The sequence below is a fragment of the Cinclus cinclus genome, chromosome 28 (assembly GCF_963662255.1).
Source record: "Cinclus cinclus chromosome 28, bCinCin1.1, whole genome shotgun sequence".
In the NCBI taxonomy this organism is placed as follows: Eukaryota; Metazoa; Chordata; class Aves; order Passeriformes; family Cinclidae; genus Cinclus; species Cinclus cinclus.
The window spans coordinates 3,114,921-3,175,868 of record NC_085073.1 but is presented as its reverse complement, the minus strand read 5'-3'; the positions used below and the strand labels follow the sequence as shown (position 1 = coordinate 3,175,868).

Here is a 60,948-nt window from a genome sequence, read left to right as displayed (position 1 = left end):
CCACTCCCAGGTATGGCCCATTCCCAAATCTATGTCCCATGCTCTGTCCCCGGTGCAGTGTCCCGTGTCTGGTCCTGGCCCAGGGGCCGTTGCCCACTGCAGTGCCTGGTGCTGTGTCCTGTTCCTGGTGCAATCCCAGTGTCTGGTGCAGCTCCTGGTGAAATCCCAGTACAATTCCGGGGCTGTGCTCAGTTCCTGGTGCCATTCCGGTACAATCCAGTTGAATCCTGCTGCTGTGCCCAGTGCCTGGTGCAATCTTGGTGCAATCCTGGTTCAATCCCAGTGCTATGACCTGTTCCCAGTTCAATCCTGGTACAATCCCAGTCCAATCACCGCTGCTGTGCTCCACTCCCAGTTCAATTCTGGTCTAATCCCGGTTCAATCCCCGTTCAATCCCGGTTCAATCCCAGTGCTGTGTCCCGTTCCCAGTTCAATCCTGATTCAATCCCAGTTCAATCCCAGTTCAATTCCGGTGCTATGCCCTGTTCCCGGTTCAATCCCGGTTCAATCCCGATTCAATCCCAGTTCAATTCCGGTGCTATGCCCTGTTCCCGGTTCAATCCCGGTTCAATCCCAGTTCAATCCCAGTTCAATTCCGGTGCTATGCCCTGTTCCCGGTTCAATCCCGGCTCAATCCCAGTTTAATCCCAGTTCATGCCCAGTGCCCAATGCTGTGCCCGCTTCGCTCGCCACCAGGGGGAGCCGCCGCGCTCTCCCTCCAGACCCCCTCGGCTCCTTCCGGAGCGGCTCGCGAGAGGGGCGGGGCCCCGGTGGCGATGAGGCCAGGGAGGGGCGGGGCCAGAGTCTTCGGGCAGTTCCGTCCCCTGTCGTCTGCTCTCGGTTATTTCCGGGATAGATTCGGGCAGTTCCGTTCTCTCTCGATTGCTGTCGGCTGTTTCCGGGGCGGGTTCGGGCCGTTCCGGCTGCGCTCGGGCCTGTCCAAGGCTCCGCCGGGCCGGAGGCAGCAGCGGGCTGGCGGCGAGCGGTGGCGGATGGGGCCGGCGGAGAGGTGCGGCGGGGCCGGGAGCGGCGGGATCGGGAGCGGGGGGATCGGGATCGAGGAGAGCGGACCTGGATCGGAACCAGACCCAGGGTGGGCGTCGGGACACCCCTCAGCGTGAGGCGCCCCGGGGCTTGGCTGCAGCACCGGGGTGGGCCCTGGGCCGAGGCTCTGTCCATCATGGGGCAGCCTCGAGGATGTCCCCGAACCCTTCGGGAGCTGCAGGCGCAGGGTGTCCCGCTTCCAGGGCAGTGCCACTGCCGTGTGGCTTCGCCGTGGTGCCAAGGCTATGGCTCCCTATGCCCCCCGAGCTGTCCCTGTCCCCCCGGTGCCGGGGCTGTGTTCGCCGATCCATCCTGGTTCTCTGCAGCCCAGCAGTGGCATCAGATTCCCCCCGTGTGCCTCTGTCCCCACCGTGGTGACAGTGCAGGGACCCCCTCAGCACGGTACAGTCCCCATTACCGAGAGTCCTGGAGAGCCCCTGGGGGCGGTAAGCCATAAAAGAGCTGCCTCTCAGGGTCCCAGCCCTGTTCCCCTGCCCGGGGCAGTTCGGCCCCAGCACTTTTCCTGGAGCTGGCGCCCCAGGGATGTGCCAAGTTCAGCCCAAGGGTGGCTTTGCTGTGCCTTAACACAGCATCCTCCAAGCCCTGGCTCTGCCAGGAGCCCCCCCCACTGCTTTCCAGGGAGGTCGGTCATTGCATTTCTTATCTTCCTGTGGATGTTTCTCAGCCTCTTGAGGAGGAAGATTCCATGGTCATCTACTCCTAATCTGGGGGTTTGTGATCGATGGGAGATAAAGCCAGGGGACAAAACTGTCGGAAAATGGGGGCTGTGAAGAGCTGGAGTGGCCCCAGCGTTGCCTTTCAATGGAGCCGTGGCTGCCTCTCCTCCCATTAATGCGCGGCTTTGATTTCCCAAGCAGCTCTTGGAGCCGCTGGGGAACTGGCCCTGTGACTTTCTCTGTGAGAGCAGAGAATGGAGACAGCTGAGTAAATATAGCCTAAATCACTGTTTTCCTGGCCATTCCCCCACCCTTCCCTGACGTGCCAGGGGCTGGTGTGTCCCCGAGGCTGGATTGTGCTCTGCTCTAGCCTTCCACGATGTGGGAAAGTCCAAGCCCTGGTTTGGTTTCTTTGGTGACTCTCTTTGACGTGGGCAGCTCGTGCTTCCATCTGCCTGCGCGGTTCATGGCACAGACTTGTTCCTCCTAAAGCTGTTCTCTGCCCTGAAACCCCGCGTTCCCAACTCGCTGGAGCAAGGTTTTAAGCACACAGGAAAATCCTCTCTGCCTGCAGTTGGGTCTCGCTTGGACAAAAGCGCTGGGTTGGAAGGGAAAGCGCAGCTCAGCTGGAATGTGGTGAGGAGCAGAGTGGTTTGTGGAGCCAGTTTGGAGCCGTGTCAGAGCTTTGAGTGCCGGGGTGTGTTTACAATGAAAAAGAGTATTTATAATATCGAGGGCTCTTTTAATTCCTCTGGGAATCTCTGGAGCCACAGCTTGGAGCTAAAGTAGCCGGGTAATGGAAGATGAAAAGCAGACAGAGGAAGGGATGGTGGATTTCTCAAGTTGGAAGGTCTTGGCTCTATCACCAATATCCAAATCATGCTGATCTATTAACTTGGGTGCTTCTTGCCTCGTTGGCTACTTCATGTGATTGCTGAGCTGTGCAGAGCTGCTAATAAATCATACAAATTCCAAATACCCTGGGGAATGTGATTTTAAGCAGATAAGTTAGCAAGAGCAGTTGGATTTTTTTTTTCATGTACTCAGGTTTTTTTTTAGAACTGTAATTTTTTTGCCAAAATACATCTCCTGGGTTTCTATATCCCTAAAGCCAGCTCCATGAATGCTCCTAAAATGGAATTAGTGTGTTCTTGCTGCATGGGAGATGGTGTAAGAGCAGCCCGGAGTGAGGTGATGGGCCTGGGGTTGGGTGCTGGATCCTTCTCTGCCCTCTGCCAGCAAATAAAAGTCTCTGGCCAAGTAAAAAGCTCTTGTAGGCAAGAGGAGAAAGTCTGTGAGGTGGTTAAGAAAGAACAAGCTTTATCTGGAGCAAGGAAGGTCAGTGTCAGGAGAAGCTCTGGACAGTATGAGAAGTCTTGAAGTAGGTGTTGAGACTGCCTGAGGTGATCTTATACTATCCAGCCTTTGAGCAGGAGATCTCTGGGACCTCCAGTGGTCTCCCAAAAGTGTGGAAGGTGTTGATCATCCTGATTTATTCAGCTCCTCGTGTCTCTGCTAATCATGACATTGACCTTTTCAGTGAAATATTTCAGATATTCCTTCACTTCCTCGGGCTTTGGTGAATAAAACAAAATATTTAATGAAAGTCAGGCATGAGCAGTAAATGCTCTTTGTCCCTGGCAAAGGGTGGCTTGTGGCTGTGTGCTGCTCCTGGGGATCTGTTGCTGGCTGGTTGGGAAGCATTTCTGGGGAAGAGAAGAGGTGAAAACGGCCTCGGCTGTCCCATGCCTGGCTGGGGCACGGCTCAGGCATAACTCCCCTCCTCCCCTGCAGCTTTTCCCTGTTTGGAAGGAAATACCAGCTGGCTTGGCAGCGCCGTGGCCAGCCCGGGCTCCAGCTCTCACTGCTCCGCTGGCTGCTTCCCCAGGGGCAGCTGCTGGAGCGTGTCCAGCTCTGCTTCCCGCCCGCCCCAGCTCCCTGCAGGCTCTCCCAGCTCCTTCCCCCACAGCTCCTCGTGGCACTGCTGCCTCTTCCACAGCCTCGCTCATGGCTCCAGCCTCGGGAGACATTTTTCCAGTCATTTTTCCTGCTGGGGAGGCAGTGGGCCGGGAAGCTGCCTGGGGTCTTCTGTGCTGTTTGTCCTGACTATAAATCAGGGGTTGCCAAGCTCTTGCCCTGAGTGCTGGTGGGCACAGGATGACCTGTGATGTGCTTGCCATTGCCAGCTTCAGGAGCTGAGGCCATCAGAGCTGCCCTGGCTGCGTGGGTCAGAAGGATCCGATGCAGCAGCCTGCACCATGGCAGGCAATTCCCTGTCCATTTTTATTCCCATCCATCATTTCATTGTTCTATTTTCTCTTTTTGTTAAAGGAAAAGTTTGTTCTTTTTGTCTGTAACTTGCATTTCAAACTCGATATGGTGTTTGTTTTGCTCGCTGAGGATCTGATGTAACTTGGAGAGGTTGGAGCTGTGTATACTGTTGTGAGCATATTCTTCTTTTAAATATTTTTATGCATTCTTTCCCCACTCTGGAAGGAAAGTAACTCAGTCTCGCTTCAAGTCAAGCTGCACTTTGAACTGCATTTGGAACTGGGTTAAAAAGCACAGGAACCACATTTAAAATGTTAAGATGCTTTTATTTATGTGCTGGGCACAGACAAAAAGACTTGTAATGTGTTTTTTGTTTCAAACCAATGTGTTAAACAAAGAAAGTATTGACAGCAGTTAATGAATCGAGGGATTGTTTCTGGGTGCTGAGATAGATTTACCAAAGGTATTTGGCTGTCTGATGCATGGGATTTTCAGAGCAGCCTAAGCAAGTGCTCGCCAGCACAGACACACAAGGTTCCTCTCCGAGAGCCGAGCAAACCTGGAGCTGGGCCCAGCAGAAATCTTTTGGCAAGGTGCTGCCCCTCTCCTGCTCGGAGGTGTGCTTCCAGCTGACAGGCTCGTGCGTGTCCCGGCCTCTCGGTGCTGCCTTCCCTCCAAAGAGCTGTTCCAGGACTTTGGGAAGTGTGTGCTCCCATTCCCCGAAGACTCTGTCAGCTGCTCTCCAAGGGTGCAGAACTTTCCTGCAGCTCAGCCAGGGAAGCCTCTGCTGGGTCTGTGGCAGAACAAAGGACAACTGTTGCCCCTAAAGAGGATGGTGCTGGCATTAGCCATGATGATTTGGGTCTCCTGGGGGGCTCCTCACTCATGTTCATGAGCACTCAGTGCCCACCTGGGCTGAGTGTGGCGAAAGCGGGTGAGGCTTCTCCAGGAGCAGCCCTGGCTCTGAGTTCTCTGGATTTTTTCATGTGCCCAGTGACCTGCTGCTGGGACGTGGGGAGCGTGGTGGCATAGAAGCTGTGCCTGAATTCCCACCCCAGGGAAGAGGGCTGTGGAAGGAGTCGGTTGGAGGAAGCTGTGGGACCTGCTCTCTGGAGACACTCAGTGCTCCGGAGTCACTCTCCTCTTCCCACCCCTCCGTGCAGATCTGCTTTTAAAAGCTACTGAACAAGTTTGCCAGGCCTGAACATTTTGTCCTTCCAGCCTCTTCAGCTGCACTGGCTTGTCGGAGGCGCCTGGAGTTGGGGCTGGGATCCACAGGTGGAAGCTGGGGGGTGCCTGCAGGGGAGCATCGACCCCACTGGGGCTGGGCTCTGCTGCCTCTGGGTGCACTCTGGGGTCTGTGCTTTCCAGGAGGAGCCGCTATGAGGTCTGCCCTCCCCAGGAGCAGGGGGAGCTGCCAGCGCAGTGCCCAGCGGGCAGTGGCCACTCAGGCCCTTGGCATCCAGACACAGTGCCCCCGGCACGGCGACTCCGTTCTGGGGGACCCTGACAGGCAGCACTCAGAGGGGCAGCCAGTGAGCCTGTTCATAAATCTCTCTTTATGCTCTGGATTATGAAGTAATATTTTCCTGGCTGGGGCTGGTTGGATTGGGGAAATGCGGGTTCTGCTGCCAGTTCCCTGCAGCCACCATCCCAGCACGGTGAGAGCTTTCACAGCGGCCATCTAGGATGTGCTGCTTCTCCCACGAACATCAGAAACCTCTGTACGGTCTCTCCATGAATTCTGCAGTCTGGTGTTGCTCCTGGAGTTCTGGAGAAGCTCTCCAGCAAGCTGGATCAGGCTCAATCCTGTTCCCCACCCGCCTCTGGCCGCAAGTGCCTCACCTCCCCGCAGGCACTGCCTGTTCATTCATGGCAAAGACAGCCCGGCTGGGACGCCTGCCCGAGCTCAGGCAGGCAGTGCGGGCTCTGGCTGCTGCACAGGTTTCCTGTGCCATGGCCTCTTTGTGCCTTTTGTCCTTGTCAAGGGAAGGAGCTCTGGTGCTGGGCTGGAGAGCCTGGCTGAGAGGTGGGGCTGGCTCCTCTCAGGGGACTCACCCTGATCTCAGACTTTGTGGCAGCACGTGCAGATGTGGTGACACATGCAGGAGTGATCCCACGTGCAGGAGGAAAGAGGGATTTGTAGCTGATATGAGCTGTAATGTGTTGCTGGCCCGGAAGGGTTATTTTGAAATCCTGCAGATCACTGCCCGTTGGTGCCTGTCACAGAGTCCAACCAGCAGTTGGAGCAGCCCTGGCTTTGTGCCATGCTTGGTTGTTCACTGACCCCTCTGGGAAAGGATTCCCTTTGCCTCCTCTCCTCCCTCTGCCCAGGTTCCCACAGCCCTGAGAAGCACCTTCCTGCTCATTAATAGTTTTCAGATGAAACTCAAGTTTGAGCTGAATTTGGTGGTTTCTGGGCCAGAGCAGCTCAAGCCTTTACCAGGACCTGCAGCATTTGAGCAGGCCCAGGGTGTCCCTGGGAAGGCTGAGTGCTGGGGGAAGGAAGGCTGGGTTCTGGGGGAAGGAAGGCTGGGTTCTGGCTGCCCCGGTGCCTTGTAGGTCCAGTCCTTGGCCACATGCCATCTCTGCGGGAACCAGAACTCTGGGATTTGCCTGAGGGAGGTGGAAAACTGGCCTGTGTAGCCAGGAGGGGATGGGAAAAGAGGACGTGCCTGGCTGGTGGGAATGTCCCAGCTCGTACATCTCTTCAACAACATGTTATAACCCAGGTTTATTCTTTTTGGTGGATTTCTGGGCAGGGCAGGCAGCATATTTAATTTCTCTCTGAATAGCTGAAAGGCAGTTAGGAGCTCTAAGTAGACTTGAAGGCTTCTAAGGATTATTTTAACTCCTTTTGCCTCCATCTCTGCGAAAAGAACCTGTGCCTGCATTTGATGCTGCTGCTGCTGCTTTTGAAAAGTTCAAAAATTGACTTTTTGCTCAGAGCAAAGCTTTGAAGTGCTGCTCTGTGGGAATGGCAGTGCATCTCGAAAGCCTTTTGCTGAAAGCGTGGTTAACCTACATTTGTGGGCAGCTCCCTTCAGAAGATGCCTTTGTGGGGGATTGCATGGCAAGATGTAAAGGTGAACTGTGAAATTTAATCCATTTAACAAGGGAAGGTTAAATCTGTTTGTTCTGCTCCTATTCAGGGCCTGCAGCTGGTGGGTGCAGGGTCACTCTTTTCTGTATGCAAAAGTTATCCTGCATAAAGGCTGTTTTGTCCCACTTGTTGTCTCCTTGTTTGCATAAGTGCTGCGAGGAGGGTAAGCTGAAGAAGCAGGGGTGAACCTCTTTAAGATGCAGAGCTGGTGCCTGGCTGTAGCAGAGAGGAGGTAGCGTTCCTGCCCGCAGCCACTCGGTTTTGGGAGTGTAAATTTGGATTAGCATGCCCTGCTTGAATCCAGGGCTCAGCATCAGCTGCTAGGTAGGAGAGAAACTAGTCCTGCCTCTCTCAGCTCAACCCCTGGTTTGAATGTTGGCATGTTGGGAGGGTGTGGGGTGCCTGGCTGTGCAGTGACAGTTCTTCTCTTTGCAGGCACTAGGAAAGGAAACATAGCGTGCCACGTTATTCCAGACTGGAAGCCTACTGTGCTTTTCCTCCCCACACTCCAAGAGACTGGCTTTTTTGGTGAAACAGACTCTGATCTCGGGTTTCTTTGCTGCATGCCCGCTCACCAGTGCTGGATTATGTTCGTCTCCTTCTCCCTTTGCTCCATAATTTGGTTGAATCGTGGTTTCAAGCTGAGGAAAAGGGGCTGCACCTAAGCGCTCCGGTGCACCCAGACCAGGCTCCTGGGGTGCCGGTTCACACAGAGACAGTTCAGAGTGCTGATGGGGGAGAGCTGCCTCTGAGGGCCCTCCTCTCCCACCTGGGACGTGCTGCCTCACTCTTCAGAGCCCTTGTCCCCCGGCAGAGAAGATGGGCAGCACCGACGGCTTCCAGTATCGAGCGCTCTACCCCTACCGCAAGGAGCGCGAGGAGGACATTGACCTGCTGCCCGGGGACATCCTGGTCGTGAGCAAGGGGGCCCTGCAAGCTTTGGGCTTCAAAGATGGAGATGAGCAGACCCCCAATCAGATTGGGTGGATCCTAGGCGTCAACGAGCGCACCAAGCAGAAGGGGGACTTTCCTGGCACCTACGTAGAGTACGTGGGGCCGGTGAAAATTGCTGTCCCTTCACACCGGCCCCGAGTGCAGAGACCCCTGCCTGCCACACCAGGGGCCAGCGGCTGCCGGCTGCCCGAGGCTCTGGAGCAAGGTAAGCCCTGCTGTATGCCCTGTTGCTCTGGGGCACCTCCAGTCTCACTGTGTGACAGATGAGAGTGTGTGAGTGGCTTCACAGGAGAGCAGTGAAACCCTTAGCTCGGCAGCACTGGGTTGCCCTACCAGCAGCAGTGCAGTTGAGTCGCAACCAAAAGCCAGCCTCTCTCAGTCCTGGTCCAGAGAAGAGCACTTTTTTCCTCCAGCTTGTCAGTCTGCTCAGCAGAGCTTCCTGGGGCAAGCCTTGTCCCACTCTTACATCTCCAAGATCTTTCTCTCTCTCTTTTCTGCAACCAGCCAGGATCCCCATGGTCCCTCTCCCTGCTCCACTGAGTTTTGCCAGGCTCCCTCCCTTCAGGATAAGTCCTGACCTCTCCCAACCACCACCTCCCCGCCTCTGCAGCGCCTGGGGCAGTGCTCCCTGCCAAGAGCTGCTCAGCCCCGCTGAGAAACACAATTACTTGTCTCTGGGCAAGAGGAGAAAAGTCAGGGTCTAAAAGAGTGCTTCTGAGAACTGGAGCTAATTGCTTGTCTGCCTGGCAGCCAGCCCACCCCTCGGGTCGCAGAGCCCTTGCTGGGGCCGGGCAGCCACCCTGGGGCTGGGCATGGGCTGTCCTGCACCTGCAGCTGCCTCCCAGCCAGCCTGGCCTTGGCACGGACCTGGGCCAGGACAGCCAACGTGCCTCAGCCCTGCCTGTGGAGCTGTGGCAGCTGCCTGCTCTTAGCCTGTTTTTTTGGCTCCCAGGCACATAAACCCTGTGGCCAGGACTCAGCAGCCCCCGAGGTTTCCCCCTTCTACTCTTCCTTTGTGAGACCCCCACCTGCGGTGCTGAGTCTGGATCTGGGCAAGACAAGAAAGATGTGGATCTGTTGGAGTGAGTCCAGGGGAGGCCATAGAAATGCTCCTAGGGCTGGAGCCCCTCTGTTTGGAACCCAGCCTGGGAGAGCTGGGGGTGTTCACCTGGAGAAGAGAAGGCTCTGGGAGACCTTATTGTGGCCTTTCAGTACTTAAAGGGAGCTTATATAAAAGCGGGAGAGAGGCTTCTTTTACAGGCAGATAGTGATAGGACAAGGGGGAAGTTTTAAATTAAAAGAGGGAGAGATTTAAATTAGATGTTAGGGAGAAATTCCTGACTGTGAGGGTGGTGAGGCCCTGGCACAGGTTTCCCAGAGCAGCTGTGGCTGCCCCATCCCTCCCCATTCCTGGAAGTGTTCCTAGTCAAGCTTGATGGGGCTTGGAGCAACCTGATCTAGTGGAGGGTGTCCCTGCACAAGGCAGGGGGTTTTGACTGGGTGATCTTTGAAGGCCCCTTCCAATGAAAACCATTCTGTGATTCTCTGAGGGGTGACAGCCACACTTCACCTTCTCATGCCTTGCAGAAGACCTCGTGCTGGTGTGTGTGGGAGGAGTGGGGTCAGCAGCAGGAGCTGGAGGGTGCCAGGGAACACTCCCAGCTGGCAGTGCTGCGTCCTCCCCATCCCTCTCTGCCTGGGAGCCACGGCCACCCCGGCAGATGCTTCTGGCTGTGTGAAAACACCTCTGGGGTCTGACGAAACCGGGGTTGTGGGGCTGGTGCAGCTCCCTGCAGCTGCCTCCCTCGCTCCTGCTGCCGGAGCTGGAGCCGGAGGGGCGGCCCCAGGAAACATCTCCGCAGGGTGGGAATGCAGCCGGGCCCTGTGTGCGTTTGGGTTGGCAGCCAGAGCCTGACCTGAGTCATCCCGCTCGCAACCTGCCTTTCCAAGAAAGCTGCTCCTCTCAGGAGCACGGGATGTGCTCTGTGCTGGATGTGCTGGCCTTGCCTGCATGCGGCCCGGCGCTCCCTTGGCGGCTGCATTTCTGCCCTCATCGGCTCTCCTCTCTGCTCAAGGGTGGCTTACATGGTCAAAGCCACTGGTGGCGTCTCTGGGGAGTGGAACAAGACACGTGCCAAAGCTCCTGAGACATAGAAAAGGCAGATTTGGGAAGGCAACCAAAAGCCAGCCTCTCTACATCCTGCCCAGGGATGGAGGGTGGGGTACCAGGGCATGTGAGACCAGTGCCAGCCCTGTCCCCTGTGCCCCATAGCCAACCTCCACTCTGGGCACAGGCAGGGCCTGCATGGAGGCAGTTCAAACACCCAGAGCCATTTTACACTAAGCCTGCAGGTTTGATCCCTGTATGGGCCATTGGTTTAAAAGCTGGACTTGAAGGTCCTTGTGGGTCCCTTCCAGCTCAGGATATTCTGTGATTCTTTATTTCTGTATTCTGCTGGGGAGACACATTTTTGCAATGGAAAAACCGTATTTGAGCCAAGCCTGTCTTATTTCTTCATGGTGTGCACTTTAGGAGCTGCAGAACCATCTCCTGGCAGTCCTACAAAACTCCTTCCCTGCTTCCCAGGTCCTGCCCTGGCTGGCAGGGACCCTTTAGCCCCTCAGTGTCACTGGTGGAGCAGGGCCAGCGCCACAGCTGTCCCGGGAGCAGTGAGACCCAGCGCGTTCTGCCAGTGGATTTACGAGCTGCTGGTGTTTGCCTTCCGCAGAGAACACGAGCGGAAAATGCGGCTCGGGAATATTTCCGCAGCTGCCCGGGCCGTGCTGTGAGCAGCCTTGTTCGCGGCGGCCCGGCCCGGAGGCCCGGCAGGCTCAGGAGTTGCTGCTGGCTCCGGCTCTGTGCCTGACAAAAAAAAGACAAGCTGCTGCCTGCTGAAGCAGCACATTCCCGGCCGGGCCACGTGGGCAGCGCCAGTATTTACTCTCCTTTCAGTCCTTCCCAAGGGTCAGGCTGGGAGCTGCCAGCCTGGAAGCTTGCCTGCAGCTTCCCCACACTGACCCACACCACGCTGGGCCCCTTCCCGTGCCCAGGAGCTTGCTCCAGTGGGGGATTGTCCCCTCCTTCCCAGCAGCACAGGCCTTTGCAGAGCTGCTGGGTGCCTGACTCGTGTGCTTCCCTTCCCATGGCTGTCCTGTCTCCCCTCGAGGCCATGGGTGCAGGACGCTGAGCTGGGTGCACAGTTCCAGCTTGCTGCGCCTTGTGGTGAGACCACACCAGGCGAGTTCGGGTCAGATCCATGACAACGGAGCTGTTTCGCAATGGGGAGCAGCCTCTTGGCTTTGCCTGTGCAGAGTGGAGTGTGCTGGGTGTCCTCCCCCACTGCGGGCTCCCCAGGGTCTGCCAGGTGCTGTGGACCAGGCTGGAGGAACCTCCTGCTCTGGCTGGTGCTCCTTTGGAAGCGGGATGGAGCCTGGCACTGCTCATCCTTCGGCAAACCTCCTGCTGGCAGCTCCTCCAGGCCTGCGTGCTCCTGCCCCGGCATGCACAGGGGAAGGGGGTGCCTGGAGCCAGAACCTCAAGATTTTCTGGAAGTGGCAGTGAAATACCACCTGACACGGGCCTGCAGATCCCCCAGGACCAGGGAGACCCTGGTCCCGTGCCATGGGCTGTCTGTGCCCTGTAGCAGCTTGCACAGAGGCTGTGGGCTCACAGGGAGGGGGGAGGCACAGGGCCGGTTTCCATGTTAAACGAGCAATCAAGGGCAGGAATTTGCTGACATGGCGTTCTGTCTGAATGGCTGGATTAATCACAGCTCACCCTGCTCTGCTGCCAGCCCTGCGCAGCCCCTGTGCTGGGCAGGGACCCAGCCCTGAGCTCCAGGAGCCCTGGTGACCCCTGTGCTGCCTGCCGGGGGGTACGGGTCCCCAGGGGGATGGGCTCTGTCTCCAAGCCTCTGCACGGAGCAGTAGATATCTCCCTGTGCACACCCAGTCCGGGCTGGAGCTCAGCAAGTGCTGTGCTGGCTCATGGGCAGGTTCCTTGCAGGCTCCATGTCGTGTTTGCCTGGGCCACAGCCTCAGAGTGATGGCCACAGCTTTCCTTGCTCCTGTTGGGAGTTGCCTGGGTTATGCCCTGTCCCAGCTCTGCTGCTGAGGGCTGAGCTGGTGCTGAACCCTTCTCTCCCTCCCTCTCCCCCAGGGTCTCTTCTCCCAGACTTGCAGGAGCAGTTCAGCCCTCCCGAGATTGCTCCGCCACTCCTGATGAAGCTGGTGGAAGCTATTGAGAAGAAAGGTAAGGGGGCAATGCTGAGCATTGGGAGTGCTGATGCATCCCAAATCCCACAATGAGACCTGAGCTCTGTGGGACCCACAGGACAGAGCTGCTCTCATTTTCCTCCCTGGGTTGAGCTGCTGAGGCCCATGAGGGTGTTTGATTTGAGCACCTACACACACTGGGTGGGTGCTGGGGTTTGGGAAGCGCTTCCAGCTCGGTTCTGTACCATGGTGGAGAAATGGGGTCACTGAACTGGGTGTCCTGGGGGCCAAGGGGCTGCAGCAGCCTCTGCTAGGGGTTGGCTTGGACACCATCCAGGCCAGGTTGGCTGTGCCACAGCCATTGTCCAGCTGGCACCGAAACAGTGCCTGTGCTGGAGCTGACAGCAGTGTCCCCCCTTCCGCAGGGCTGGACAGCGAGATGTTGTACAGGACATCTGGCTCCGAACTGAGGCAGGCGCTGAGAACCGGTAAGAACCAGCTCGGCGCGGTGGAGGCGAATCGGCTCAGATGGAGGAGATTAGTGGATGTGACAGCGCCAGCAGTAATGCAATCCAGGCCAGGCTCGCCTGTCCCCGGCAGTTCCTGACTCCCAGCACGCTGCCTCTGGGGCTGGGCTGTCCCCATCCCGACGTGTCTGTGTCCTGCATAGAAGGGATGGGACAGGGGGAATTCCTGGCACCATCTGTGGGGGGCAACAGAGGGATGTGGTGCTGGCTCAGAGACTCAAAGGCAAACAAGTGAACCCCTGTGCTTGTCCCCTACTGTCTTTGGGATGCTCTGCTAATGGGCTGGTGGACGCTTTTCTGGCTCTGTCATGCCACTAATAAGGAGGGGAGGATCTTCCAGCTCAGCTTGGTGGCTGGAGCTGTGGCTCCATGGTGCCAGCAGCCGATGTCTCTGCCGGGAGCCCTGGGAGCCGTCTGCCTCTTGCCTGGGCTGAGGCCCCATCTGGTACCATGCTGGCGAGTCCCCACCTGCAGATGTTCCTGCAAACCCCAACCACGCGGTACTGTCAGCCTAGGCTGGGCTCTTGGGGCAGGATTTATATGCTTCCCAAAATCCTGCATTCAAGGGAGGTGTTTTCCCTGTTGGGCTCAGTGTGTGACTGCTTGGTCTGTGCTCAACTCTTGCTGGCAGTGGGAAGCAAAACTCTCACCCGAGCTATGCCTGCCCAGAATTCCTGTGTTGGGGCTCAGGGCAAAGGTTGTAGGTACCCAGAATGACCTCTGCCCTCTCCCAAGGGGAAGTGCTGGGGTTCCCAGAGCCAGCTTGCTTCTGCGATGCACATCCTCTGTCACATGGGCTGCCTGAAGGCTGCCTGAGCTCCCTTGTGGTGCTAGTGAGGTCTCATGATAGCTGGCTGTTGTGCGATGGTTTCTGAGATGGGTGTTGGCAGTACCAGAGCTGCCAGCTGGGTTACCAGTGCTGTCCACCCTCCCATGGGAAATCTGTGCCCTAACAGATTGGACCCTGGGTGACCTGGAGCCCCTGGACGTGCACTCCCTGGGCGAGGCACTGCGAGGTTACCTGCAGGACCTGCCCTCCCCCGTGGTGCCAGTGTCAGTGCATGGAGATATCCTTCGCATCCTGCAGGGTAAGTGCTTCCCCTGGCTGCCTGGGTAATGGGTGGCTGGGTGGGGTGGATGCATCCGGGATATTAAAATAAGCCCTGTCCCTCTGGGGCCTGGCACATGGCCCCCGCTGCTGACAGTGCTCCTGCGCTGTGACGCAGCCGGAGCATGGAGAGTGGTGCCGGCCGTCCCAGCTCTTCCCTCGTGTCTTGTTCTCTCCCCAGAGATCCCCCAGCCAGAGAATTGCCGGAAGCAGCTGCGGCTGGCCCTGGAGTCGCCTGCGGTGCCTCTCCAGAACGCGCTCACCCTGCAGTTCCTGCTCCGGCATCTGGGGAAGGTATCGCAGCAGGCCGAGAGCAACAGCCTCCACCCTCGGGCTCTGGGAGAGATCTTCGGCCCCCTTCTCCTCCGGCTGCCTGGCGCCAGGTACGTGAGGCTTTTGGTCCCAGCAGTGTTCCCAGCTCTGGCCACTGTGCCTGCCAGGACAAGGAGTCCAGCCTGGAACAACAGGGCTGCCCACAGCCCCTGCTGGGCTGCACGTGGGATTAAACTGCTGGCAGCACACAGAGGTGGGACTCAGAGCTGGGACAGAGCCCTTGCTGCCCTGTCAGCCTGGGGTCTGGCAGCTGGGATGAGCCAGCTGACTGCAGGGGATGTGGGAGCAGTGCCATGTTCTACCCCACGACTGCTGTTCTTAACTTGACTCTTCTCTCCCTGCAGCCCAGAGCTGAGCCCTGACTTCTCCGTGCTGTTTCTGGAGATACTTCTGCAGACAAAGGAGGTGGAGCCGGAACAGTTGCCTCCAGGTAGTGAGATACCCCTTCCTCGGGGCCTGAGGCATTGGCATTTGTGGGTATGGACTCTCCGCTCCCATGACTGGCTTGCCCCATGTTTTGATAGCCCAGCTGTGCCTGGAGGCCAGCTCAAGGTGTTCAGCTGCTGGAGATGTGCCTGGAGCAGCTCCAGGAAAGGTGGCGGCCAAGGGGCCTTCCAGTCACTGCAGGGAGGGGCACTCAGCACTCCAGGGGATTGCCAGTGGGGAGCTGGGATTTGGGCTCACCCTGTTTCATCCTCCTCCTCTCACAGCCCTTCCTCCCAAACCACCAAAGCCAAAGCCCAGCGCAGCCAGCCTGGCCAACGGGAACAACGCGCCCCTGCAGGACGCCGAGTGGTACTGGGGGGACATTTCTCGGTAAGGGAGTGACTGGCAGCTCGCATCTGGGGTGCCCTGTCCATCAGGTGAGCCTTGGGGCCACCTCCCAGACCATGACAATCCTGTTCCTTGCAGGGAGGAGGTGAATGAGAAGCTCCGGGACACACCAGATGGGACCTTCTTGGTGCGTGATGCCTCCAGCAAGATCCAGGGGGAATATACACTCACACTCAGGTAGGGCTTTAGGATCCTCTGGGATCTGGGATCCCCTGGGAGCCTCAAGGATGCAGCTCTTGGGATGTGTCCCTGTGCTTCCAGCTGCAGGGATGCCGAGGACTCTGGCTGGTGTAGGGTGCTGGGGTGGTGGTAAATGCCCTCTCCTCTCCCCTCCACTGCAGGAAGGGAGGCAATAACAAGCTGATCAAGATCTTCCATCGGGAAGGCAAGTATGGCTTCTCGGAGCCCCTGACTTTCGGCTCAGTGGTGGAGCTCATCACCCACTACCGGCACGAGTCACTCGCCCAGTACAACGCCAAGCTGGACACCAGGCTGCTCTACCCCATCTCCAAGTACCAGCAGGTAAGGCCTGTGCTGCAGGGACATGGCTGGTAAGCACAGCCTGAACCAGGGACGTTTGTTTATCCATCCCTGCCCCTTTGGTCAATGACAGTGTCCCATCCCTCTCCGTGTGTGCTGGAATGTTTTGTTGTGGGGTTTTGTGGGACCAGCTGGAGCAGGTCCTGACTGGGGCTGTGCCTGTGGCAGGACCAGGTGGTGAAGGAGGACAGCGTGGAAGCTGTGGGGGAACAGCTGAAGGTTTACCACCAGCAGTACCAGGACAAGAGCTGGGAGTATGACCTGCTGTATGAGGAGTACACACGCACTTCCCAGGTATGTGGGCACTGCCTTCCCCATGGGCTGCATGAGACCCCCCAAGGGCTGCTCTGTCACCCCCTGAGTGCTGGCAGCCACCCTGCTGTGCACAGGGGAGACCAGAGACGTGGCACCTGTTGCCCCATTTGTCAGCTCACGGACTTGCAGGGACTCCCCGAGGATGGGCTTTGAAGAGGGGGATATTTTGCTTGCAGCAAGGACAGAGCTGCTTTGGGGAAGTTGAAAGAGGGGATGTAAATGTGCAGAAATATTCCTCAGCTTTTTCCTCCCTTCTCTCTAGGAGCTGCAGATGAAGAGGACTGCAATTGAGGCCTTCAATGAGACGATCAAGATCTTTGAGGAGCAGTGTCAGACACAGGAGAAGTGCAGCAAGGAGTACATCGAGCGCTTCCGGAGGGAGGGCAATGAGAAGGAGGTGCAACGGTGAGGATGGGGGTGGTGGTGGTCTGCTCTGCCTGGAGAAGGGCCCCAGGGACTGGAAGGATCCTCCTGGCTCAGCACAGAGCCGAGGCACGTGGACTCCTTGTCTCTCCAGCAGCATGCTGTAGGCTGGAGCTGGCAGGCTGCCTCCTCTGCCTCCCCCACTCTGGCTCACAGCCTAAACCCCCCTCTCTCTCCCAGGATCCTCATGAACTCGGAGAAGCTCAAGTCCCGCATCACAGAGATCCACGACAGCAAGATGAAGCTGGAGCAGGACCTGAAGAAACAAGCCTCGGAGAACCGGGAGATCGACAAGCGCATGAACAGCCTCAAGCCAGACCTGATGCAGCTGCGCAAGCTGCGGGACCAGTACTTGGTGTACGTAGTGCCCCGGCAGCTCGGCCCGGGAGCCATCCAGCTGCCTCCCTCAGGGCTCCAGGGCTCGTTGGACCGGCTCGCAGCTCGCTGCGGGCCGGAGCCGCTCCCACAGCGCAGCCTCCGGCCTCGGCGGTCCCCGGCAGCGGTGGCTGCTGCCCTCTGGTGATGGCCACGCCCGGGGCTCGCTGCTGCCGTGCTCAGCTCTGCCCTCCTTCCCCAGGTGGCTGACGCAGAAGGGTGCCCGGCAGAAGAAGATCAACGAGTGGCTGGGCATCAAGAACGAGACAGAGGAGTGAGTGTCCTGCTCGTGTGCTGTGGGACTAGAGGGATGTAGGAGCACGTGTTGTGCAGCTGGTTCTGCCTGTGCTGTGGCCCTGGGCAAATTCCAGCTCCCTGCCTGGGGGCTGAGGATGTCTTCCCTGCTAGATGGGCGATGGCAGCTAGCAATGTGGGGCCATACACACCCAAATTCAGGGAATCTGACCCTGCCTGTGCTCGATTGCAGCCAGTACTCCATGATGGATGATGAGGAGGAGCTACCCCACCATGAGGAGCGGACGTGGTATGTGGGGAAGATCAACCGTGTGCAGGCAGAGGAGATGCTGTGTGGGAAACGGGACGGCACCTTCCTGATCCGTGAGAGCAGCCAGAAGGGGTGCTATGCCTGCTCTGTGGTGTGAGTATCCCTGTGCATGTGGGATGGGATGGGATGGGATGGGATGGGATGGGATGGGATGGGATGGGATGGGATGGGATGGGATGGGATGGGATGGGATGGGGTGGGGTGGGGTGGGGTGGGGTGGGATGGGATGGGATGGGATGGGATGGGATGGGATGGGATGGGATGGGATGGGATGGGATGGGATGGGATGGGATGGGATGGGGTGGGATGGGATGGGATGGGATGGGATGGGGTGGGATGGGGTGGGGCTGGTCCAGGTTGCATTTCCACCTCACTCCACCCTCCAGATGCTGGCGGTGACAGTTCCCATCTGCCTTGGCTTCTCCTGCCAGGGCCAGGTGTATCTTGACACTGCTTTGGTGGCCCTACTTGTGCTCCCCTGTCCCACTACTGACCCAGGCTCCTGTGTCTCCCTGGCAGGGTGGATGGTGACACCAAGCACTGCGTGATCTACAAGACGGCAACAGGCTATGGGTTTGCTGAGCCCTACAACCTCTACGCCTCCCTCAAGGACCTGGTCTTGCACTACAAGCACACGTCCCTGGTGCAGCACAATGACTCCCTGAATGTCACGCTGGCTCACCCGGTCCTTTCCCAGCCACCAGCCAGATGAGCAGCCCATGCACAACACAACAGCTGCCTTCAGCTTCTCCCCAGGGCACTGCTTTCTGGCTCTGGACTCCTGCACCCTGTATAGTTGAGTCTCTGTGCTCCTGCTCCTTCAGAGCCTCTGAGATGTCTGTGACCGTTCCTGATGTCCCTCTTGGTCAGTAGCTGAAACCCGTGTTGGCTGATGGGACAGAAAGGCTGGGCTGTAGATTCACAGTGGACTCCGGCCTCTAGGAGGTGGGATCCAGTTGTGATTGAACTGCTGGAGGTGAGCACAGCCCCCTCCCCTTCCCTGATAAGCAGGTCAGATCCCCTTCTTGCTGGCAGGTTGCCCCGCTATGCATCACTGTAGAGCTTTGGTTCCTGATTCCTCGGTGCTGTGACCGAGGGGTTCCCTGCCTGGACACTGGAGGAGGCAGAGGAGGAGGCTCCATTGAGTATGTGCATCCTTCACTCTCGCTTCCCTTGGTGGCCTCGCAGGCTGTGATGGTGTCTGGTACGAGGGGTGCTGCTCTTGCATGCAGAGACACATTTAGGAAGGAAAAACCTCATCCTCCATGGGGCTTCCTGGCCGAGATCTTCGTTCCGTGCTGTGCCCCACCTCGCCACCATTCTCTCTTGTCATAACCACCTCTGGAGTGTTGCTACCTGGGCAGGGAGGATCTGCTTAGCTGTGAATCTCCTGCCTTAGTTGTGCCAACAAAGCTGTGAAATCCGTGTTGGTACCCGTGTTTTTCCTGGCAGGACCTGTGGGATGCACAGCTCGTTGTTTCTGGCCGGTTTTGGTGGCTCTCTGCACACATAACCCATTGAAGCTGACTGTAGCTCTGTAAATATGGTTCTTTTTGTGACCGGCTGCTCCCCTGGTGCTGGTGTTTGCTGAGCCCCCAGTGCCACCCCCAGCGTGGGCAGCAGCTGCCAGGCTGCCACAGCCTCGGGCCCTGCTGCTTGAGCAGGAGAGGGCTGGAGTCAAACACACACTACGAGCCCTACCTGGAATGAAGGACCTCTGCTGCAAGAGGACACATCTGTGGGGCCCAGGGCATGCTGAAATGTATCTGCATGATGGTGAACTATGTATGCAAAGCACTTAAAATCGTGGGTACTGTATGGGGCCGGGGCAGGGTGCTGTGTCCCAGCTCAGACAGAGCCCCAGGGCAGCCCAGGTGGGCCTGGAGGAGCTTTAAAAGCTGAGCTGAGAGTTGAGGCCGTGGTGGCATTTGCTTTCCTGGGTTATCTCAGCTGCTTGGCTGGAGGAGAGCATTCTTAGTCCACTTGATTTGCCAGAGTGGCTCGTTCCCTCTTGGAGGTTCCTCCTTGGGATAGGTGGATGCTGTGGACTTTGGCATTTCTTTTTCCCATTGCAGCTTGGGTTCTGCCAGATCCATGGGGTGCTCTGTGTTCCTGCTGTGCCTGCATCCTGTCCTTGACGTGCCCCCTGCATTGGGGGCACACTGTCCATCCCTCCCCAGCCAGCTCTGCTGCTTGCCTTGCTCTGGGCTGGTCCCCAGATCCTCCTGGAACTGGGGCTGCTGGAGCAAACATCTCTTTCCGGTTGCTTGTGGCAGCTCTCCTGTGCTCAACTGTACAGCCCTGTTCCCTGCCCTGCATGTCCTCTCCAGGCCCTGGGCCTGTTTGTTGGGTCTGGTTTGTCAGTGTTTGGTGCTCAGGTGCAGGCAGTGGGTCAGGGGAGCTGTGGGGGCATGGCCCAGGAGAGGCTGTGGTTGGCTTTGGGGAATCACTTGGGAAAAGCTGCCAGGGATGATTAAGGGAATAGTTTGGACTTGGGCACGTGAGAGATGAGGGCACGTGGGACTCGGGCAGGGAGGCTCAGTCCTCACAGCTCTATCGAGAAAGATAGAGCCTCCTGGGGATTGTGGAGTGGCCAGGGGGCTGCACCAACACTCCAAAGCTTTGTTAGTGTTCCACACCTTTTCAGCCTTGGGACTCTGCTGGCCCCATGCTTGTCCCTGCACTTCCATCACATCCCCACATCACAGGACAGGCTGTAGGCAGATGGGATCCTCAGCCTCTCATCCCATGGGCTCCACGTTCCTCCACCACCACCCCTAAACATGAGGTTGGGGCCAGTCCTACCTGGGGGGAGATTGCTCCCTGCTCATGCCAGGACATGCTGAGCATCTGGAAGAGTCTCAACTTGAAGCTGTCACCTGTCAACACTCACTTGGTGCTCACCTGGCTCTGCTGCCCAGGGAAATTCCAGCTTCTCTTTTTCCTGTGTTTTTATCCTTTTGGCTGAATTTCTGTTCCCATGCTGTCCCTTCCTGCTGTCCAGCCACAGCCCAAGGAAGGATCACAGTGACCCCTCTGCACCTTCCAGCACTGCCTTCCCTGCCCACTGGCAGCCTGTCCTTGATGGGGCACTGCTCACGTCCTGTGTATGACGAGGAGGAAGATGCCCTTCCCCAGGGCTGCCTTTCCCTGATGGTGCTTCACTTGGCTCCCTGAACAGCAGCTCTCCCTGCTCTCCCCGGGGTGGAAGCCCAGCCCGGAGCTCCCCCAGCATAAGCTCGTTGTGATTTGTCCTTTGCTGCTTTGGCTCGTTCTGAACCCAGCCGTGTTTTGAGGTGCTGGGCTGTGCTTTGCTGCTTATGACCCCCACGTCCCCCAGCCGAGCCACACACCTGCATCCCGTGGGTGCCACATGGCTGTTCCTGCTCTCCAGGGTACAGCTTGGGGCTTGTCCCTCCATTTCCCTGCTTTTGGGGGGCCCCAGGCTTCCCCATGTAACCCCCAAGGTGCCAGCAGAGGCTTTGTGCTCGGAGAGGACGTGGCGGCTGCGTGAGGTTTTAGTTTCTAGGTATATGCAATAAAGAATAACCTGCCCCCAGAGCTGTCCGTTACCAGCAGTAGTGCTCTCTGCTCTTTCTGTTGATGTTTACTAATGTAAACCCAGTATTTGTTACTGTAAGAGGATTTTTTTTTTGTACGGTACTTTGAAAAAACCCACGAAAACAAAACAAAACAAAAAAAAAAAAAAAAAAGGAAAGAAATAAACAGAGTTAATGAACCAGGCTACCGGATTGCTGTGGGAGGTTGTGCGGGGGCAGGAGGGTTGTGGGGCTGTGCCCCAGTTCCTGGGCTGGGTGCAGGATGTGACCCATCGTGCCAGGATTGTGCTCCCCGGGTTTGTAGGACTGGGGCACGTATGGACGAGGGCTAAGGCCGGAAACAGCAACTACAAACGGGGGAACGACAAGGTTCCTCCTCACTCGGCCCCGCGGCTGAGCTCGGGGTGTCTTAGGCTGCACCCCCTTCCCGCACCCGGAGCTGCCCGGGAGCTGTGCTGGGAGCCAGCCCCGTTTCCCTGCTCGGGGAACTCCCGAGCGTGGCCGCTCCAGGCTGAGTTCCACTCGCGGACCTGTCACAACCCGCGAGAATCGGCGGCTGCGAGCCCAAAGCTGCGGGCCAGGGGACAGCGGGGACCCGGCGGCCGGAGCCCGGCAGCCCCACGTGGGCCGGCGGCGTCACGGGAGGCGGTGGCTGGGGCGGCAGGAAGGGCAGGAAGGGCGCAGGGAGGCGGGCACAGCCGAGCTTTAAAAGCCCCCGCTGGGACGGGCTCGTTTCCGCGTCACCCCGGCGTCCTCATGGCCCCCGCGGTGCCGCTGGCTGTCCTGGCGCTGGTGGCCCTGGTGGCCCCGGGGCTCGGCGTGGCTCCCGGCTGTGATTACCCTGCCCACCGCTGGTGCAGCTCGAGGGACACCGCCGTCGCCTGCCAGGTCAGAGCCGCTGCTGCTGCCGGGGCTGGGGACAAGGGCAGGGTCACCCGGGACGCGGGGCCACCTCCCGCCTGCCCGGCAGCGGGGACGAGGGGACGGGGTTGGGGCAGCGCCTGGCCACCGTGCCCGGAGCTGCGAGCATCGCAGAGGCGCAGGCTGTCACATCCACAGGGATGCTCGGAGCATCCGGTGCCACACGGGCACTTCGGCATTCCTCAGCACTCCTGGGAAATAGCCGTGGTCCGGCCGGACCCGAACCGCGGCCCCTCCCCAGCTGCCGCTGGCACTTCTGCTTTTCCAATGTAAAACCGCTTTTCGGCTTATTCTACCCCAAGCAGACCTGGGTGGTGACGGCGCCCTGTGAGCCCCACGATGCTGCAGCTTCCCCCTGGCAGTGGGTGCTGGGCGATACACCCACCCAGGCATGTTCTGATCTAAATTTGTTTTCCCCTGAAATATTTTGGGGAAGTTCTGGTGGAAAGCCCCAGCGCTGTGTATCAGCCACGCACAGGATCCTGTGGCAGCACAAAGTTCCCGGCCACTCTCACTTCCCTCTAGCCCTGCACACCCTCATCCCCCTTCTTCCCTTCATCCCTGGAGCTTTGCCCCATCTCTACAGATACTGGGATGGGGGGCTGCAGCCCTATCCCCCCCGTGCACCCCAAAACCTTCCCGTGTGCAGGTGGAGAGCCGCTGTCCCAGCCTCCCGCGCCCCGCGGCCGCGCCCGTGGAGCTGAGCCTGTACTACGAGAGCCTGTGCCCGGCGTGCCGTGAGTTCCTGGTCCTGAAGCTCTTCCCCACCTGGCTGCTGCTGCCCCAAGAGATGCTGAGCATCACCCTGGTGCCCTACGGCAACGCCCAGGTAGGAGCCGGCCCCTCCCGGTGCTGCGGGCTCGCCCCGGTGCCGCCGGCCCCGCTCAGACCGGTTGGTCCCGCAGGAGAGGAACGTCAGCGGCAAGTTGGACTTCAAGTGCCAGCACGGCCCCGAGGAATGTTTGGGCAACATGATGGAGGTGACGGTCCCCGCTCCCACGGTGCTGGCACGGGGCAGTCCAGCAGCCCCTCAACCACCCACCCTGTCCCCGTAGGCCTGTCTGATGCACGAGGCCAAGAACTTCAGCACCTACTTCCCCGTCATCTTCTGCCTGGAGTCGGGCAGCTCTGTCACCAAGAACCTGGAGGCTGTACGTCCCCCTCCCCACCCCTCATGCCCCGCTGTGGGGGGGGCCTCCCTGTCCCCCTGACCACCCCCATGTCCCCTGTGCCCAGCAGTGCCTGCAGATCTATGCCCCAGAGGTGGACAGTGGCCGCATCAGCGCCTGCGTGCAGGGGGACACAGGGGTGGCCCTGATGCACCATAACGCCCAACTGACCGATGCACTGGACCCCCCACACCAGTACGTGCCCTGGATCACCGTCAATGGGGTATGGCAGGGAGCACCAGGGCTCCAGGGAGGACTGGGACACCGTGGGGACCCCCCTGACCAGCCCTGTGTCCCCCCACAGAAGCACACGGATGAGCTGCAGGCACAGGCAGAGGCCTCGCTGCTGGGGCTGGTTTGCCACCTCTACCAGGTGAGACGAGATTCTGGGGGGACAGCAGGGTCTGGGGACACATCCCTATCACCTCTAGGACTCTAATGGCTGCTCTCTGACAGGGGGAGAAGCCTGAAGCTTGTGGAGGCTCTAAGGCCCCAAAGCTCCCACCTGGCTGCAGACGCTGAGGGACATTGTAGGAGCGCCGAGAGAGATGCCAATAAAAAGGATATTTTTATTGAAAACCACCAGGATCTGGAGTGGTGCAGTGGGGAGAAACAGGGAGGGGGTGGTTTTGCCCTGGCACAGTAGGAAGGGAAGAGGGGCTGGGCACTGATGCAATGGGGCTGCCCTCTAGACCCAGGCATTACCTGCTCCAAAAGTTCACAAAGAAGCCCCTTAGAGATTGCCAGGGAACTCTGCTGAGCAGCTCCCTGAGGAATAGAATATTTCCTCTCTCCAAGTCTTGGGAAGCAGCTCTGGTGTCCATCTTTCTCCTCACAGTGACAGCATTAAACTTAATCATTTCAGGAGCACTGGGGCCAAGACCATCCCAGTTCCCACCAGTCCTTCTCCATTCCCAACCAGCAGGTTTACGATGGGGTCTTTCCTGGTAGCTCCCTAAGTACATATGACAAGAAGTTCTCTCCAGCAGACCTCAAGAATTTCCTAGGCCTGCTTGCCCCAGCAAGAGGCCATTCCCAGATGGGGTCTGAGAAACTGAAATTCACCACAAGGTCAAGGAATTCCTGATCCAGGGAATTCTCCTCACTACCCGTAGAACAACTCCTCAGTGCCAGGGTCCTGGCTGGGTGATGGGCAGCAGAAGCTGGTTTGTTTTCATCCCTGTCATCCTCAGCCAGAGCCTCCCAGCTGCAGGGACTGCCCTCAACCCTCCCCTCACACAAGGTGTGACCCCATCCCCTCACCAGCCCTGCAGGCATGGGACTATCCCACCACAGCCCAGCTCTGGGTACAGACCAAGGGCACTTGCACTGGCAGACTCCTGAGAGCCACCTTTACCCTTAATCCTTTCCCAGGGGAGGCTCACCTCCCAGGCTGTGGGAGCAGGAGGGACGCAGGAAGCCCCCACATTCCATCCTGAGAGACACCAGAGAGCCTTGAGCAGCCAACAGCCAGGAGGAACCACGGCCCTGCCACCACAGCCATCTCTTGTCTCTCTCAGGCTCAGCCAACCTAGGCCACCTATTCTGGGCACCCTTCAGTGTCCCCACCACCCCAAAGATAAGGCTGTGACATGGCAGGCAGGTAGGGACCCTCCTTCCCTTGTCTGGCTGCACCTCAGGCAGCAGCAAGACCTGGAAAGATAAGGGGAAATACAACAATAAAAAAGAAATAAAGAAAAAAAAAACACAGCATCAACCAAGAGTGCCTGGAAACTTCATCTCTCTTTATTGTCCATTTCTCATCCAAAACCTGGACCCCAAACCCAGCTCTGGGCCCTGAGCAAGCACAGTCCCACCGGCATGAGCACAGCACGGCACAGCTCCTGCCTCGAGCATCGTCCCCACCCCAAAACTCCTGTGCCCTGGATCAGCTGCACTGCCACCGCCCACAGCTCGCAGGGCCATAGAAAATTCTTCTGCTCGAGAGAGAAAGGGAAGAGAAAGATTCACCCTAACCGTGAATCCGGAGGAGTTTCAGCGCCGGAGGACGAGTTCTCCTCTCCCGAAGCCCTTGGTGCCCTCGGGGCTGCGGGGCAGGCTCAGGACCCCGTCCCACAGGCTGAGGGGCTCGGACCCCCATTGTGCTTCCAGGGCTCCGCTGGGAGGAGGTTCGGCCACAGGACGGAGGCTGCTGCCCCAGGGTGTCCAGGACCCCGCCGCGCTCCCCCGGCGGCTCTCGGTGCCCAAGCCCACCCCGAGCGCAGGGAAGCCCTTGCTGCTGAGGAGCGAGCCGGGGAAGGCGCCGGAATTTCCAGGCGTGAAGTCGCTGCCGGGCCAGGTCGGTGCCATCAGGTCCCGGTTCAGGAGGAGAGACAGGGACCCTGAGGCATCGTCGGACTCCGGAGAGCTGCCGGGCAGGGAGCGCTCGAGGCTGCAGGGGAAGGTCAGAGCCGCCGGCGGCACCTTCCAACCCGCCCGCTCCTCCCCGGCTTTCCTGCCCCCCTTGCCGCAGAGCCAGACCACCCTGATGCTGTGCCAGTCGCGGTGCCCGAGGTTCTCGAAGGCTCTGCGGGCGCTCTCCAGGCTCTCGTACTCCACCAGGGCACAGCAGCGGCTCAGCAGCTCGGGGAACCGCGAGGAATATTTGCGCACACCCGAGGGCAGCTTGCGGCCCGGCCGCAGGAGGCGGATGGAGGCGATGGCGCCGAAGGGGCTGAACATCCTCGTGATGGTCTCCAGGAAGACTTTCTGCAGCGGCAGGTCCTGCTCCCGCGGCTGCAGCTCCCAGGCCAGCAGCAGTTTGCTGGGGGGGACGCTCAGCAGGTACTCGGGGACGGGGAGCCGCCGCCTCACTTTGGTGCCCTCCTTGTTCACCTCCAGCAGCACCGAGAACTTGAGGGCATAGAGGGTGAGGCGCCAGTCCCGGGTCAGGTATTTCACCTGTGCACAGAGGGTGGCATCCCCATCAGTCTGCATCCCCTCCTTTCCCCAGGTAGGGACCACCTTAAACCCACCCTCCAGGCAGGCTCCATCCCAGATCCCCCACGGCAATATCCCCCTTCTACAGGAGCAGCTTTGGGATCTGCAGGCAGTCTCCAGTGTCCTCTGGGTTCTGGCAAGAAGCCACAACTTCCCCCTAAGACACACCACCAGCACGTCGCTGGGTTTTTTTGGCTAAGGGATGATCACTTCCAAAGCAGTCCAGGGGAGGCATGGGTAGGAGAGGTGAATCCAGCCCTGGGGGTGTTTTGAAGAATGTTCCCTGCTCCCCCAGCCACCCTCCCTGGGAACAGAGCTGCTGCAGGGTATTGAGGGCAGAGCCCAGCTCTGCCTCAGCAGCACACAGCCCAGACCTCCCCACACACCCCACTGGAGGCAGCCAGAGCACCCCCACACTGCCAGGACCCACCTTCTTGAAGGATGTCAGCAGTTTGATGCTGACAAAGCCCATCTTGTTCTTCTGCACGTGTTTGAGGAGGAAGGCATCCTTGGCCAGGTTCTCATCTGACAGGTAGAACTCCACCTGGGCCACGATCCTGCGCACCAGCTGCGGGTCCGGAGCCGAGCAGCTGCAGTCCAGCAGAGCCACCCCCAGCTCACAGGAGTTCCTGGCACAGCAGTGGGGACACAGGGGTGAGCTGCTGCCTAGGCCACCATGGTGGGACAGCAGAGACACCATGGGCACCCAGGACTTGCCACCAGCCTTGCCCTGGGTACAGGGAAGAGCTCCAGCCCATTCCTTGTGAGCATCCCAGGAGAGCCAGACAGAATTAAAAACATCCCAGACCAGGGACACGTCCCTTTCAGGATGAAGGAATGCAAGGAGCAGGGCTCAACCTCTCCCCACGTACCCCCTGTAGCTCTCCACGATGTCCTCCTGGCCGAGCAGGGCAAGGGAGCAGCTCCATGGGGGAGGGAGAGGCTGTGCCAGCAGGGAATTCCTTGGTACAGGCACTGGAGTGCTGCAGCTGGACTGGGAGTCAAGTCCCAAGGCCACTCCAGAGCCATGTAAAGACATTGTCCTTCACCTGGGACACAACACAGGAAAAAGATAGTGCTGGCATGCCCTGACCACACTAGCCCTAGGACAGAACCCTGCTCTGGGCTGCAGCCCCAAAAAACCCAGCCCAGGTCAGGGGCACTGGGGAAAGTGACTGTTGTATCCTCACCTGCTTGGTAGCACTAGAAGGGTGGAAGCTCAAAGGTCTAGCAGCACAACCCAGACACCCTGAGGCAGCAACTCCCAAATTCCCCTCAGTTCCAAACCAAGGCTCCCAAAACACAAAGGCAAGAAAAAAAAATTAAAAAATAAAAAGAAAATAAAAGAAAAAGGAAAAGAAAGAGAGAGAGAAAGCCCAGGAGGCGAGCAGGATATGGGTTTTATAAGCACACCCTGAAGGCACTGCAGGGGTGGTTATGGACCTGCCCCCAGACTGCCTGCTCCAGGTGAATCCTGTTTGTGGTTAAACTGCCCCAGCTGAGCCCTGGGGGGAGCCAGGTTCCTCCTGCCTCGTCTGCAGAGCCAGGCCAGGGACCAGGCAGGGTAGGGCCAGCAGAACCTGTCCCCTCTGGTACCCAGGGGAGCAGTGAATTGCAACCTTGAGGCCTCTCAGTCTGTGCCTGCCTTGTGCAGGGATGGTAACAGCCGCATGAAGGGCAGGGAAGCTTCTGTCCAGGGAATCCTTTTTGTTGCCAGAGCAGAAGGGAAAGGCCCTTCTCCCTGCAGAGACATCCCCCGGGCCAGGGAAGGAGCAGGGATGTTGTGAAGCCCAGGGCAGGGCAGCGCTGGGGGACAGGAGGGCCCCTGGCTCCATGGGGAAGGGTCTGGAATGAAACATCCCCACAGCCTGAGCCCTGTGCTGGGCAGCAGTGGGAAGGTGAGGACACAGAGGGCTGGGGCAGGCAGGGGGTGACACTGGGCTGGGGACAATGCCGGGGCAGGGGGGCTGTGGAGCTGGGTGGAAACTGGAACTGTTACTGCAGGGGCTGGTGCTGGGAGCCCACCTGAACCTTCCCTGCCAGTCCAGGCAGGGGCTTGGCTGATGTTCCTGTGCCCTGTGGCCACTTGGACATGCCAAGGGCTCCACTGGCACAAGAGAAGGTGCTGTTTCAGACCAAATGACAGGAGAAGTTGGAAGCAAACAACAAAAGGCGGGTCTGGCTCCTGTTTTGAAATCTGTATTTTTGTGTTGGTCCATTTTGAGAACTTCATCTCATTTCTCTTTGCAAATCCCCTTGTCCCAGAGGCTTCCTAGATGAAGGTGCCTGTTCTCTGATGCTGTGGGGACAATCCAGGAGTGCCAGACCATGAATCTAAAGCCATCCCAGCCAAGGCACACATTCCTGAGTGGACAAACAGGAGGCAAGTCTGGGGCTCATCCCAGCCTCACACCCTGGCACAGATTGAAGCTCTCCAAGATGTCTTGGCTGTCCCCAGACCAGCAGCACCTCCCAGGCTGGTGGCTCTGCAGTGTCCCCTGCCTCTTGGGCTGCTCCCAAGGAATCCCTGGGCTGTGCTACCCTGCCCTTCTGGGATGAGCCACAGGGACTGGCAGCATCCAACTGCTTCTGGAATGTTGTACCCCTCTGATTTCCCTGGGATTGGTGTCAACCTCTGGCCACTTCCCCTTCTCCTGCCACCTCCTGGTGTTCTCTGCTAGTTGGGAAGAGGTGAAAGACAAAATCCTGGGGTGCTTGTGCTGAAATCGCTGCAGGATTTGCCCATCGAGGGGGGGTGATGGAGTCAGAGGCAGGCCGAGGTTGGGGGGTAGGTACTAACAGGAGGATTTGAGCTGTGTTTGCTTTCTATGTAGAGGCAGATTTTCTCAGGGTTAGGAGGTGCTGCCCAGTTCCCCTGGGGGAAATAACCTCCTGCTTCCAGACCCGAGATTCCCAAAGGAAGAGGCTCTAACTGGTCCAGCCAGACTGGGCATAATCCAGAGGGAGAGTGAACCGAAGGCAGAAGCTGAGGCTGAACCTTCCCAAGGGGTCAGAGCAGGAATGTCCCAGCACTTGTCACATCCCTCCCACCCTCACTGCTCCCATCCTCTCAATTAGTCTGGAAGCTTAAATAGAAAATCCTCCTGTGGCCCTGTGCTCAGTCTGGTCCTCCAGCCTCTCCTCTCCTCTGAGGCTGGCTGTGATGGGGTTACCCCTATACACAGCTGCTGCCCCAGGGGGAATCTACCTTCTTGCACACCCCAGATCCTGCCCAAAACTGCTTTAATTACCCTGCCCTGGGCAGCTCCTGCATCCCCCCATAGCTGCTGCAGCATCTCCTGGCACCTCTCAGGGATCACAGAAGAAATGGGACCACGACACTCCTTGTGCAGGCCTGAGTATTGGATACACATTTATTACTGTTCAGGTGTAGCTAGGAATTCTGTGCAAAGGGGTTTGGGTGCTCCTCCAGCCTCCTCACACGCTGCTGCAGAGCTCCAGAGCATCTCCTTTGCACGCTGGCTTCCCTCAGAGGAAGAGTTGAACTTCCTCTGGCCCTCAGTGGAAACAGGGCAGTTAAGATTTGGTTGCTCAGTTGTTTATTTAGACTCCCTTATCTCATCAGCAGGATCCTAAGTGTGGACTCTGACCTGGGGAGTTTTCATGGTTATGTACATTTAAGTCTGCCTCTCTCAATTCTCTCCTGCCACTTCCATTTGAGACATTTACAGACAAACATCACCCTGGCACAGCATGGGACAGAGGGAAGATGTGCCACTGCACACACTCTCATTTCACTTGCCATTAGGAATGTGTTTGAAAGTGTCACAGCTGCCTTAGTGCCACTGGGAACAAGAAAATCAGAGATTTGGATAGAATATACTCTGCTAGGCAAATGTACACGAGACCCCTGGAAAAGCTCACACCAAACACCGCATCATTAGAAACCATAATAATAAAAGCTATTTATGACACAGCCTTTATTCACAGAGAGATTTGCTCCAGGGCTTTGTTTTTGCAGGTTAGCTTGATGACAGATTCCCCCCCTCCTCCTCTGCCCTGTAGCCCACAGAACCCCAGTGTAGTCCACAGCATCCCAGGGCAATCCATGTCAGCACAGGCCCCCCAGGACATGGGAAAGGGGGAAAAACCCTGCTGAGCTCCCCCAGCTCAGCCCCATGGGAGCCACCCCTGCACTGTCGCTGCAGGAAAAGGCAAAGGGAACCAGGGAGGGAAATGCCATTGGAGTGCTGAGTCCCCGGGGTCTGTGCCAGCCTCTCCCTACCTGGGATGGGCTGCTGGGCCAGTCTGAGCTGTGCTGGCCCACCTGGAGCAGGGGAAATGGGAACAAGGCCCACCCTAAGGCACTGCGGTCACACACCCTCGTCCCTGTTTCAGACCCTCCTTCAATGCCAGAGTGACATGGAGTGGGAATTTCACAAACCCCTGGATGTGGGACCAGTTCCTGTCTGCCTGGGCACCGTGGAGGATGGGGATTGCCACGGGATTGCCACGGGATTGCCACGGGATTGCCCCCAGGCATCGTGATGCGGGGGGACAAGGAACACGCTCTGCCTCCAGCTGCCACTGCCTCAGAGTCCTTTGGTATCTTGAGTTGGCATCCCAGGAGCATTGGGGTGAAGTCCCAAGATGGGAGATACAGAAGCAGGTGGGAATGCTCATCCCATAGTCCCAGAGCACGCCTGTGTCCGCCGGGATGTGCAGCCTGGAGCCTCTCCCCAGGCAGGGACGAGGGACACCAGCTGTCCTGTGCTCCCTGCTGCAAGAGATTTGGCAAAGCCAGAGCCAGGACAGCTTGTCTGGAAAGGCTGGAGGAGAAGGGCCGGGTATTTTTCCTTCTTCTTGGGCACTGATTGGTTCAAGTTTGTATCACAGTGAAGTCTGAGACGTGGGGAAGGAACCCAAAGCACCTTCCCTGACAGAGAAAGCCTCGTTTGTGCGCCTGGCTCCGGCTGGAGAGCGAGGACAGGTTCTCCCAGCCAGGCACATCCCACCTGCTGCTGACCACAGAGGCTTCCATCCCTTGGGAGCAGACTCTGGAGCTTCTCCCTCCACTCTGGAGGGACACTGGTGGCCAAACCAGCCCCGTCCCAGCGCCTGCCCCGGCTCAGCCCATCCTCAAACACAAGTAAACATAAAGAGAAACTAAGAGGCACTATAATAACGCAGATGCGGGGAGGCCCGGGCTGGGCACAGCCAGCCTGGCTCCGGATGGCTCCGTCCAGCTGGGGAGAAGCCGAGTCCCGGTGTCAGATGTCCTGCAGAGAGTGGCCGGGCTCGCAGCGCTCCCGTTTCACCAGCGGCTCCCCCAGCGCCCGCTCCGGGTCCACCTCGGTGCCCAGCTCGCTGATGTCATCTGCAAAGGACACGGCTCAGGGCAGGGAACGGAGCCACCAGGAGCTTCTTCCCAGCACAGCAGGCTGTGAGAGGCAGCAGAGGCTCTCCCCCTCCCACAGCCAGCCCAGCCTGACCCAGCAGAGCTCCCGGCAGGGAGGGCAGGTACCTTTGTCCAGCAGTGTCGGGGACAGGGATGTGAGGTCACCAAACTGAAAGAAAAAGGAGTCATGGGGTCAGTGAGGCTTCGGGGAGCCAAGGTGCCAGACCTGCTCGATGGCATCACCAAACAATTTCAACCACCTGGGAGAGACCGTGAGCATCACTGCTGGTGGTGGAGAGCAGAAATCCAAAACAGCCACAGGTTTTGGGGGAAAAGCCTTCTGTTGCCATTTAAACCTCTGGACAAACACCACACACAACAATCCAGGGCAGGATTTAGCTCTGGAATGAAGGGAGAAATTTTTCCGTCTTCCAAGTGATGACCAAGTGCTGCCACAGGCGAAGGTGGTGCCTTTTCTCCAGCCCTTTCCACCTCTCAGGCATTTCCCCTCTCCTGGACGCCACCTTCATCTCTCTGCAAAGCCTTTGCAGTGATGTCAGAGGGAGTTTGGCCAGCAAGGCCGTGGTGCCAAGTGGAACCAGAGAGCTCCTTGGCCCTGGAGAAGTGGTGTCCCTCTCAAAGACGGGGTCTGAGACACCAAATTGCTGTGACAACAATGCTGAAAGGTCACGGAAAGCTGGGCAGCAGCAGGAGCTGAGCAGAGTGGGAATTGCAAAGTTCAGTGGGAATGGAAGGACACGATTCATCCTTCTTTGCTGGGAAGAATCAGCCTCCTCCTGGAGAACAGGAATATTGCAAGGGTTTAATGAAGGAAAAGCCTGAGGGATGAGAGCCTCCCACAGCTGGGTTTTGCTGGGAGCCAGTCTCTGCCTTGCATGTTCCTTTAATATCAATAAAGGTGGAGGTTTTGCAGGGAAGAGGGGGAGTCAGCACTGCAGTTGGAGCAGCGTGGGAGGGGGAGGGAAGGCAGAACCAACAGGCTTTGGTTTGCCTGGCTCCCTACATGAGTTCTGTGGAAGCTTCAAGGAGCAAATGAGGTTAATTTTGAGCACATGGGCTCAGTTTTAAACTAACAGTAGTTTCAACAGTGCTGTCACAGGTTCATCTGGGGCTTTTAACTCTGTATTTCAGAGAGAAAAACTGGATGTGGCTTCAGCTAGGCAGGACAGGACCTGCCTGCAAGCCAGGCACCAGACTTACTGCCTGATTGGTGAACCAAAAAAAAAAAAAACCCCAAACCCTCACAAACAGCCCAAACAACCCCATTATCCTCTTCTTCACCTCAAAAACGGAGAGAGTGGCTGACTGTACACGTAATGCTGGAGCTTGTAGAGGCCTGGAGAAGTTCAGTTGCTAAAACAACTTTTTTTGATAATTTTTGCTTTGATTAGATGGACTTTGCCCTGTCAGGAATCCCAAGGTCAGGGCTGGCAGTCACAGGTAGTGCCGAGAAGTGGGAAGATCCTTTCCTTCCCTCCTCCAAAAGCCTCCAAAGCCCAAATGATGCTCAACCACCCCAAAACCAAAATCCATCAGCTTAGGGAAGATGCTCCAGGAGCTCTATCCTTGTACCAGGCACTCAAAGCAACTCAGTAAATAATTTATGCTGTAAAACAAGCTGAGAGCACAGTGCGATTTGTGAACCAGAGGTGTCTCTTGAGGAGCTGCTTATTTTGGGTTGGTTTGTAGGGAGTAAAGGATTCTCACCTCTCCCATGACAGCAATTGGGGTCTCCCCTGTTGCCTGGGCCACACGATGCTCCACCAGGTAGAACATGTACTCGTCGTAGAGCAGGCGGATCAGGTGGAAGGAGCCAAAGCTGGCGGCGCTGCGCAGGGTGAGGTCTCGAATCACCATGGAGCTGGGAAACGTCAGGAATAAGAAATCTGGGTTGAGTTTTACACCTGTGCTGTGGCTGATGTGAGTTCTGGATCTTGGAGGTACTGTGGGACTCAACACTGTCTCTGCCTCTGACTCAAAAGTATCAAAACACTTTAAGTAATTCGTTTACGGAGTGTCATATCCCCACCCTGAAAGGACACCAGAACCACAGTTTCATGGGTGTAAAGAACTTGGCCTTGGCTTTTCAGGGAGCTCTTTACATGCCCCAAGCCTGGTGCAGAAATACCCCCAAAATGAGAAAGAAAATGTACCTGTAGAAGGACCACTTCAACAGGAACTGCCTGGCTGCCTTGGGGAAGCTGGGGCTGCCCTCGTGATGCTTCAGCACTTGAGTGACCACATTGTCCAGCCAGCTGGCCCACTGGTCCAGAGAGCTCTGCTGCTGCAGGGTCAGCTTGAAATCCTGCTCCAGCTTCTGTACCATGCCCTCCTCACACTGGCACACCCACGAGGCTTGCTCCTGCTCAGGAGGAAGGGCTCACAGTTACTCCTGTCCTGCTCCTGCTCAGGAGGAAGGGCTCACAGTTACTCCTGTCCTGCTCCTGCTCAGGAGGAAGGGCTCACAGCTACTCCTGTCCTGCTCCTGCTCAGGAGGAAGGGCTCACAGTTACTCATGCCAGGCATGGTGTTGTCTCCCAACCCAGGAATTAATTTCTAGCAGGCAAGTGCTGCAAACCAGCTCTGAATCATGGCCCCTCTGATCTTTCTGGACCACAGTATTTTTAGAACTACATAATTTTTGGTAATAATATATATTGTTTTTCACTGGAAACATAATTCTTCACTGGAAAAGTGGTAAAGCACTGGAATGGGGTAACCAGGGAAGTGCTGGAGTCACCACCACAGAAGTGTTCAAAAAAATGAGTGGATGTGGGGACACGGTTTAGTGGACATGGTGAGGTTTAGATGAAGGTTGGACTGGATGATCTTGGAATCCTTTCCAGCCTGAATGATCAGTGAGTCTTAAAGAAGCTCCTTTTCCACTGCTCACAGTGAGGTGGAAAATTTACCCAGTGAAGTAACAGCAAAAGCATCACCTTGTTCATTCAGCTGGGGATTGAACACTGCAGAGAACCTGTCTGTGGAGCCCCAGTGTAGGGCAGTGAGGAGCACAGCAGCCCAGTGGTTACCATCAGAACCTGTCTGTGGAGCCCCAGAATGCAGCAGTGAGGAGCACAGCAGCCCTGCCCGTGGGATACCTGGTTACCCTCAGAACCTGTCCCAGAGTGCAGCAGTGAGGAGCACAGCAGCCCTGCCCGAGGGATACCTGGTTACCACCAGAACCTGTCCCAGAGTGCAGCAGTGAGGAGCACAGCAGCCCTGCCCGTGGGATACCTGGTTACCACCAGAACCTGTCCCAGAGTGCAGCAGTGAGGAGCACAGCAGCCCTGCCTGTGGGATACCTGGTTACCACCAGAACCTGTCCCAGAGTGCAGCAGTGAGGAGCACAGCAGCCCTGCCCGTGGGATACCTGGTTACCACCAGAACCTGTCCCAGAGTGCAGCAGTGAGGAGCACAGCAGCCCTGCCCGTGGGATACCTGGTTACCACCAGAACCTGTCCCAGAGTGCAGCAGTGAGGAGCACAGCAGCCCTGCCTGTGGGATACCTGGTTACCACCAGAACCTGTCCCAGAGTGCAGCAGTGAGGAGCACAGCAGCCCTGCCCGTGGGATACCTGGTTACCACCAGAACCTGTCCCAGAGTGCAGCAGTGAGGAGCACAGCAGCCCTGCCTGTGGGATACCTGGTTACCACCAGAACCTGTCCCAGAGTGCAGCAGTGAGGAGCACAGCAGCCCTGCCCGTGGGATACCTGGTTACCACCAGAACCTGTCCCAGAGTGCAGCAGTGAGGAGCACAGCAGCCCTGCCTGTGGGATACCTGGTTACCACCAGAACCTGTCCCAGAGTGCAGCAGTGAGGAGCACAGCAGCCCTGCCCGTGGTTACCTGCACGTTGGCGAAGTCCACGCGGTTGAGGTCGCTGAGCATCTGGTTGATTTGGGACGTGTTCTGCAGCACGGCGCGCGCCGCCTGCGCCAGGTGGTTGAGGGACGTGTACCTGCGCAGGGTCTGGGCAAAGGCACTCACCACCCCCACCTGCAACACAGCACCAACACTGCTCCCTGCCCGGCCCTGCACACACCAGCACGGCCGCCGGCCCTGCAAGTGTTCAAAACGCTCGCGGAGGTGGCGCTTGGGGACACAGTTAATGGTGGCCTGGCTTGCACAAGGAAATGTTTGACTGCTTGTTAGAGGTCTTGTCTCTGCCAGTCCTTCCCTGTCCTTGGGGCCAGAGTTCAGAGCACTTTCCCTCAAATCCACACTACTGGTGCTTGGCCTGCCTTCCCCTCTTCCCTTTTTAACTTGACTGCCTCTCACATCTCCCTGTTCACGTGGGAACTGAGGTAGTTCTGGGGTAGTGGTTGGACTCAAATCATCTTAAAGGTCATTTCCAACCCAATCCTTGTGCCAGGTACTTGGAACAACTCAGTCAATCCTTGGGCACAGATGGTAGTGAAACATGTTGAGGGCACAGTGTGGTTTGTGAACCAATGGGGTCTCTTTAGGTGCTGCTCAGTTTGGGTTGGTTTGTAGGGAATAAAGGATACTGATCTCTCCCATTACATCTCCCTGGTTGCCTGGGCCTCACAGTGCTCCACCAGGTAGAACATGCACTCATCACAAAGCAGTGGAAGGACCCAAACTTAAACAGTTCTGTGATTCCATTATTTATTCTCTTTAAGCTACCAGGCTTTCACACTCTGCCTCCAGCAGAAACCAGCAAGGTGGGAAAAGGCAGCAAGAATCCTTGATTTTAGGAAAGCAGGAGCAGGAGCCTTGACTCCTGTGCTTTCCAGGACAGCCTCATTCCAGGGAAGAGAAAACAGGGAATGGTCCCGGCCCCAAGGCTGCCAGAGCTCCAGGAGCGTTTGGACACCGCTCTCAGGGATGCTCAGGGTGGGATTGTTGGGGTGTCTGGGCAGGGACAGGGGCTGGATTTGATCCTTGTGGGTCCCTCCTAGCTCAGGATATTCTGTGGCTCTATGATTTTCTCCCACAAAGCTTCATCTGCAATTTCAGGACACAGGAATGGCTCCATAGACAGAGCATCACCAGCTTCTGGTACAAGGAATTGTCCCACCTGTGCTCCCACTCCTGGCTGATTTTGGTTCAGAATCAATCACTGCACTGTGCCAGGTGGCCAAACCCTAGTAGGAATTTCCAATCCATGTGGAAAACTGCAAGATGCAGACACACACTGGGCCCATCTCTGCTCACCTTGGTCTGCACAACCTGTGGGGGGAATTCACTCATGGCATTCATCAGCCACCCTTCCAAACTCTTGGCAAAGTTCCGGATGGCCTGTGTCAGCGTGCCTGCAAAGAAGGCTGCAAAGTCAGAAAAGCTGTTCTGTAGCATTTTTGGGTACCACTTTCTAGCTTAGGACTGCTGGGAAAGCACAGCCCGTGGGCTGGTTAGCTGAGATGTCAACTCAGCACCAAGGAAAACAACTGGGTTGATGCACCCAAATTATTCTTTGATGTTATTACTCAAACTCTTCTTCATCATCATCATCACCATCTTCTTCTTCCTCTTCCCCTTATTCTTACTCTTACTTCTTATTCTTATTCGTACTCTTTCTCTTATGACAGTTGGACTTAATGATCTTAGAGGTCTTTTCCAACATACACATTTATATGTTTTATTATTATTATTATTATTATTATTATTTCTTTAATACTTTTCTTATTCATGGCCTTTCTGAACATTTTCCAAGCACTGAAATTCACTCTTCAAAGACACCCTCATGCCCCAGTTTGTGAGTGCCCTCAGAGGGACATTTGGGAATCCAAATCAGAGAGAAAACCCTTAATACCCCATTGTTAATCCCCCAAAAAGTTGACCCCTAATTTCCAGGAGTGCAATCAGGAACAGGGCATAGGATGGTCCTGTGAAAACAAAGAACTCCAAGGAGCCACATCCCAAAGAGTCCCATATCCAAATAGTGTTTTTCACCTGACTCCTGGCCAAAATCAGGAGATGTGCTATGCAACACACCAAATTTAAAAGGGAGGGGAATTCTCACGGGGTACAAAATACCCACCCAGAGCAATGATGCAGGAGCACCTCCAGGTGTAAAAACACCTCCAAGTGGAAATCTCTGTGGCAAGTGGTAGCCAGAGTGAGATCAGACTCAGGATGGGGCTGTGGGTACTCACTGGGCACTGGCCTGAGCACGTCAGGGATCAGGATCTCCACCAGGGCCTGGTACAGGATGTGGTCACAGCTCCTCATCCACTTGAGGATGGGCTCATACTTGCACAGGGTGATCAGTTTGTCCTTTGGGAGGGTCCCTTCGGGTTCCTCTTCACTGCAGGAGGAGGAGGAGGAGGAGGAAGGAGACAGAGTTAGCAGCAGGTTTGCATTCAATGATTTCCCCCTCCCTCTGCATTTCTAACTCCAATTTTCAGCAGAAAAAAAGATGTTTGTGTGCCTTGCACAAGGAAATGTTTGACTGCTTGTTAGAGGTCTTGTCTCTGCCAGCACCTCCCTGTCCTTGGGGCCAGAGCTCGGAGCAGTTTTCCCTCAAATCCACACTCCTGGTGCTTGGCCTGCCTTCCCCTCTTCCCCTTTTAACCTGACTGCCTCTCACATCCCCCTGTTCATGTGGGAACTGAGCTCCAGCACAGTCATTTCAGCCAGCAAAGGCTCAGCTGGTTCCCCCTTACAGCCCCAGCTGTTCCCAAAAACTTCTCACCCCTCTCCTTCCCCTCTGCTCCCAACCTCCTGAGCCACAGCACCGGGGACAAAAACTTTGCAGCCAATGTAGGGCAGGTTAGTTGATACTGAGATGTTTTCAAGGTGTTTAACACCTCAGCACCAAATGCTGAATGTTTTCAGAAGCAAGGAGAATGAATGTTTAGATGAGAACAGAACATATTGTCTGTAACTGACTGAGGTCAATCCAGCTTCCATTATTTTTACTTTGGAGATGTATAAAGGCACAATATATTTGTTACACAACAAGCAGAATGAGCTGAAACCTGAATTCCCTGCCAGAGCATCACAGCAGAGCTGCTCACCCACACATTGTGCCAGGAACTGGGAATTTGGAAGGGTCTTTCCCCATGCATTGCATCAAAATCATCAAAGCCAAGCCTGGGACATGCTCTAAAGTGGAACTTCGAGCCTCAGCCTGCAGAATTTAGAATTTTAGAATTTTTGAACTCCATGGGCAAAGCTCCTAAAAAATCCCACATGGAGAAACAGCTCATGAAACTTGCTGTGAAGTGCATCCATGCATTCATCTTCTCATGCTTGCAGTGTGCCACTTCCCTAATATTTGGGGTTTATATTTATATTTATGTATTAAGAAGGGGAGGGAGTGTGTTATTTACCTCTCTGGGTTACTGGCAGAGGTGTGAGAGGTGGGAGAGCCCTGCAGAAAAGTTGCCTCCAGTTTCCCCTGTGTACCTAGAAACAGCTCCTGGGGTGTTGCAATCTGCCTAGGAGCTGTTATCTCAAGAAAATGAGATTTTAAACCGAGCAAAGACAGCTGCAGTGATTCCTTGCAGGAAAATATCCCCATGGCAACATCTACAGGGCCATATTTTACAGATTTTTGAGGGATTTTTGTTTATTACTCAATGTTTTACCATTTTTCTTCTGAATGGAAAACCTTCATCTTTATAGCATCAGTGAGTGGACAGATTTGTGATGGAAATTTTAAGAAGAAACCTTTCCAAACTTTTGAAACTTTTTCAATTTTCTCTGTTTTCACTTATTTCCATTCCCCTGGAAGCAGCTCCCAGTGCATAAAGGATGAGGAAAAGGCACAGCAACCAGCCAGGCAGGAGTGAAAAGATTAAAGCAGCTTTGTTTGCAATGATCTGCCTCAAAACACGAGGCACTGACAGGTCTGGGCAGCCAGGCAAGGCAGAGAGTCACTAAAATCCCTAAAACCTCAGAGAGTCCCTAAAATCTTAGCCAGAGGGTAGCACTGATTCCTGGCAGGGAATCATCACTGTCTGCTCCTGAGCACTTGGGGAAGCAGGATCCCCTTCTTTGCTGCAGGAGGTGTAAGGGACACGAATGTCCAACCTCAGGATGAGAGGAAAGAGCCTCAAGTCACCCCAGGGGAGGTTCAGATTGGACATCAGGGAAAATTTCTTCACTGAAAGAGTGATCAGGCTTCAGAACAGGCTGTGCAGGACAGTGGTGGGGTCACCATCCCTGGAAGTGTCCAAAAATCGTGTGGATGTGGCACTTGGGGATGTGGTTGAGTGCTGGGTGGATGGATGGACTCGATGATCTTGGATGGCTTTTCCAACCTCAGTGACCCCACAATTCTCTAATCAGAGCAGACACCTTCCCAGAGCTCTGAACTTTGCATTACAATATTTAATACTTCCAACACTCTTTGTCATGGCTCTGCAGGGCAGAAAACCATCTCAAATCATCCAAAGCACTCAAAAAGGCAAAGAACACTTGGTGCATCTTAACAAGAAATCTATCAGCAAGAAAATGGAGCAGGGAAGGCTGGGGAGTACCTGGAAGGCAGAGCAGTGGGGCCATCACTAGGGGGTGCCTTGGGACTCCAGAAGGATTGCCACAGCTTCTCGATGTAGTGGAACTGGAGGTTCATCACGACATCCAAAGTAGCCTGACAGCAAAGAGCACCACGGGGTCAGCACTCAGCTTGAGTGCTGCCACTCACAGTAAATAATTTACATGGAAAACAACGGGATTGGCACCGTTTTAGTAACCAGCCTAACAAGAAACAGGTCATGTGATGAAAAAAACACATAAAGCACAATATTTGAGTTGTGATTCCTGGCAAACAAAGCATTCCAAATTATATTTCAGCTTTTCCTAAGAGTGGGATATGAGCTGGTCACATGAATGATGTCCCACATCAGTTAATAAATCAATTACAAATAATCACCAAAGAATACTGCAAACAATCACCTCACAGTGTCTCCTGTAGAGAACCTGCAGAGTTTTCACGTCGTTCAGGGTGAAACCTTCTTGTAAGAGGACGTTACCAAGATCAGGGGCTGGGAACTCAGGAAAGACATGGGTTACATCTGGGAAAAGAAATTGGGAAAGATGCTGAGGGTTAGAAAAGCTCAGAGTACAGGTGAGCACAAGGTGCTGCTGTCACTGGAGGCTCTTTCATGTTCCAGCTGGGATGAGACAGGAAAAATGAGATAATTTAGTCCTTTCCCTGATTTTTGATGGTATATTGAGAAAAAGCAAACAACCACAGCCCAGTGGGCTCAGTGGGGAAAGGAAAATGTTTCCTTTCTGATTGTAGTAAGAGAAATAAGAAAACATTATCCTCATCTACCATCCATTAGAATTTCCCCAAAGCCTGGAAAATGTCTCTCTGGTATTTAAGGAGTACAATGGGGAATAGAATTGGACAGCAGAAGTGTCAGGAGCTGGGATTTGTGATGGAGACACAGATCCAGAAGCAGCAAATCCAGAGGGTCTGTTCCACAAGGAAAAGGTCAATATGAATCATCTCCACTCAGATCCCATTGCAGCCTTTGCAAGGGGGAGAATTGCTTTCCTCCCTCTTCCAGGACCTCCACTCTTAGATAAAACCAGATGAATTAAGAACATGCTATGAGGGACCCAACAGACCCATGGACTCAAGGAAAAAGCCTTCCTGGAGTCAGCAAATAAACTTAGCAAGTGTGACACTACAAAATCCTATAGAACACACACTATATATAAATTATATATATATCTGAAAAAAACAAAATGCTGCAGATTTATTAGGAAAGCACACAAATGCACAGCAGTCAGGACTTGCTGGATAAAACTTTCCCCTTAAAGCCCAGATCCCAGATGGGGAATAAATCATCACCAAAGGAGGCTCCTCACCTATGAACTGCTGGTGGTGCTGGCTCTGAGCAGCCACTGACTGCTCAGGTGTGGTGTGGGGGTTGCTGTTGGATGCACTCTCTGCCATCCCATCCATCTTCTGGGCTGCTCTGTACCTAAACCCCATGAGAATTAGGATGGATTAGGATGCACACAGACAGGGGAGAGCACCTACACAACGTTTATTTGTTGTTTACAACACACATCTGTGAGTTCATGGAGTGGTTGGTACATTTGAGGCAAACACGTTGAGGGCTGATCATTTATATTGTGGACTCAAATGGAGGGGGAATGAGAAGCTCATTTTGAAATGTTTTCCCAAGATGGAATTAAAGAGGCTAAGAAGTTTGGTGACACCAAAAAACCAAAAAAGAGGAGCAGAACTGCAGGGGGTTCCAGAGCAAACTCTCTCTCAAGCACTGACTTTTTGCATTTACTATCTGTTTGGGAGCTGAAGAAATAAATTCTGCTCCTTCTGCACTTCAGCAACAACCAGAAGTGTCCATGCTTGCAATGAAGGCAATACCAAATCCTTTTCCACACTGGGAAATTACTTTAAAATCTTTATAGTTCCTCAGGCACAAGACTAAACATGGCACTATTTAACTTGCACTTTTACACAGAAAAACAACCAAAACACCAAAATCCACCCAAATTCAGCACAAAACCCCAGGTCCTTCACATTGATTTGGCACCAACATCTCCATAGCTGAGATCCTGGACCATTCTGGCTACAGGGAGGCTGTGAAAGGTGGCACACAAGGTGGAACATGCCACTTGCAAGGAAAATAGGCAGATAAACCCCATTCCATGGAGTCTCAGAAGGTTTTGGGTTGGAAAAGTCCTTTAAAGGCCATCTGGTCCAACCCCCTGCAGTGAGCAGGGACATCTTCCACCAAAACAGTCTCATCCAACTTGGCCTTGAATATTTCCAGGGATGGGGCATTACCTGGGATAGGTTTTGGACCCTTCCACAGCTCGGCTCTGGTTCTTCAGCACCACCTGGTTTGAACTTTGAAGCAGAGCCAAATCCCAGGGACCTGCTGAGTATTTGGGCAGGGCCTGGGAGCACCTACCTTTGCTTCTGGTGGATGGGCTGCTGCCTCATGGCCATGTACTGGGTGTCCTCCTGCAGGCGGTTCAGCGGTGACTCTGGCTTCAGGCGGATCCCATAGTAGTGATATTTGGAATTTCCCCTGGAAATATCAACTTAGTCAGTGGAAGGGGCATTGAGGCCCTGGTTGCTTGGACAACACACCCCACTTCGTGCAGAACACGGCTGCCAAGCACTGTTTGAGTGGCTGAAGGGATGAACTACTGAAATGCCATCATCCCTTAGAAAATTTAAATCCACGTGTGGCCAAGTGCAGTGGCATCCACCCTTAAACCTGGCCAGGTTTGCTCCAAACAACCCGTGGTGACTGGGGAAGAGAGGAGGGAAATACTACAATAAAAAGTGTTATTAAACAGAGTGAATGAAAGACCACAGGGGACACTTTGTTATTTGATTAGGGTTTAGGGATTTGTTTTTTCCATAAAAAACGAGTGTCCATCTTCATCTAGACTTGGATAAAATGAGCCTGACTGAATGGCCCACTATGAAAAGAAAAATGTCCTTTTGTTGCCAGCACTTCTGCAGCAACAGCACCAGGCTTTGATGTGGTTTTGTCCTTGGAGCTGCTCATTTTTGTAGGTTTTGTAAAAACAGAAAGCTTTCTGCCAAGGACAGGAGAATTCTTTCTCCTTTGCTGCTGTGGTGCTCCTTAGGAGGATGTGATTCCACCACACTGGAGACAGATGTGTCAGCTGAAGTTTTCCCACCAAACTGGAATTTTTTGGTCCCAGTGGGAGTGAGGACAGTTTTGCAGCCATGGACATGTGGTGACAGTGTCCAACTTGGCTTGAGCCCATTTGTCACCATAAATGGGTGAACTGAGTCCTCAGAGGGAGAAAAGAGCAAGCCAGGGGAGCACCAACAGCATCTCCAGAGCACAGGGGGGAGGATTAAAATTCCTTTGCTATGTCACTAAAACTGGAACTAGAGGCACCTTAAATCCAAGGATGCTTCCCATTGGGAAAATTAGAGAAATATAAGACAGGAGTATTTATCAAATTGGCTTCTTTTCTGGGGGAAATTTGCTCTTTTCAGGGGCCCAGTTGAATTGTAGGGTCATTGTGACTGCACCAAAGGGTTTTACACACACCCCATGTTCAGCCCTGTCTAAGTGATTGAAGTGCTTGCAAAACAAATAACAGCTGCGTTTATAACCTAAAATTACAATGAGTAATAAAATAATGGGGCTCAGCTCTTGGTCAGAATTGAGGTTCACTGTTCCCTTCCCAGCCTGCACGTTTCTAATTTTCAGTGGGTTTTTTTTTGCTTTCTTGTTTATTCTTTAATCCTTGATGGGATTAAAGAATTTCTCTCCTCCAAAGAAAGCCCTTCAGAGCCCTTGCATTTGACCCAATCTAGAGAAATCCAATGCTCCCCTGCTCTTCCTACAACTGTTACCTCCACATTCCAGCTGTGGAATGCCTTGGTCACATCTGGTGTTGTTCTCATTGAAAAGCCCAGATATTTAAGTTTGAATTTTATTGTAAAATCTTCAACAATCAGAGCAATGACTGTTTTACAGGCAATATATTATCCACTTGTTAAATATTAGAAGCTGGGATAAAGTTGACACTCAGCTGTGCAGAAGCTTTGGATGGTCCCTTGAAGGACACATCTGTAATTACAGTTTATTTTCTCATGTTACACTTTTCTTGTAACATCTTACAGATCTTTGATGGTTTAGAAGAAAAAAACCCTCTTGCAAGATTCAGCCTGATGTTTTGGGTATTTCAGAAATAAACCATTTATAACTCCACAACTTGTCTGTACCAAAGCTGTGGGCACAGGGTCTGTAATGGGGGATCTTTACTGGACCCAAAATGAGAAACTGCTTTGGTGACCCAGAATTTTGGGCTCTGCAGTGAAAATTGTGAGGATGAGTTACCTGATCTTTGTCAGACAATGCAGAATCTCTGGAAGGGACCACAAGGATCACTGAGGCCCTGCCCAGACACCCCAACAATCCCACCCTGAGCATCCCTGAGAGCGGTGTCCAAACGCTCCTGGAGCTCTGGCAGCCTTGGGGCCGGGACCATTCCCTGGGGAGCCTGGGCAGTGCCCAGCACCCTCGGGGGAAAGAAGAACCTTTCCCTGAGCTCCAGCCCAAGCCCTGACACAGCTCCAGCTGTTCCCTGGAGTAATGGGATCCTCATGGGATGAGAAGCAATTCCAAGTTCACATAAAACACATTTTCCCACCGGGTCAGGGTCGGTTATTTCCGTAGATCTCAGAATAGAAAGACCTGAACCTTCTAAAGAGGCTCAGGAGGTTCTGAGTGCACCAGAGATGCTGCAGTGGGGTTTCTTTATGTTCATTTAACTGCAGATTCCCACCAACCTGGTGCCCAGGCGCCGAGTCCTCAGCCCCATGAAGACAGAGCGGATGAGCTTCCCGAAGGACGCGGCGTTGACGGGGTCCAGTTTGTGCTCCTGGCAGTGCCGCAGGTAATGGTTGTACAGGGAGCTCCTGGGCAGGCTCACACCTTCTGCTGTCTCGTAGTTATCCAGCAGCCACTGCAGCTTCAGGCAGGGAAAAATAAAGAACATGCAAGTCTAAAGAGGGCTGGGATGTCAGGCGGGGTCGGCGCTTAAACATCCGGATCGAGAAGTTCGAGAGAACGGAATAATTAATTTATATTAGTTAATTCACATAACTTATGTATTTATAATATATGATTATAACTAGAATTTTTATATTGTAATTTATATAACTCTATGTTAGTTTGCAGGATGGCAAAAGCACCCCCAGCCCAAACAAAGCCAGTCAGATTTTTCATTAAAACACAGTCCTGCTGCAACCTCAGTGTCCACCTCGGGTTTGGATGAATTCCTGCAGAACCAAAACAAAGCTGTAAAAACTCGCATTTTCCAAGGAAAAGAGATCTTGAGACACTGCCTAAGAGAAAATAATTTTAGGGGAAGCAAATTGATGCAAAGCCTTTATTAATTGGAAGATTGGCATGTCTGCAACAGCTCCCTTAACAATAAAATTAACGGTTGCCAAAGCAACCTTCAAAATGTGAGCGAATCCATCTACTTTGCAAAATTTACTGTCTGAACTTCTGACATGGCTGTTGATTAAAATTTGCAATTAATATAAATTATTTATACCGAGACAGTCTGAAAGGGCAGGTCCAGCACACGGTGTCAGCTCAGGAATTCAAATGCAAAGCCCCCAATTTCCTTTAATTGACTAAATGACTTCAGCATCAATAAAATGAGTGTTGTAATAATTGAATTTTGGAAGGAACGGGATGTACACATGGACTAGTATCAACAGGGTGGGTAAGAGCCCTTTCACAGCCATGAGGGATGTCTGGGATTAACATTTTCCAGGCTTCCCTCTCCCCCAGATCTCCATCCCTGCACCAGAACCAGCTGCATTCCCACCAGATCTGGGCACAACAGACTTGGGCTGTGGATGCCAAAGATCAGCTACAGCATCTCCATACACTGAAAGTCCAAGCACATATGGGGACTGAGCATGGATTTAGTCTAGAAATCAGTGGGATTTGACAAAGCCCATGGATTTGCACTCAAATCCTTTCCACTCCCAGTATCCCTCTCTTTTCTCCCATTTTCTCTTGGTGACATTCCAAGACCTCAATTCACCACAAGGCTGGAGTTTTACACCAAGAATTCTTTGAAAGACAACCTGAACTGTGTGTGACATCTCTGGCACCTCCCTCCACTGAGCTGTTTCCAGTTTCTGTGTTTCATGTCCCACTCTGCTCTCACACAGAGGCTTTGCAGCACCCTCAGGGTATTCTGTGGGTCTCCTTCACACATCCAAATTTAACCTACTACCTCCCAAAGTCATCTGGATCCAAAACTGTGCACTTTAAGCTCTACAATAAAACTATTCCATTCAGTTGGAGAAGAGAAGGCTCCAGGGAAAGCTGAGAGCCCCTTCCAGTGCTTAAAGGGGCTTCAGGAGAGCTGGAGAGGGACTGGGGACAAGGGAGGGAGGGACAGGACACAGGGAATGGCTTCCACTGCCACAGGGCAGGGCTGGATGGGATATTGGGAATTAGGAATTGTTCCCTGGGAGGGTGGGCAGGCCCTGGCACAGGGTGCCCAGAGCAGCTGTGGCTGCCCCTGGATCCCTGGCAGTGTCCAAGGCCAGGTTGGACATTGGGGTTGGAGCAGCCTGGGACAGTGGAAGGTGTCCCTGCCATGGCAGGAGTGGCACTGGGTGGGCTTTGAGGTCCTTCCCACCCAAACCATTCCAGGATTTGTCAGCTGGAGCTGATCCAAATCCAACCACAAACTCCCACGACTGCAGTCATCAGCTCTGGTGGCCTTTGGAGCAGACCAGGGGCTGCCACAGCTGGAGAAACCAAAACCTCCTGGCCTCATTTCCCTCTGTCCTGCTTCTCTTCTCCTCCTGCCACCTTCCCCCAGTTCCAAAGCATCCAAGACACTCTTTGAGGTGATCTGCCACAGACAATGATCATTTCCAACCCCCCCCCAGTTCCAAGAGATGGTTTCTTTCTGATCCATAAGGATCCTTCCTGCTCCCAGCTGCAACACAGACACCCCTGGAAGCCCCAAAAACTCCTTCTGTGGCCGTGAGCCTCCCTCAGCCATTCAGCTCCCTCACACTAAAGTGGACCCCAGTGATTTTGCCATAAAACACCAGCAGAAATTCAGTTTTTAGGTTGTCCATATCTATGTTAATTTTGGTCCATCTCCTATATTTAAAATATTATTGCTTAAGAGCCTTTCAAAAACTTAAACCAGGTATTTTATTTATCCTATGTAAGATACTGAATGTGCATCAGATATTTATCTCCTAAAGCTTAATCCTTAAGCATTAAAAAAAAAAAAGTTTTGTATTACTATGGAAAATTCAGATACAGATAAACCCTCTCATTTAAATTTGATTCTGAGCATTTTTATTCTAATCCCTGATATTTCTAGAAGATTCCCTTCATTTCCCAGCTTCCTTTTCCTGCAAATGTCTTTTTATATTCCCTTAAACATCGCAGAGTTTCACAATATGAACTCCCACTATTGAATTAGAAATTTATTATGAAGCACACAAAAGAGCTTGAAACAGAGATCTGTCAGAATATAAATAATTTTCCAAACGTGATTTTTGCTCTTCCTGGACAACTAATAACACACTGGGTGCTTAAAATGAGAAAATTAAAAACTCATTCCATTTGAATCTCTTATTCTGTTTGCTTTCTGAATTTTGTTCAGTCGTGACAATCAGATATTCCCCAGTTTATTTCTGTTGATGCCATGATCAGGTTCCAATAAAATCACTCTACAGCCACATGCTGCTGTCGTTGTTATAGGCACTACAGGGGAACATTTAATTTTCATTTCTTCCTTAACTTTATTTCTATTTGACTGTTTGGTTTCCTTTGAAAAAAAACACTGGCAAAAACCTCATCCTGGTTCTATCCAAAGGTTGAAAAAGCCATTCTTGGGGCTGGCTGAGGAAAATAAAACCTTTTTTTTTGCAGGTCCAGGTTTGGAGAAGTTTTCTTGTGGCCATTTCTATGAAATATAAAACAAGAAAACATTTGTGGGTCATATTTAAGGTGTTTTTAGCTGGGACCATGAGCAGCAAGATCCTAAACTTCCACTCAGTTGAGCTCAGTGTTAGGACAGATCCATTCACACACAGGAAAGAATTCCAGTGGGGGTTATTCTGTGGGTTTTGGGATTTCATTTTGCAGACAATGAGGAAAAAAAACCCATTTTCTCCCTACTCTTACTTGTGCTGTGGATATCCCAGAGCCACAGGGCCTCAACTCCTCCAACTTCAGGCTCTTGTGTACAGAAATTGTAATTTTCTCTGATTTCTTTGCATCATCTGCAAGCTCATAACTGGCAAAGAAATAATCCCCTGCCCCAGGGTCTCTGCCTCTGCAGTCCCACATTGAGATGATTTCATCAGAACCATCCTGTGTCACTGGGGCTCAGCAGGGGCTTCAGCCTCCCCACTGCATATTTCAAGAGCACTTAAACAGCCTCTCAGGGAGGTTTTGAAGCCAAATTCAGTTATCAAGCTCCATTTCATATTGATTTTAGTTAAATTATGTGAAAAATTCCCTCTGGACTGAGATACCTTTAATTGTCCTCTTACTTTTTTTTAAACCCCAAAAAATCTGGCATGAACCATCTGCTGATGGTAACAAAGTAAACCTCATTATCTCAAGAATTTGCACATTTCAAGAACACCAAATTTAAAACAAGGGACAGAAGACAATGAAGAACTCTGCAACCTTAAAGACTCAGAGCAATTAAGTCACAACCAAGTGCAATTAGCATCATCTCCCCATTTCCTCTTGCTTTTGTCAAGCTGGAATTTGCTTTCAGCCTTGACAAATTGCAGTCACCTGCTGCTTCCCTCTCTGCTCCTCCAGCAGGAGCCTGACAATGCTGTGTGCCAGCCATGGGGAACTTGGGATGGGTAATGCTCTCCCTGGTGTTGTGGTTTTGCTCTTTGCCATGAAGAGGAGGGAACTGGAACATCCTGGAGAGCAGGAACCTTTTGTACCACAGGGGGAGCTGGGGAAGGTTCAGCACTGGTGGTCACTGGGATGTCCCCACACCTGCACTGGGAGCCAGCTCTGGCCACCTGCAGCCTGCAGGTGGTGGCTGCTCCATCCCTGAAGCATCCAAGGCTGGGTTGGACAGAGCTCTGAGCACTCTGCTCTGGTGGAAACTGTCCCTTCCCATGGTAGGAGGTTGGAATTAAATGAGCTTTATGATTCTTTCCAACCCAAACCATCCTGGTCCAGCTTCCTGCTCAGATCAGGGCACACTTCCATGGGGCTCAGGTCCCTCACTCAGATGAATCCTAAAAGAGCCTCCCTGGGCAATGGCACTGGAGCTCCTCCAGCTCTGGACCTCCCTGATCTGGTTCCCCAGGGTGCTGTGTCCCCTTCAGGCACTGCTCATCCCTCCTTTTGTTCCCCTGTGCCCTGGGAGGGCCGAGCAGGGACACTGGGGACAGCAAGGACCCTGTGGGGCTCCTCAGCTCAGGCTCAGTGCCCTGCCAGGGGGAATGACCCACCCCAGCCCTGGAGCAGCACCTTCAGAGGAACCAGCTGAGGGTGGAGGTGTCACATGTGCTCAGCAAGGAGTTGGTTTGCTCCAGCGTTTGTAAGAGCATTTAAACCTTAGGCCAGGCTATGAACCACAACCTAGAACCAGGGACATCAAGTTCTGCACTTCTACCCTGCAAGACAAGGGTGGGGAAGGTTAATCAGGGGCTGGATAAGGCCCCCACTCCATCCTGCACAGGTTGTGGTCAGTGAAATCTCTTTTCTACCTTCTGCTTTCTTTCCTGCCCTTTTCCTGATTTTTTTTCAAACCTTGTCCACGATGAACAAGAAAAGCCCTGCAGAGCAACACAACCCTTGTGCAGCACTTTAGGAGTGTGAGCCTGGCACAGCCTGGGGTGGGAAGGATGCAGGAGATGCTAGGAACAGGGACTGCCTGATCCTGCAGGTTTGTTTCCTCAGCTACAACCAGAAACCTTCACTCTCCACCAGCTGAAATAAGGACTGAGCTCCCCCAGGAGCCCTGACCTGGAGACTGAAATCAGCTGAAGAGAATCAGACTGGTTCAAAGTTCCTTTTGTTGTCTCAGGCTATTTATCTAGGGTGAAGAAGCCAAAGATCTTGTTTTTGTTTTTGCAGGCCCTAAGAATGACAAACAAACCGACCCCCAAACAGAGAGGAAATCTGTTAGAATAGGGAAGCACCACTTTGTGCACTGGGATTTATGGGTGCAGGATGTGCTTGAGCTTAATGCAAACACAAAGAAACCAAGGCAAGTCCAGGGACTCCAACATGACCTGGATCAACCCAAATCTCACCCAAGCATGTGCTCAACCCTCAGTGTTCCTGCTTGGGAGCCACAAACCAAGATGCAAAGGCCCAGCAGAACAGTGGGAATGTCACACAAAGCAGGGAAATCGTTGCAGAGTGCAGAGAGAGAGGCCCAGCACATGGATTTAGCACAGCATTGTGACAGGAATGGGCTTCCTGAGGCACAAAGAGAGGGGAAAAAAAGGCATTCATGGGCTTTTGGTGTGTGCTGGCTGAGGGGAATCTGTCACAATTCACACAGAGTCAACGCTGAGGATGCAAGTAATTTTCCAGCCGTTTTTCAGTTCCAGTGAAAGGAAAAGAACTTCCTCAAATGTGTTTATCTGATTGCCAGCAATTTCCATTGCAAGGCAGATGAAATAAATAAACACAGGGCAGAGGCAGTTAACAGACTCCTGAGCATCTCAGCAGCAAACATTATCATATGGCACTTTTTGCAGACTCTTTCTCCCTGGGATGGGCTGGTTTGGACAGCACAGCTCAATCACAGGCTGGTTTTAAATGACTCGTGCTGTTGAATACACCGAAGAAATAACTGTCCTACCAAAGCAGGGAAAAGGTTGTAAATTCTCATTGTAACTTACATGGCTGTTGAGCAAACTGCTTTTGTGTGATGTAATCCCTTCATTTTTTTGTAGGTTTTCAATCGCCATTTCAAGCTAAAGAAAAATGTGCACAGGAGAGAGAAAAAAAAAGGAGAAAGAAAGGAAATCAGATAGTTAGCAACAGCCAGGATTATTGTTTCTTTATTAATATTTGAATGATTAATGCTTTATATCAACAAGCTTGTGGAAAAGAGGCAAACAGATGAGCACAGTTGGTGTGGATGGAGCTGCAGTGGCATTACTGGGACATGCAAATGGACACACAGCAGGAATCCCCACGGGAGAGGGTGACAAAGCCAGGCAGGGGGGATTATCTTCCCCTAAAAGTGCTGCCTATTTATAAAAAAAAGCACTTTTCCTCTTCTTTTTTTCCTTCCTGCTGAGAGAAAACCACCACCAGGCAGATCCTCTGCAGCAGGTCAGAGACTGGCTGCAGAGTTGTACCCACACCTTCCAAGGAGAGCTGGCAGTAATGATTTGGTTACTGTCACCTCTTCATATTTTGTCAAAAAAACCCTAAAAAATTAAATAAAACTGAGGTGTGAGGAGAGTGCATGAACTGGAATGGATAAGGGCTCTCTGATGCTGAGAGCTGCAAAGGGAAGAAGGGAGGAGCCAGGTTCCAGTTGAGTTCTTCCCCAGAAACCAGGATGGAATATTTGATGCTGCCTGTGCTCTGGCTGTGCTCTGTTTCTCTGGCTCTCAGAGGAACCAAGGTGAGGCTCCTGAGGAGCCCCTCACTCCCTGTCTGCCTCCTGTTCCACTCCAGCCCAGCTGTGGCTGCTGCCTCGTGCCTCAAACCCCTCCTGAACCCTTCTTGTCTTCTCCATTCTGCTACTGGGGCAGAATTTGGTAAGCTCCTTTAGCAGATGGCTGCTGGTCCCAAAGCTCCAGTGCTCTGCTGGTCCCAAAGCTCCAGTGCTCCTCTACAAGCTTTTTGCAAGAAAAAAATACAACCCAAAACGTCCCAAAACCCCACAGTAGAGCCTGGCAGAACGGAACCTGCTGTTTGTGTCCAGCAGATGCTCCCAAACCCCGTTATCTGTGCCCTGGCAGGGCAGGACAAGGCAGCAGCACACGGAACCTGCAGCCAGAGCTCTGCTGCCTCTGTCCTCATTTAACACCTCTGTGGGCACACTCACATCTGCAGATGATCTGTCCCTGGCCTCCTGCCCACACTCCCAGCCCGCACTGACTCACTCCTCAGTGGAGATTAAGGCTGAGATAAACGCAGCCCTTACAAAGCCAGGCTCTGTCACAGGAGGGTGGCAGAGCAGAACTCATCAGACCCAGCTCCTGAAGTGCCATCCAGCCAGCACAGGCACTGTGCCGCACCCAGCTGGGAAGGTGACATTCCACCTCCCTTGGTTTCCACCCCAAAGTGGAACCACTTCACCAAACTCAGTGTCAGATTAGTGGGGTTTGTGAGAACACTGCGAGGGACCAAAGCCTGAGTGCTGACAGAGCCTTCAGGAAATGAGTCAGAGTTAGAGGGAGACCCAATTTCCTTCCTCTGCTCAGGGGCTATTTGAGCAACAGCTCTGAGGCAAGCACAGAAATGCTGCCTGGCTTTTTGCTGTTGGCAGGGGTCCCATCCAAAAGGACACCTTGCAACTGCAATAAAAAATATCACAGGGGAAAGACTAAAAGCTCGTAAGCAGCCCTGCAGGAAGGTGAAGAGCTCTGAGGACCCACGTATGGGAGGTCTCAAGGATTTCCTCTCTTGGTCCAGACTAATTTAGGTGAAGATTAATAGTGCTGTGTTGGCACAGATACTGAATGGGACTGTTCCCTGTGCTGTTTCAGCCCATCTGATGGAGCAGAACATTGGGATTCCAGCAGAGAGGGAAGGCTTCTTAAGAAGTTTCTCAAGTATCTGAAGATTTTTCTTTAGTGCACACACAGATTTACCAAACATCTCTCAACCTCCTGAGGCAGCTCTTGGACCACTGCTAATTCTGAAGTACTCCCTTGTTTCTGTTCTCCTCTGGAGGTGCCCTCCTTGCTCTTGAGGTCTCTTCCCCACGCCCCCAACACCTCCAGTCCATCTCCTTCCCCACCAGTGACCACTCTGATGTCCATCCCCAAGACCACTGCAAACACTTTGGTTTCCCTGGCTCCATCTGCACGAGCTCTGCTTTCCTTTCCTCCCACAGAGCTCCCAATCCCAAGCCCCACCATGTTCTGCCAGGACTACCAGAGCCCCTCTGGCCTCTTTAACACCAGTCTTTCCCATTCTCTGTTTAGGCTGGGCATTAAACAGAAAATAATGCTCCTGCCCATGGATCTGATTCAGTGTCTGCTCCCCCTAAGCCACCCATCCTTTCTTGTGGGTGCCCAGAGCAGCTGTGGCTGCCCCTGGATCCCTGGCAGTGCCCAAGGCCAGGTTGGACACTGGGGCTTGGAGCAGCCTGGGACTGTGGAAGGTGTCCCTGCCCATGGTATGGAGTGGGACTGGATGAGATTTAAGGTCCCAAACCAAATGACTCCATGATTAAGTGAAATTCCAAAATTCCAAGCAGTCAAGGCTCTGCTCCATCCCTCTCCAACCCTGTTCTGTGCTGGAAGAACTGAAAGCCACACACAGACACAGCCTTGGACTGCCTGCCAGGCTCTTTTCCACCTTCTCCAGCCCTTCCTGAGATATTTTGTGTTAAAATACCTTCAAAAAGCTCTTTCCTATATGCAACAGAATGAATTTATCTCAGATGCATTTCTATAAAGGTAATTTTCTTTTTTTTTTTCCTTCTGAACAGCCTTATCTCATGTAATAACCACCAACTAAATCCATTAATGGGATATTTCTACTGACATATTTTCCACTTGGGCTGTTATATTGTGCTTATCACCATGGAAATTACAAAAACCATAAACAACAACAAGAACAAGAACAAAATCCCCCCAAAATCCAAGAGTATAGTTGTGCAGTTTTGTAAGATGCAGTCCCATACAGGTGATCCTTCCAAATAATAACTTTGAGCAAAAACCAAATGGTCCAGTGCTAATTTTTAACTATGAACAGTTAAAATACACAGACACACAATTCTCACCCAGAAATGAACCTCAGCATCTGACATTTTCTCTTCCACCCAAACCATAGACTTTTCCCCTATCCCTACCCAAGGTAGAGGACATTTACTACAGGATCAAAGCAACCTTTCAAGGCACAAAGATTAAAAAATATAAATAAAGTCTGTATTCTAAAACTCAGTGGGAAAAGAAAATACAACTTAACAGGCCAGATTTACAAGATTCTCAGTAGCAACAGCTCCAGTTTTTCTCCCTAGTGATGCTGCTCACATTTTAAATTCTGGCTATGTACCCTGAATGACACCTACATGAGTATTTATATTTATATATGAGTGCATAAACACACAGAAGTCTGCAGAGGGAGGTGAGCAGTGTCCCAGGAAATGAGCTCCAAGCACTCCTGGCAGCTACTAAGGGCTGGGAGATTCCCAAACCAAAGCCCTAGTGCTCCTTACTTCAAAAAGGCTGTTTTGGGTGAAGAGCTGTAAGCCCTCAGTCCCACCCAGCTGCACAGCTGTGCTTCCAGCACCTGCCACCTCAGCTGGCAGCTGGAGGGACATGATTTTAAAAAAATCAGAACTTTAAACCATTTCTGTTTGATCAGTATTACCCCAAAAGACATTTTCTAAACATATGGCAAGGACAGAATACACAGTGGTGTAGGAGATATATACATAGACTTTTTGATCACTGTGCATGATCAGCTTGATATAACTTATGTGCTAATTATCCACTGGGTTAAGGAAAGATTTCTCAGGTCTCTTCATAATTGAAGACATTTCAATATTTTGGGTAAGCATGTGTGAGATATTTGACTTATTAGAAAACATAAATAGAGACAAATCTTTAAAAGCCAAAATATTTTGCTTGGGGGGGGGGGGGGCGGGGGGAAAACCCCAAACCAAATCGAATGCTTTATTAATATTTGAATGATCAACACTTTCTCTAACACTGCATCATTTCAGTGATCTGCTGAGCGAGAGGGACAATCCAAACACCAACAGAAAAATAAGAGTAGTACACCAGTGTCTATTCTCTCCCTTGCACTCGTGGCATGTCACAGACATATACAGTGCTAACGACAGGTCACATTTATTTTCTGAAGGCTTTTCAGTTCCCTTTGGGATCATTGCTGGCCCCCGAGCTGCGGTGCCTGCAGGGCTACATACCGTTGCTGGAGAGGAGCGTGAGGTGTGTGACAGAGAATGTCTAGAGTTCTCCAGCCCCCCATGAATGAGATAGGCTCCCGAGCCGGAGAGGATCTGACTTCCCCCAATGTCCATGGTGATGCCCACCATGTTGTGAGAGGGAATGGCTGTAGGAGAGGATGTCGCTGTAGTCACCTGAGCTCCACCTCCTCCCTGCGCTTCGAAATAGGGCGCGGCGCTGGCGGGAGCGTAAATCTGCGCCTCGCTGCTGTACGAGTAGGCAGCTCGTCTGTGCAGGGGACAAAAGGGGGACATCAGAAGAGCTGGCAGAGGGAACCCCGTGTCTGACAGCTTCTGTAAGCTGGGCAAGTGTCAGAAAAATGCCCCGGCTCTGCTGTGTGCTGGGATCACTCGGCCCCCCCAGCACAAGATCACGGTGAGGGCAGGGCCTGGAGCTCTCGTAAGGAACTGGGGGGAGGAAGGCCAAAAGGAGGCACAAAATGGGGTGCAGCAGGCAGGAGGAAGAGGAAGTTTTAAGGGTGGAGAGGCTCTGGCACAGCTGTGGCTGCCCCATCCCTGGAAGTGTCCAAGGCCAGGCTGGACAGGGCTTGGAGCAGCCTGGGACAGTGGGAGGTGTTGGGGAGTTGGAAGGAGATGGGCTTTAAGGTCTTTTCCAACCCAAGCCATTCTGGGATTCCTTGACTCTATAAAATCTTCCAACACCCCCTTTTTCTTCTAGAAGTTCCACTCCTACATCTGCCCATGTCACCACACAAAGTGCTTGGCACAAGAAACACCAGACCCTTTCATGACCAGGATTCCCTGGAGAACAGTCCCTCCATGAGGACAACACCCCCAGGGCTGGAGTGTGGCTGAAACCACCTCCACACCCAACAGAACGCCTGAAACAGCTCCTCCTCTTCCTCCTTCCATCATGGGGCTGGGGTGGAAGGAGCCTGGGGGAGGGCAGGGCTGGGAGGAGGGAGGGGGACAGCTCAGAGAGGCTCTTACATGGTTCCATTGGTATAAACAGCTTCTCCTCCTTCCACATACTGCACCTGGGCTGGATAAACGTGCTGCACGGACTGCACCTGCAACAGGCAGCAAAAAATCACGGATTGCTCAGGAACCACTGGTCAAACTGCACAACTCCAATCTCACCTTGACACTCAGGCTTTAATTTTTAGAAAAAAGAGGAAAAAAAAAAACCAAACCAAACCAAAAATAAACACCCTCCTTGCCCCCCTGCTCCATGCTTAGGAATCCCAAAGGAGGTTTTTATTTTCAAAGGTCGAGTTAAAATAGATAAATAAGTGGTTGCTCCACAGGCAGTGGAAACAATGAAGCTGGGTTTCCTCTGGACACGTGTCTCGGGGTGACTAAGAGGGGTGAGCTCATGCTGCAGCCTTTCCTTCAGAGGGGAGCCTGGCAGTGTCCAACTGCACCCCAGCCCCTTTTTTCTTTGCCCTTAGAGGGATGGAATTGCCCTCTGTCAATTTTTTTTCCTCTGAAATGGAGCAAACAAATAAAAAAAATCACTAAAGGAAAAAAAATAAGAAGGTCAGACTCGCTGTCCACATGGAGCAGCATCACATATCCCTGGTTTCTTAGGAAACAAGCCCTAGAAAAGGCAAAGTTCAAATAAATAAAAACACTTGCACAGCTCTCTGGCACCAAACCTTTCTATGGAGCCACATGCAGTCAGTAAATTTGTTTAATTAAAAAAACCCCAAACATTTCACCTCTAAAAAAAAACTTTACCAAAGGAGATTGCTTTTAACTTTAATAAATGCTTTTAAATTTAAGTTGAAAGCATCCATCAAATCTTCAAATACATGAAAGACAACAGCTACAGCAAAGGTTCTTCAAATATCCTGAGAGTTTCTTTTGTCATCAGTCTAATAAAGAAGAAGAGAGCTGGAGAAAGTGTGACTGCCCACAACTCTTTAATTAAGGTTTTTTTCTAGATCTGGTACAGTTTCAAAAGTCGTGTGGGATGTGGGGATGTGTTGATGCAGGGGTTCTGTCCCCAGAGTGTTCATTACCTGTTGTGGAACCTGCTGGACTCTGGGAACAGAGATTTGCTGCATCTGCGCCCCTTTGGGAGTGGAGCCTGTGGCTTGGACCAAAACCCTCTGCAAGAAGAAGATACAGGAAGAGACATTTAATTTCAGTCCATAACACAGGTGAGCCAGGTGTTCTCTTCCAAAATTTCACGGCCAACTTGCCTCCAACACCAGCAGCAGCAGTGGCATCCTGTAATTAGTGTCCCTGTGGTCCCCAGTGGGGTTCACCAGCCTGAGCTCAGCCCCCTGAATTTGGGCAAAGCTGCCTCCACAGTTTCTGACAGGAATCATCTTCAAACCTCCATGAAAGGAAATAGCAGCTCATTGATGAGCTGAGCCACAGCTAAACAAGAATCACTCCTCACACATCCACATTTGACTGCCAAGTTCCTTCTCTTAGAGCTGCTAAACCCAACCACACTCTGCGTCCTGCAACAAGAAATGCTCCAAGCTCCTGCCAGCACCCAAGCACAGGTGGTTCTGCTTCTCCCTGCAGTGCCACCAAGGGCACAGGGACGTTTTGTGGTGGTGGCTCTGTCACCTTCATCATCCCTGTCTCACACTCCACTTTCAGACTGAAGTTGTCAACACAGAGTGCTCAGCACCTTCAGATCCAGCAAAACAAACGTGGGGATGTGGTGGGTGGAAAGAAAGGATTCAGTGGGAACAGAGCCAAGCATCTCCATGGCCTTTTAAATCTTCTCCAAGGAGACACATCCTCTGTGGTTGGAGGCTTTAAAAACACCCAGGAGATTGGGCCAACAGAAAAAAAGAGCCAGGAAACAATCCCAGAAGCAACTTTAATAATTAGTGGCTACCTTATACATGGATATTTAGGATTTTTAGCCCTCCCAACATATCTTTGTAACAACCAGAAATCCAATTCTAGCAGAATTACAGGCTTATGACAACTGCCCACATCTCCAGGCAGCTGCTCCATCTGCAGTCCCCAGGCTGCATTCCCTGGAGATCCTGCACTGAGGACACCTACACTTATGTCAGCCATCACCTGGCCTGTTTTCCCTCCAGAAGGGGCTGTCACCACTGCAGGATGGGGACATCACAAGCCCTTTTTGAAGTCAGGCCTTGGCAGTGACACCTACATCAAAGTCTTTTTCCTTTCTCCTACTGTTTTCCCATTTTCTGGCATTGCTTTTGCTAAATGTCACATCCCTGGCCCAGCTGCCCAGCTCAGCTCCTCACTGCCTGTCCAGGTGCTCTGCTATCACCTTCCAGCCAAAATAAGGAATCATCCCCAACCTGGAAGGTGAGGCCATCCTGCTCAAACAGCCTCTGCTCACACTGAAAGGGGCACCAGTGCTCAACAACCCCGAGGGCTTCAGCCTCACACCATTCCTGCTGCCAGCAGCTCATTCCCAGGGTTTTCTTTGTCCTGCTGGTGAGAAGGGAAGGCTCTGGATGCTCCTCCTCTTCAGCAGTCTTCCACTATGCCCTGGATTTTCCTTAATCCATGGAGTTCCACTTAGTGCTCCACGTTCCAACGACAGCACAGGCAAAGGCTGGATGGGTGATTTCACAATCCAAAGGTTTTCCAGCCTTTGCTCACAGCCAAATCCACACTAATGATCCTGGAAACACCTGGCACTGCTGGTCACTGCTGTCCCCATCCCTGCCACACCAGCAAGGAATGCTCTCATGGATGGCAAGGCTGGGAGGTGACAGAAGCACTCTGGATCACCCGATGGGAATGTCCATGGCTCCTGGAGAGTCAGATATTCCTTCCAATTCCCAATCTTTAATTGTTCCTTTTCATCAGCATCCAATGGCAGCTGCTGCTGCTCACTTGGGAGTTGGAGAAGGATGAAGCTGAGTTACACCCATCCATCCTCTTATCCCTCCAGCTTCCTGTGACAGAAATTTCTTTTGAAAGTTCCCCAAAAGGCATAAAAAGGAACAAAAAGGAACCAGTTTCATTTAACCCTTCCTGTTTTGCACTGGGTGGTTCCCATTCATCACTTGATGCCATCACTTGTCTCCTGTTGGGTCTCCCAAATGCAGCATATTCATAGACATTAATCACAAATCCCTCCTCTGCAAATTAAAAAGTTGGGATCTGCTTACCCAGGGAAGAGACCATGGAATCATGGAATGGTTGGGGTTGGAAGGGACTCTAAAGCCCATCCAGTGCCACCCCTGCCATGGCAGGGACACCTCCCACTGTCCCAGGCTGCTCCAAGCCCCAATGTCCAACCTGGCCTTGGACACTGCCAGGGATCCAGGGGCAGCCACAGCTGCTCTGGGCACCCTGTGCCAGGGCCTGCCCACCCTCCCAGGGAACAATTCCTAATTCCCAATATCCCATCCAGCCCTGCCCTCTGGCAGTGGGAAGCCATTCCCTGTGTCCTGTCCCTCCATCCCTTGTCCCCAGTTCCTCTCCAGCTCTCCTGGAGCCCCTTCAGGCCCTGCAAGGGGCTCTCAGCTCTCCCTGGAGCCTTCTCTTCTCCAGGTGAGCACCCCCAGCTCTCCCAGCCTGTCCCCAGAACAGAGGGGCTCCAGCCCTTGGAGCATCTCTGTGACCTCCTCTGGACCTGCTCAAACCTGTCCATGCCCTTCCCATACTCAGGACCCAAACCTGTCCCCAGCAGGGCAGGGGAGGCCAGGAGGGCAGAGCAGAGGGGGAGAACCCCCTCCCTGACCTGCAGCCCCTCCCTTGGGGATGCAGCACGTGGCTCCTCCAGCCTCTCCTGCATCAGCTCTGCCCTCACCTCTCCCCATGCCCTCCATACCTTTCAGGACTGTTCCATCTCCCCCTGCTTTTATTGACACTCTAAACCACAACAGGAAATTCATCCAAAGCAAACACCCAACTGGCATGAAGTGACCCCAAACCCCACACTGTAAATCTTGCACGTGGACTGGGAGGGCTCAAACCCTTTTATCAACACCAAGTCCAGCAACAGGTTGTCCCCACTACCTCAACGAACTAAAAACCCTCTCCCCACTATCAAAACCTGGGATTTAAAATCCATCTGCCTGGGAAAGCAGGGCTGTTCTCCATGGAAACAGCATCCCAGCTGTGCATACGTTACCTGCTGCGAGGCTGGCACTGCCTGCACCACCGGAGCCTGCGCTGGGGCCGTCGTGTGAAGCGCCACGGAAGCTGCTGAGTCTGATCCACCCTCGGGACTCTGCATGCTCACTGCTGGGGACAGCACAGGGACATCAGGGGGGACAGCACAGCACAACCACACCCCCCCAACCCCTTTAAACCAGGGGCAAAAGCCCACTGGAAAATCCAGAGGGAAGTGCTGGGAAGGGAGGCAGGTCCCGTCCTACACACAGGACTCTTTTTAGTCCTGGAGCTAATTTTAATGCAGAATTATATTAAGGAAAAAGAAAGTTGCACAATTGTTTCACGGAGAGGAGAGGGAAGGAACAGAAAATGCATTTCTATATTTAACCGAAAAGTGGCGTTGGAAAATTATTGTGTCACAGTGAGCGTCACACATGATGGGGAAGAACAGGGATATAATTTGAAAATAATGCTTTCTCCCCCTCTGCCTTATCATGTTTAACTACTGCAAAAAAGCTTTTAATCAAACCTAAGTTTGATTAAAGCTAAACCTGGAGTTTAGCTAAGATTTCACTGGGAAAGTGGGGTGGCCAGCTTGGGTTAATAACCAGGAATAATCAAGGATGAAGAGCACAAGAACAGCAATTCACCATCATTTCAGAACCTCTGAAGCTGCATCTCCACCCTCCCATCCCTTCCCCAAAAATCCCACCAAGGTCCCCAGACAGCCACAGCACCACCCTGCACTGCCACAGAGCCCTGCAGAGCTGATGGTGCCCTGGGCATCCTCAAATCCCTGAGTGCCAGCTCTCCCTCCTGGCACTGCCCCAGCCCGTGCCCATCCCTGGGGACACCGAGGGATGCTGAGACAGCACACAATGGCATTTGGAGAGTTTTTCTGGGGTGGGGGAACCTTTTATCCTCAGTTTCTTGTGAAACTTCCTGCTTAATAAACTATTTTAGAAGAGTTTCTGCTGTCACTTCAAAATCAAAAGGTTAAAAACACCCAGATTTTGGGCAGTGTCATTTCTGCTTTCTCGGCCTCACT

The 60,948-nt window shown here is 53.5% G+C and overlaps 4 protein-coding genes across 7 annotated transcripts in view; 2 read left to right on the top strand and 2 right to left on the bottom strand.

Annotated features, from left to right (window-relative positions):
* The first annotated feature begins 929 nt into the window (after window positions 1-929).
* Window positions 930-18,013, top strand: PIK3R2 (phosphoinositide-3-kinase regulatory subunit 2). Its single transcript, XM_062509865.1, has 16 exons — window positions 930-1,009; window positions 7,531-8,254; window positions 12,209-12,301; window positions 12,690-12,752; window positions 13,748-13,879; window positions 14,081-14,282; window positions 14,577-14,662; window positions 14,943-15,048; window positions 15,145-15,243; window positions 15,408-15,588; window positions 15,775-15,900; window positions 16,184-16,326; window positions 16,525-16,701; window positions 16,922-16,993; window positions 17,207-17,377; window positions 17,804-18,013. Exons 2-16 carry the CDS (start codon window positions 7,915-7,917, stop codon window positions 17,994-17,996), a joined length of 2,184 nt encoding a protein of 727 aa, XP_062365849.1. The 5' UTR covers window positions 930-1,009; window positions 7,531-7,914; the 3' UTR covers window positions 17,997-18,013.
* A 125-nt stretch (window positions 18,014-18,138) lies between these two features.
* IFI30 (IFI30 lysosomal thiol reductase) lies at window positions 18,139-23,513 on the top strand. Of its 2 annotated transcripts, XM_062509867.1 has the most exons (7): window positions 21,601-21,732; window positions 22,415-22,594; window positions 22,671-22,745; window positions 22,821-22,916; window positions 23,005-23,157; window positions 23,239-23,307; window positions 23,391-23,513. In XM_062509867.1, the coding sequence occupies exons 1-7, from the start codon at window positions 21,601-21,603 to the stop codon at window positions 23,454-23,456; spliced, it is 771 nt and encodes a 256-aa protein (XP_062365851.1). In that variant the 3' UTR covers window positions 23,457-23,513. The 2 variants fall into 2 exon arrangements, with proteins under 2 accessions (XP_062365850.1, XP_062365851.1); XM_062509866.1 differs by lacking the exon at window positions 21,601-21,732 and adding an exon at window positions 18,139-18,260 and having other exon boundaries at window positions 23,005-23,307.
* A 1,416-nt stretch (window positions 23,514-24,929) lies between these two features.
* LOC134054445 (la-related protein 6-like) lies at window positions 24,930-27,387 on the bottom strand. The gene is made up of 3 exons (XM_062510239.1): window positions 26,747-27,387; window positions 26,305-26,503; window positions 24,930-25,835 (listed from the first exon to the last, which is right to left on the bottom strand). Exons 1-3 carry the CDS (start codon window positions 26,911-26,913, stop codon window positions 24,930-24,932), a joined length of 1,272 nt encoding a protein of 423 aa, XP_062366223.1. The 5' UTR covers window positions 26,914-27,387.
* A 2,367-nt stretch (window positions 27,388-29,754) lies between these two features.
* Window positions 29,755-60,948, bottom strand: part of LOC134054268 (DNA-binding protein RFX2-like) — a 62,863-nt gene continuing 31,669 nt past the window's right edge. The window contains exons 2-18 of one of the 3 annotated variants that reach the window (XM_062509882.1): window positions 59,917-60,029; window positions 56,846-56,935; window positions 55,812-55,891; window positions 54,822-55,089; window positions 50,602-50,676; window positions 44,500-44,681; window positions 42,125-42,244; window positions 41,049-41,164; window positions 40,125-40,243; window positions 39,707-39,819; window positions 37,376-37,527; window positions 36,435-36,532; window positions 35,103-35,252; window positions 33,408-33,616; window positions 32,962-33,115; window positions 31,360-31,402; window positions 29,755-31,212 (exon numbers count right to left, since the gene is read on the bottom strand). In XM_062509882.1, coding sequence (XP_062365866.1) covers window positions 31,106-31,212; window positions 31,360-31,402; window positions 32,962-33,115; window positions 33,408-33,616; window positions 35,103-35,252; window positions 36,435-36,532; window positions 37,376-37,527; window positions 39,707-39,819; window positions 40,125-40,243; window positions 41,049-41,164; window positions 42,125-42,244; window positions 44,500-44,681; window positions 50,602-50,676; window positions 54,822-55,089; window positions 55,812-55,891; window positions 56,846-56,935; window positions 59,917-60,021 — 2,181 coding nt within the window. In that variant the 5' untranslated portion in view covers window positions 60,022-60,029 and the 3' untranslated portion in view covers window positions 29,755-31,105. Of the gene's footprint in view, window positions 31,213-31,359; window positions 31,403-32,961; window positions 33,116-33,407; window positions 33,617-35,102; window positions 35,253-36,434; window positions 36,533-37,375; window positions 37,528-39,706; window positions 39,820-40,124; window positions 40,244-41,048; window positions 41,165-42,124; window positions 42,245-44,499; window positions 44,682-50,601; window positions 50,677-54,821; window positions 55,090-55,811; window positions 55,892-56,845; window positions 56,936-58,126; window positions 58,241-59,916; window positions 60,030-60,948 lie in introns of those variants that run through there. The other 2 variants (XM_062509883.1, XM_062509884.1) reach the window with 2 other exon arrangements.

Coding starts and splice junctions, on each gene's coding strand:
- PIK3R2 (XM_062509865.1), top strand. CDS start 7,915: ATGGGCAGCACCGACGGCTTCCAGTATCGAGCGCTCTACCCCTACCGC. Junction 13,880..14,080: donor TATCCTTCGCATCCTGCAGG/GTAAGTGCTTCC, acceptor TTCTCTCCCCAG/AGATCCCCCAGCCAGAGAAT. Junction 16,327..16,524: donor AATGAGAAGGAGGTGCAACG/GTGAGGATGGGG, acceptor TCTCTCTCCCAG/GATCCTCATGAACTCGGAGA.
- IFI30 (XM_062509866.1), top strand. CDS start 18,177: ATGGGACAGAAAGGCTGGGCTGTAGATTCACAGTGGACTCCGGCCTCT. Junction 18,261..22,414: donor TTGTGATTGAACTGCTGGAG/GTGAGCACAGCC, acceptor TCCCGTGTGCAG/GTGGAGAGCCGCTGTCCCAG. Junction 22,917..23,004: donor TCACCAAGAACCTGGAGGCT/GTACGTCCCCCT, acceptor TGTGCCCAGCAG/TGCCTGCAGATCTATGCCCC.
- LOC134054445 (XM_062510239.1), bottom strand. CDS start 26,913: ATGTCTTTACATGGCTCTGGAGTGGCCTTGGGACTTGACTCCCAGTCC. Junction 26,504..26,746: donor ATCGTGGAGAGCTACAGGGG/GTACGTGGGGAG, acceptor CTGCTGTGCCAG/GAACTCCTGTGAGCTGGGGG. Junction 25,836..26,304: donor TGCTGACATCCTTCAAGAAG/GTGGGTCCTGGC, acceptor CTCTGTGCACAG/GTGAAATACCTGACCCGGGA.